The 72,089-nt window shown below is 41.2% G+C and overlaps 3 protein-coding genes and 1 pseudogene across 9 annotated transcripts in view; 1 reads left to right on the top strand and 3 right to left on the bottom strand.

The window, feature by feature from the left end:
• Positions 1 to 7,654, bottom strand: part of CD48 (CD48 molecule) — a 31,625-nt gene extending 23,971 nt beyond the window's left edge. For 2 of the 4 annotated variants that reach the window (XM_033093510.1, XM_033093511.1), the window contains exon 1: positions 7,442 to 7,654. In XM_033093510.1, the coding sequence (XP_032949401.1) occupies positions 7,442 to 7,523 (82 nt within the window). In that variant the 5' untranslated portion in view covers positions 7,524 to 7,654. The remainder of the gene's footprint in view (positions 1 to 7,441) is intronic. The other 2 variants (XM_033093513.1, XM_033093512.1) reach the window with 2 other exon arrangements.
• A 10,380-nt stretch (positions 7,655 to 18,034) lies between these two features.
• SLAMF7 (SLAM family member 7) lies at positions 18,035 to 33,627 on the top strand. 4 transcript variants are annotated; one of them, XM_033092018.1, is made up of 7 exons: positions 18,035 to 18,122; positions 26,231 to 26,563; positions 27,063 to 27,335; positions 27,547 to 27,663; positions 28,588 to 28,691; positions 31,936 to 31,998; positions 33,520 to 33,627. In XM_033092018.1, exons 1-7 carry the CDS (start codon positions 18,068 to 18,070, stop codon positions 33,589 to 33,591), a joined length of 1,017 nt encoding a protein of 338 aa, XP_032947909.1. In that variant the 5' UTR covers positions 18,035 to 18,067; the 3' UTR covers positions 33,592 to 33,627. The 4 variants fall into 4 exon arrangements, with proteins under 4 accessions (XP_032947909.1, XP_032947910.1, XP_032947911.1 ...); XM_033092019.1 differs by lacking the exon at positions 28,588 to 28,691; XM_033092020.1 differs by lacking the exon at positions 26,231 to 26,563 and having other exon boundaries at positions 18,038 to 18,122.
• Positions 28,995 to 29,532, bottom strand: LOC117014558 (transcription factor BTF3 homolog 4-like; annotated as a pseudogene).
• An 8,664-nt stretch (positions 33,628 to 42,291) lies between the features above and the next one.
• On the bottom strand, positions 42,292 to 49,311 carry LOC117014375 (endogenous retrovirus group K member 9 Env polyprotein). The gene is made up of 2 exons (XM_033092158.1): positions 49,099 to 49,311; positions 42,292 to 43,779 (listed from the first exon to the last, which is right to left on the bottom strand). Exon 2 carries the CDS (start codon positions 43,734 to 43,736, stop codon positions 42,309 to 42,311), a length of 1,428 nt encoding a protein of 475 aa, XP_032948049.1. The 5' UTR covers positions 43,737 to 43,779; positions 49,099 to 49,311; the 3' UTR covers positions 42,292 to 42,308.
• Positions 49,312 to 72,089: the final 22,778 nt, after the last annotated feature.

The raw sequence follows: 72,089 nt of genomic DNA, 5'->3' as shown, positions 1-72,089 counted from the left end.
ATTTTTTTCTAGTATACATAGAAAATTCTCAAGGATAGACCATATATTGGGACATAAAACTATCCTCAGCAAATTTAAGAAGACAGAAATCATACCAAGCATACTCTCTGATCACAAGGCTTCGAAATTGGATATCAACTGCAAAAAGAAAGCAGGAAAAACCGCAAATACATGGAGATTAAACAACATACTTTTCAAGAATGACCGGGTCAAAATGAAGAATTAGAGGAGATATCAAAAGATACATAGAAACAAATAACAATGATAACACATCCTACCAAAAATTTTGGGATGCAGCAAAAGCAGTTTTAAGAGGGAAATTTATATCATTACAGGCCTATCTCAAGAAACAAGAAAAATCCCAAATAAACAACCTCACGTCACACCTTAAAGAACTAGAAAAGAAAAACAAATGAAACCCAAGGTCAGCAGAAAAAAGGAAATAATAAAAATCAGAGCAGAACTAAATGAAATAGAGAACAAAAAGACAATAGAAAAAATTAATGTGACAAAGAGCTGGTTCTTTGAAAAGATTAACAAAATTGACAAACCCTTTGCTAGGCTCACTAAGATAAAAAGAGAGAAGACACTAAAAAACAAAATCAGAAATGAAAGAGGGTAAGTTATCACGGATGCCACAGAAATACAAAGGATCATCCAAGAATACTATGAAGGACTCTATGCCACCAAATTCAATAACCTAGAAGAAATGGACAAGTTCTTAGAAACATATAGCTTTCCTAAGCTGAACCATGAAGAACTGGAAAATCTAAACAGACCGATCACCAGTAACGAAATTGAATCAGTCATCCAAAACCTTCCCAAAAGCAAAAGTCCGGGATCAGATGGTTTAATAGTGAATTCTATCAAACCTTCATAGAGGATCTAATACCAATCCTGCTCAAAATCTTCCAAAAAATTGAAGAAGAGACAGTACTTCCTAACTCATTTTATGAGGCCAACATTTCCCTGATACCAAAACCTGGTAAGGACAACACAAAAAAAGAAAACTACAGACCAATATCTCTGATGAATACAGATCCAAAAATCCTAAACAAAATTCTAGCAAATCGAATACAACAATGCATTAAAAAGATCATTCATCACGACCAAGTGGGGTTCATCCCTGGGGCACAAGGATGGTTTAACATCCGCAAATCCATCAATGTATTACATCACATAAACAAAATAAAGGACAAGAATCATATGATTATATTAATTGATGCAGAAAAAGCATTTGACAAGATACAACATCCATTTATGATTAAAACACTTAATAAAATAGGTATAGAAGGAAAATACCTTAATATAATAAAGGCCATATATGACAAACCCTCAGCTAATCTCATAATTAACGGTGAAAAACTGAAGCCCTTTGCTCTACATTCAGGAACACGACAGGGCTGTCCCCTATCACCTCTGCTTTTCAACATAGTGTTGGAAGTCCTCACCAGAGCAATAAGGCAAGAGAAAGAAATAAAAGACATCCAAATTGGGAATGAAGAAGGTAAATTGTCACGCTTTGCAGATGACATGATGCTATATAGAGAAAACCCTAAAGACTCCACCGAAAAGCTATTAGAAACAATCCATGAATACAGTAAAGTTGCTGGCTACAAAATCCACGTACAAAAGTCCATTGCATTCCTATATAGTAACAATGAAATCTCAGAAAAAGAAATAAAAAAACAATTCCTTTTGCAATTGCAGCAAAAAGAATAAAATACCTAGGAATAAACTTAACCAAGGATGTGAAAGACCTATATGCTGAAAACTATAAAACATTTTTAAAAGAAATTGAAGGAGACACAAAGAAATGGAAAGACATTCCATGCTCATGGATTGGAAGAATCAACATAGTTAAAATGGCTATATTACCCAAAGCAATATACAGATTTAATGCAATCCCCATCAAAATCCCAATGGCATTTTTGAAAGAATAGAACAAAAAATCATCAGATTTGTTTGGAACCACAAAAGACCCCGAATAGCCAAAACAATCTTAAGAAAAAAGAACAATGCTGGCGGTATCACACTCCCTGACTTTAGCTTGTACTACAGGGCAACAATAATCAAAACAGCATGGTATTGGCAGAAAAACAGACATGTAGACCAATGGAATAGAATTGAGAACTCAGAAATGAAACCACATAAATATGGACAGATAATTTTTGACAAAGAGGCAAAAAACATACCACAGAGAAAAGACAGCCTCTTCAATAAATAGTGCTTGGAGAATTGGATAGCCACATGCAAAAGAATGAAACTAGACTTCTATCTGTTACCATATACCAAAATTAATTCAAAATGGATCAAAGACTCAGGCATAAGACCTGAAACAATAAACTGCATAGAAGAAAACAGAGGTACTAAATTTATGGACTTTGGGTTCAAAGAGCGTTTTATGAATTTCACTCCAAAGGCAATGGAAGTAAAAGCTAAAATAAATGAATGGGATTATACCAAACTTAAAAGCTTCTGCACAGCAAAAGAAACCATTGACAATATAAAGAGGCAACCAATAGAATGGAAGAAGATTTTTGCAAACAATGCCTCCGATAAGGCTCTAATATCCAAAATATACAAGAAACTCATGCAACTCAACAACAAATAAACAAACAACCCAACTGAAAAATGGTCAGAGGACTTGAAGAGACATTTCTCCAAAGAGGATATATAAATGGCAAATAGACATATGAAAAAATGCTCAACATCACTAATCATCAGAGAAATGCAAATGAAAACCACAGTGAGATATCACCTCACCCCAGTTAGAATGGCTATCATCAACAAGACAAACAGTAACAAGTGTTGGAGAAGCTGTGGAGAAAAAGGAACCCTCAAACACTGTTGGTGGGAATGAAGACTGGTGTAGCTGCTATGGAAGGCAGTGTGGAAGTTCCTCAAAAAATTACGAATAGAATTACCGTATGACCCAGCAATCCCTCTCCTGGGTATCTACCCAAAAAATATGAAAACATTTATCCATAAAGACACGTGTGCTCCAATGTTCACTGCAGCTTTATTTGTGGTGGGTGAGACATGGAAACAACCAAAATGTCCTTCAATAGATGAATGGATAAAAAAGTTGTGGTATATATACACAATGGAATACTATTCAGCGGTAAGAAAAGATGAAATAGGACCATTTGTGACAAGATGGATGGATCTTGAGAATATAATGCTAAGCGAAATAAGTCAGACAGAAAAAGCAGAGAACCATATGATTTCACTGATATGTGGCATATAAACCAAAAACAACAAAAGATCAAGACAAACAAATGAGAAACAAGAACTCATAGACACAGACAATAGTTTAGTGGTTACCAGAGGGTAAGGGGGGGGGATGGTAGACGAGGGTAAAGGGGATCAAATATATGGTGATGGAAGAAGAACTGACTCCGCGTGGTTAACACACAATGGGATTTATAGATAACATAATACAGAATTGTACACCCAAAATCTATGTAACTTTACTAACAATTGTCACCCCGATAAACTTTAGTTAAAAAAAAGAAAAAGAAAAAACGATGTCACTAATCATCAGAGAAATGCAAATTAAAACCACAATGAGATATCACCTCACAGCTGTCAGTGGCTATCATCAATAAATCAACAAATGACAAGTGTTGGTGAGGATGCCTAGAAAAGGGAAGCCTGTTACACTGTTGGTGGGATTGCAAATTGATGCAGTCACTATGGAAAATGATTTGGAGTTTTCTCCAAAAATTAAAAATAGAACCACCTTATGACCCAGCCGTTGCACTTCTGGTTATTTACCCGAAGAAATCCATAACACTAATTCAAAAAGATATACAATGCACCCCTATGTTCATTGCAGCGCTATTTACAACAGCCAAGATATGGAAACCACCAAAATGCCCATCAATAGATGATTAGATAAAGAAATTGTAGTACCAAATAAAATGGAATATTAGTTGGCCATAAAAAAGAACGAAATCTGAACATTTGTGACAACATGAATGGACCTAGAGTGTATAAGTGAAATAAGTCAGGTTGAGAAAGACAAATATCATATGATCTCACTTATATGGGTAATCTAAAGAACAAAATAAATGAACAAATAAGACAAACAGATTCATAAATACATAGAGCAAGCTGATAGTTACTAGATGGGAAGGGGGTTGAGGGTGGGTGAGAAAGGTTGAAGCAATTAAGAAGTACAAATTGGTGGTTACAAAAGGGTCACGAGGATATAAAATACAGTATGGTTAATATAGTCAATAATATTGTAAAAATTATGTATAGTGTTTACCAGGAGGATCACCGCATAAATTATATAATTGTCTAACCATTGTGCTGTAAACCTGAAACTAATATAAAATAATATTGAATGTCAACTATAATTTTAAAAAATAGTCATGGGGATATAAAGTACAGCATAGAGAATATAGTCAATAATATCATAATAACTATGTACAGTGTCAGATAGGTAATAGACTTATTGTAGTTATCACTTTGTGAGGTATAAAAATGTCTAATCACTATGCTGTTTTGTACACCTGAAACTAATTTTTAAAATCCAAAAACAAAAATGTAAACTATTCTTTTAAGACACGTTAGTGTGAATGGGAAGGAGAATGGTAGGGTATTATGTAAAGGGGCATGAAAGGTAAAGAGAGCTTTTTGGTGTTAGTTTTTAGTTTTATTTAAAGTGGAAACAGACAAGCTATGATAGGTCAAGGGAAGGAGCCATGGATGGGGACACATAGGAGAGAAAGAAGGTGCCTGATGGGTTGGGCTAGAGAGGGTTCAGAGCAGCGTTTTGGCTGGGAGAGAAGATACCTCTTTTCTGAGAGAAAAGATGAGGGAAAGACAGTGATATAGAGTAATTTGTAGTTTTGAGGGGATTTCTGCCTAATGATTTCTAGTCCCCATTTCTTCAGTGAAATAAGAGACAAGTTCTTTGCTGAGAGGGCAGAGAACTGAGGTAAGGGTACTTGAGGATAAGAGTGAAAGTTTGAAATAGCTACTGTGGGAAATGAGAAAATTTATCAGGCTACTCTAAGTTCCCAACTTGACTGAAACAGTGACTCCTAATTTCCTCCCTCCCTTCCTTTCTTCCCGCAATTCATCCATTTATACATACAAATTACATCAATTTATTCATTCACCTAATAAATGTTGAGTAATACTATGTATTAGGCTCTGTGCTAGGCACCATGTATACAATAAGATATAACTCCTCCCCTTAAGGAACTCTCATTCCAGTGATACAGACAATTAATCAGACAGTTTTACTATTGGTGATAAGTGTTAGGAAAAGAAAATTATGGAATGCTACGGAGGCACACAAAAGGCAGCACATATTAGAATTTGGGGGTCAGAAACAACTTCCATGGAAAGTGTAAGTAAGAATTAGTATAAGTAGAAATCAGCTAGGGAAAGATGGGAACTGGAAATAATGAGTGTTCCAACCAGAGGGAAAAAGAAAAAATAATATCAAGTCCCCAGAGACAAAAAAACCAGCAAGATTCAGTTGAGGAAGGGGAAGTAGCTCAGTTGGCTAGAGCAAGCCTAGGGGACGGTAATGTTAAAGAGAAAACCACAGGCCCCAAATGGTGTCACTTGCACTAAAGCCCATGATTGCAAACCTAGATTTAATACCCAACCTAATTGCTGTTTCAACCTCTTTCAGAAGCATAATCTCAATCAACCAGTCTAGAATTTTCTGGTCAACATCAATGAGATAATCTGAATGGGAACCTGGAAGGTTTTCTCCATAAAAGACGGCCTCTCCTTTGTCTTGGAGGATGACAGTTTGGGTTGCTACCTGAATCTGCATTTCTCAGATTGCAATCCTTTGCTTAAATAAATACTATTTATTCCTTATTACAGCCTAAAATTATTTTTGGTTGACAGAGTTTTATGTTCAGAGTTTCTGCTGTGGGAGGGCGAGGGAGAGGGGGGTGCAGGAAATCTGAGGCGGAAGGACGGGCATGTATTAGTCCCTGGCAAGAGAGAAAACACCTTTTTCAAGGCAAAAAAATTCAATTTAGATGGAATGTGGTTAATGATAGGGGTCACAAATTGGGCCTAAGATGGCCATTTGTAGGCATAATCTATGCACAAAGAAATTCAGACACCTTGAACTTGTATCTAGAGAAAATCCTGAAATATTCCAGTTCTCTTGGTAGCTCTATCTTTTCCAACAGTTGGGTTAATACTTCATTTCAGCCCCCTACTCACGAGTCCATATCAGTGGCCTATGAGTTGAATCAGCCCTGTGGAGCCCATAAAGCCACGACCTCATGTCTCTAGTCTTATGCAGTCATGAACCAGATCCAAAGTATTGTCACCCTGAGAGGCCTTGCCTGAGTAGTCAGTATGATTTCCTCTGAGCATTTCTACCTCATCTCCCTAAAAGTTACATACTGTCATAATTTTATGATATTGTACTTATTCCCATGTTTGTTCACTTTTACTCATTTTTCTTATAGTAGTGATCATTAAAGCCTTGTACACAAAAAAGACCTGAGCATTTTTTAAGGGGAATAGTGAAAAAGGCAATAGTTTAACACCCGCTTCTCAGCTGGCCTGGGAAGACAGGTACTGGAGGGCTGGGCAGCTGTAACAGGAAAAGCAAAGTTAGCTCAGTCCCTGGGCACACGTGGGGACCAGAACAAGTCCGTGCCTAGGGAATGAAACTTAAAGCTTAACAACCAGATATTTGTGGGTGCCTTTTATATTTGAGGCACGTCAGGTCTCTGCTCAGACCCTCATTCAGAGACCCTGGACAGAGCAGTCCTTTCCAAGCTTTCTTTCCTACAAGTTTAATCTGTTTGGGACAATGATAACATCATTTACCTTGGCTCAGGACGCTACTCCTTGCATAGCCAGAAGTCTCAAGAACGCCTCACGGAGCGGCAGAAGTGTGCCTGAGCAGCTACCAATGAGGAGCTTCCTATTATTCAAAATGCAAAAGATATTTCACAGACCTCAAACCATGGGACTAAAGAGGAGGGATCTACTTCCCCATCTCCCCAGGGTCCTGTCATGTCCCCTTGGGAAAAGAGATGGCGCCGGATTCTCCAAGGTTAAGGAAAGCTCCCTAACTTGCCACCTCCCTGCTACCAGGATGGAAGTACCTGCCATGTTTCCCTGAAAATAAGACCTAGTTGGACAATCAACTACGGTATTATATTTTATATTATGTTATATTATGTTATATGATATGATATGATATTATATTATATTATAAAACCCGATCTTATATTACAGTAAAATAAGACCAGGTCTTATATTAATTTTTGCTCCAACAGATGCATTAGAGCTGATTGTCCGGCGACGTCTTATTTGCGGGGAAACGCAGTGTGGCCTGGAGACTATACCTCCAGGGTTGAGCCACATCCCACATCCCCTTTCCCATCTGACTGTGCCTTTGGTGCACAGTCATAAACAGACAATTTATGGAAAATACCTTGAATGCTGGTCTTCAGGAACAAATGAGGCAGAAGGAGAAGTTCCAGAGCCAGACACCACTTCGACCCTCCAGAGTACATGCTACTCTCCAGAGGTTTCCAGGAAGGCTGGAGCCAGGCAAGAACCAGGCTAGAAAGGAACGGAGGGCTCCAATGCTCTTGAGTTCCTGGCCCTGGGTAAGAGGGAAATACTCACTGACCTTTTCTCTCCACAGCAGTTCCTGGGTGGGGCCTGGAGCCCAGAAACAGGAAGCCCAACAGATTTTTTTTTTTAAATCTGAGAGCACCACGAAAACAGAATGAATAGTTTTGTTTGAATGTGCATTTGTTCTGTTTCTGGGGAGTGGATCCATAGCTTCTATTGGATTCTCAAAGGTCAATACCCTGGCAGGAATCACCTTGATTAATCCAGAGGTTAAAATTAGCAGGTACCCACTCAAGCCTGCAGGGGATTTCTGGCCTGAGTCAACTCTAATTCTGTGTTGGGTAAGTCTCTTTCAGAGCAGAAAGTCCGGGAGATCAGAGCTACAACCTCAGTGCTGCATCTCCAACTCTTTAATCCCTACCCTCAGACTCCTTTTCTCTTATGATAAATTACTGCTAAAACATTTACATTGGCCTATCCACTGAACAGTACTAGAAAACCAAGATTACTTGGCCCAAAGAATGGATTCCCCACCCTTGTGGTCTAAGCAATTTCAGGCCCATTCCTCTTGAATCTAAATGAATTATTTGCCCAACCAGCGCACTGTGGGGATCCATAAGGCAAGCTTTGGTCCCTGATAAAGCATACTTGTAACTATTTCCGAATTGGGGACAATTCTGATCTTTGACATGGAGTTGACCAATAAAAACACTGCTCTCCTCAACCTATGACCGCTCCCCCATCCCCATGGAAGTAGTCCCTTTCCCAAGCATGGCGAAACTGGTTGGAAGCCTGGGCCCTCCATAGCCACACATGGAGCTCCTGGGCCAAGGCAGCTGGACTGCTCTGGGTGGGTGAGGAACTTGGGTTCTCAGGAGTCTGTCAGGAGCCTGGTGCCATGGGAGATACTTGGGGTACAGGAGCCAGCAAGCACCAGAGTGGACCAGGGGTCTCAGTTCAAGGGAGTCACCTAGGGCTATAGGAGTCAATCTGGTGCTAGGATAAGCCAGTGCTGGGGTCAGTGAAGTTGGGTGCTCACTTCACTCTCCTTTTCTGATAGGGAAGGTGTCTCTGTCCACACTGAGCTGCCCAGACTTGGGAGAGGAGTGAAGGGGATAATGTGAATCTGTCTTTCCTATCCTCTTCAATGCATCTTTTCTTATTTTTGTGCCTCTCCCAGGTGCTGTGGTCCCTCACCTGGAATCCTTAGGTCCTGTGAAGGTATTTTTATGTGTGGATAGCTGTCCAGATTGATGTTTCTGGAAGGGGACAGGTGCTAGATATTCCTATACCACCATCTTGCAGATGTTAATCCTTGTCTCTTCTAAGACCGAATTTTTCTATACACTCACTAATCCCCAATACCCGTGTGTCCTTTGTGTGAGTTTTCACTAAAAGTAAGTCTACATTCATTTGCCCACTTTAACTGTGGAGCCAATACCAACTACTTACATGAGACCAGAGCTAGTCACAGTTTGTCGGGGGCATGTGATGGGAGTTCCTCCAGCATACTTTCCACTCCTAGTATGGAAACTTGATATGAATTTCATATCAACTTGATATGAATTTCATCTTAATATGCTAACATAGCTGTCTTCTTTACATCAAAATAGAGTGTTTTATATAAAAATTACCCTTAATTTCCACAAAGTTGTTTTCCCCAAAATGCTTTGTAAATCTGTTTATACTAATTTGTATAGCTACTGACAACTGACAAGTGTTGAACTTCTACCAAGTTTCCCCTTTTTTTGAGAAAGACTGACATTATTTGAATATAATGTCAGAGTTTATAATTGGTGGCATGAGTCTCGGGAAAATAGAGTAGACTTCTGGGTGTCTATCACCGCACACTCACCAGCCATCCCCCCTCACGCAAGCCTGGCACGTGGCACACACACCTGTGTCAGCAGAGGGCAGTAAAGAATCAGGGAATCTGAGCCAAGGTATCAGTTATGGTACTGTGCAGCCTGCCTGAGGAGGCAGGAGTATTTTCTGCAGTGGTGGGGAGCTGGAACATCAACATTGAGGGCAGAGGGCAAGTGGAGAGATGATCCAGGCATGTGGCTCACCAACTTCTTCACGTGAAGACTACGACAGGGACTCCATCTATTTATGCTTGGCTCTTCATTAGTGATTAGAAGCCATTTTAAAGGAGTTAATTAAAATAATAGCTAATGTTTACTGAGGACTTACTGCTAGTAGTCTCTCTGCTATTTTATTATGAATTATCTTATTTAATACTTACAATTTTGTGGACTAAGGAGTACGGTTATCTCCATTTCCCAGATGAGGAAGCTGAGGCATCAAACATTAAAGTCACCAAGCCCAAGGCCAACCTTCTAATCCATTGGAATTGATGGAAGTTTTACCGCTATGGGCACAAGGCTTGGGATACCCAGGGCTCCTCTGCTGTCCTTTCCCCTGTCCTCCTTTTAGATTTCAGAAGTTGTGAAACTGGGCTAGGACCAGCTTTGAGCTCTAGACGTCTGGATAAATGCCTAAACCCAATGAAAATTGCAGGAGCCAGGCACAGGCCCATCCCCTCCACTGTCACCCCATATGCCTTGTAGTCATTCTAGTATAGCCCTTTAGAGATACAAACTGCTTTCACACTTGCCCACAACAATCCATGATGTAGTCAAGAGGAGGCAGTTTATTTCTAAATTTACAGGTGAAGAAACTATGAATCATAGATGTGAGATGACTTATAGTGGCAGACCCTACATTAGAACTACTCTGTGCTCTAATAGCCTCTTAGACTTTAACCATTGTTGTCTTTGCTCTCTGCATGGTAACTGTTGCCTTATGTGCATATTTCCCCAACAGAGCATGGTTCATTTGAAGGCAGACAAATGTCTTTTAACCGTATTTTCAACGCATAATATAGTGGGTGATACAAGTATTGTTAATGACAAATGAGGAGCACTAGGGTTTTGGTCCTGGGCCCTCCACCATAGTCCTTAAGGCAGATCATTGGGTGTGAGGTCAGTGTGTGGAGTCTGGTCACACCAGGCTCTATTCTCGGCACAGGAAAGGGGTAAACTTCCTTTTCAGAATCCCCTTACCCAAAGGACATGCTATGTGATTGGTGGGACCCAGAGAGAGAATGTGAGTGAAGGAGCATAGACACTGGAATTCACATTGGAGATGTGAGGTCTAATAATGATTCTGTCATCTGTGACCACTTAGAAGTGACTTGTAAAAACTGGGGGCAGTTTCAGGAAAGCCCAGCCATAGACTCATAACCAGCTAATGTAACAGGAAATAACGATCAGCAGAGTCCAACCTTGTGAATGAACAAGAGGGAAACCAGTTATGTGCAATCCTAGGGACATTTTAACACTAATATAAATATTTCAGAGTAAGCTGGAAGAAGTATTCTACTGAAGATGTCCAAAAATTTGGTCATATTGTGGTTAAAATACATCAGTAGAGAAAGTCATCAAAATGTTCCTGTTCTTTTGGGGGGGTTTTCTTTCTTTTTTTTTTTTTTAACTTGAAATTTAAAGTTCTTTCTTTCATACTTCAATGTCATGCTTGGTTATCTTACAAAGAAAAAATTAAATCATGATTGAGTGTAAAAATCACATAAGAAAAGTGACTGCTATGGTTGCTTTTGCATCACATATTCTTGCTATGCCTACTTTTGCATAACATATTCTAGTTTTAGGTGTTTTGAAAAAGAAATAACTATTGAAAAAGCTATTTTTAAAATTAGATGAGTTGTAATAATACTGTCATACTTTAAAGCAACAACAGTTTCTCACTTTAAAATTACAGATTTTCTCCTGGAAATGTACAAACATTCTATTCTTTATAAATTTTTCTCACCCCCATAGAGTTGCTGAATCTTCCTTCACATTTTGTTCTGCCATTGTACCAATCTCACAGAAGACTGAGTCCTGAGGTCCTGAGAAATCTCACCCCTTTTCTGCTCCCAATTTTCCTCTCCAAATAGAAAGAAGGAAATGCTGTGTATCATTCATAATTACTCAAGTTTTATTGCTCAGGACACTCATTCATTCATTCAACACATACTGAGGATTTGCTATGTACCAGGTACTATTCTAGTTGCTGAGAATAGAATAGTGAGCAAGACAAAGTCCCTCTTCTTATAGTTCTTAGATTTTAGTGTGGTAGGTCCTATGGGGAAAAAAATAATAAAGCAAGGTAGGGGTATAGAGTGTAAAAGATCAGGGAGTGATGTTTTATTGAGAGGACAAAGAAGTTATCTCTAATAGATAATATTGAGTAAATCTTTAAAAAGAGACAGCTATGTGGATATCTAGGGGAAGAGCTTTTCTTTAGTACAAAGGCCTTGAAGGGGGAGTGTGCTTAGGGTATTCAGGAACAATGAGTTGGTTAGTGTGATAGACAGACTAGGAGAAAAGAACTAGATGACATCAACAAGGAAGCCAAGAGTCATCATGTAGGGCCTTGGAAAGGACTTTGCATTTTATCCTTAGTAATAGGGGACACAACTGGCAAACAGAGGAATAATATGACTGGATTTATGTGTTAAAAGTATCACTCTAGTGGCCTGTGAAAAATAGATTATAGGGGACCAAGGTAGATTATAGGTGCAAGTAGACTAGTTAGGTAGCTGTTGTAACAGTGCAGGCTAGAGATGGTAGTGATGAAGGTTGATAAAGGTGATAAGAAGTAATCAGGTTTGGGGCATTTTCCAAGGAAGAGCCAAGAGAATTTGCTGATGAATGGGTATGGGATATGAGAAAGTAGAGTCAAAGATAATTGTAATTTTCTGGCATGAAAAACTTAGTGGCTACAGTTATATTTACTGAGATGAAGAAGACAGGTGGGGGCAGAGGTAAAAGGTAGGGAAGCATGAGTTTGATTTGCCACATGTAAAGTTTTAGATGCCTGTTAAATATTCAAACAGAGAGACTGAGTAGGCCATTGGATATACAAGACTGGAATTCAGGAAAGAGGTCAGAGTTGGAAATAAAATTGGGTATTTCTAATCAAGAGACTGAATCAGATCAACTAAGGAATTGGGATAAAGAAACAAGCAAGTCTAAGGACTGAACCCAAAGACTTTTCAATATTTACAGATGGGAGAAATTTCCAACATTGAGCAAAAGCGAATGAGAATCCTTGGGTAGGAGAGAACCAAGAGAGATTGGAGATCTGTGGACCAAAATGTCTCAAGAAAGAGGGAATAATTAATTAACAAATGCTGCTAATAAGCTTTATTTTTCAAAGGCAATTGCTTTCTGTTTCAGCATAGCTTTTTGTTTTCAGTTTCTTTCTCCGCATCAGATGTCTTCGTGGGGTGCCCTCAGGGATTTTTACTGATCTCATTCCACTCCATGTAGGCCCCTTACCATCTCATGATAGCTTCTCTGCATATCTTCCCAGAAACCTCAGCTTGGTCATTTCTAGGACAAAGTGAAATGCTTGAATTAGAGTGAAACATGCGTTCCAAAAACTGCACTGGGTTGGTTTTTAAAAAAACCACTTCCTCCCCAAACTCATTCTGTTTGCTAACAATATCAGGAATCACAACCACAACATTTCAAAAGTGCTGTTTCTACCATTGTCACATTCGTACAAATGGGCAATACCTCATAATGGAAAAGTCACTGGATTTGAAGTCATAATATTTGGGTTCCTATCCTGTCTCTGCTAATAAAATTCTGTGTAACCTTGAGGAAAATACCTCTTTGGCTCTTAATTAAACTAGGTCAAGATTAATAAACAAGTGCCAACCTAGAAAAATATCTTTGTGAAATTATGGTTGTTTTCTGGAATCCATGATCACTCTTTTATTAGTTCTGCAATTTGTCTGCAGATTCCTTCGAATTTCCTATGTCAACAAAGAGATGATTAATAATAATAATAATTTGTCTCTCCTTTTCTATCCACATACATTTTATTTATTTATTTATTGATGTATGTATGTATATATTTGTTTATTGTCTCATTGCTTTGGCCAAGAAAACAGTTAATTAATGAATAGTCTAGCAGTGACTAGTCTAGTCACTTTTCTAGTGACTTTTCTATTCTAGCAGTGACTAGAAAAGTCCTTTTCTTATTCCTGACTTTGATAGTATTCTTCTAAAGACTCAGCATTTAAATATGATGTTAGCTGTAGTTTCTTACAAATTTTTAAAATTATGAATGAGCATTGAATTTTATCAAAAAATTTACTATACCTTCCAACAAAAATTTTATTATATGACCCAACAGAGTCTGATCGTATGTCATTTTGCCTTTAATCAATGTGATGGATTACACTGATAAATTTTTATAATGTTGGACCATTCTCACAATCCTGAGATAAGTGATATTTGGTCATGATGTGTTTTTAATACATTGATGGATTTGATTTATTAATGTTTGATTTAGAATCTTTGTATCTATGTTCATAAGTGATACTGGTCTATAATTTTTCTCTTTCTGTTTTTGCATGATTTTGGTATCAAGGTTCCTTTCAAATGCATATGCACTCTCTTTTCTTCATGCATTGTGGGTTTCTACCCAATTTCTCATTCACAGAAATTATTATTTTAATTTTGAGCAAAACTATCTAATTTAATACATTTGAAAATATTTTGTTTATCATTACTGTGTTTTTCAAGTCAGATAAGGGAAATATCCATGTTGGAATCATTTTACCAATTAACAAGAAGTCCTTTTTAAAGATTTCACCATTATTTAAATGGAGTCAGACGAGAGAAAGGACATAAAAATATATGATTAGACTCTCATTTCAGAAAAGATGAAGTAGGTACATTTTTCCCTATTTTTCCTACTAACTACAGATAAAAATCCTGAACAATATGTATAAAACACAAAAAATAAGAAGATTCTAAAAGGTGAAGGCTATTTAGGGAACTCTAGATCTGAGGAATGGCATGGCAGTTAGTTCCTTGGATTTCCTTTTTGTTACTTATACATCCTGGGCTGCATGTTAGACAGGACTATAACCCAGAAATACTAACCCCTCCACCCCCCACCCCTGAAAAAAAAAAGCCTATTCTGTCTTGGCAAAAGACAAAGAGAGGCAGATGAGCAAGACAGAAGCCTTTAGACAATAATTACCTTATTCCAACCAAATCCCATTGGAAAAAATGTGGAGCCCCACCCCATCAGCAAATACCAGTGGAAAGCCTAGACTTTCACTCTCCCTTGGCAGTAAGGAGGAATTCCTCCCCCTCTCCACTGTGGTGACATCAGAAGAAGCTGAGTGGGAAGACTCATCCGACCCCTACCAGAAGTAATGAGGCACTACATCCCCTTCTTTCTTGGAGTAATATTAGGGAAAGTCAAGTGGAAAGTTTGGATTTTCACAACCACCCAGTGGTAATAGGGTCATCCACCCCATCATCACAATGTCAAAAAATCACTTGTCATATTAAGTACTAGAAATATACGAATTTGAATTTTTTTTTAAAAAAAGGCAATCAATAGGTACAAAACCACAATTACAGATGTTGGAAGGATTTTAAAGCACCATCATTAAAATGCTTCAATAAGTAATTGTGAACACACTGCAAACAAAACAAAACAAATAACAACACTAGAAGTAAAAGCATAGAAGATATAAAGAAGAACTAAAGGGAAATTTAGAACTAAATAATGCAATACTGAAAATTAAAACTCACTTGATGAGCTTAATAGCAAAAATGGAGATGATAAAGAAAAGAATCAATGTACTTTGAGGATAGACAATACAAAATGCCCACTCTGTAAATGGAGAGCAATCAACTTTAAAAAATTAACAGAGTCTAGAGCTCTATGGGGCAATGATAAAAGATCTAACATTCCAGAGTTCTGGAGGAGAGAAGAAAAAAATAAGAATGTGGAGCTATAAAAAGAAAAGTAGTCAAAGAAGTACTGAAATTTTCCCAAACTTGGGCAAAGGCATAAAACTACAGATTCAAGTAACTGAATGAACCCCAAATAGGAGAAACTCAAATAAATACATACTAAGATACATAATCAACCAGCTGAAAATAACAACATAGAAAAAAATCTTGAAAACAGCTAGAGAGAAACAACATGTAAACTACAGGGGAAAACAACTTGAATGACTGCTGATTTCTTATCAGAAACCACTGAAGGCAGGAGGAGTGCACAACATTTTTCAAGTGCTGAAAGAAAAGGACTGTCAACCTAGAATCTAATACCAAGGAAATGAAGGTGAAATCAAGACATTCTCAGGTGAATGAAAACTAACAGGATTTGTCACCAGCAGATCTATCCTAAAAGAATGGCTAAAGGAATATTCTGAAACAGAAAGAACCAATAAAAGAAGGAAACTTGGAAAATCAGGAATAAGGAAAAAACTATGGAAAGAGTAAAAATATGGATAGATATAATAGACTATTCTTCTCTTGAGTTTTCTAAATTATTTTTGATGATTGAAGGAAAAGTTATAACATTATTTGATTACCTATAACATTACCTTTAATGTATGTATAGGACATATTTAAGACAAGTTATTAAGGAGGAATGGTAAAGGAATCTAGCACAGGTATAGTTTCTACACTTTAGATGAACTAGTAAAATGTCAACACCAGTAGAACATAAGTTATGTATGTATAATGTAATGCCTAGAGCAGCCATTTAACAATCTATTCAAAGAGATACACTCAAGATACACTATAGATAAATCAAAATAGAATTATAAAAAATATTCAAATAACCAACAGAATGGCCAGGAAAGTAAAACAGAGGAACAACAACAACAACAAAAAAAACAGAACCCCCCTTAAGCCTTAATATATCAATAATTCCATTATATAAACCAATGAAACAGAATAGATAACATCTATACCCAAAAATTATGATCAACTGAGTTTTGACAAAGGTGCGAAAGCAATTCAATATAGGGAGGATAGTCTTTTTCAAATAATGGTGCTGTAAAATAGGGGTTATGGTAGTATCTCACTCACAGGGTTATTATGAAAATAAAAGAATGGCACTTAGCAAAGCTCATAGATTCAGATATGGTGCCTGCCTATGTCTGCATGCTGGGTTGGGGAAAGTCTCAACAAAGGAACAATGGCTTCTGTCAGCACTTCTGTCTGGGAGAAGGCTGCCCTTCCAGTCCTCGCCCCGAACCCAGACAATTCAGTTCCTTTCCATATGTCCCTGGCACCTTTAGCGCTGCTATCCCAAAGCTGGAGTTCAGAGCGAGTGAGTCCGTCAGCGAGTAAGTTCATGTGTGGGTCCTTTAAGAAGATTGCCTGGGACTCCAGCCTCCCTCCATCTTACTCAGCCACAATCTCCACTGGTTTTCACAGCCAACAGTTATGAGGATTTCTCTTCCTGGCACTGGAGCCCTGGGCTAGGGAGCGTGGTGTGGGGCTGGGACCCCTCACTCTTCAGGAGGGACCTCTACAGCTGAGATAGCCCTCCCAATTTTTAACTGCCACATGTGGGTGTGGGGCCAGCCCATTCCACATCTGCCCCTCCTACCAGTCTTGATGTGGCTTCTTCTGTATGTAATTAGTTATAGGGTTTCTGTTTGGCTAGAATTCAGATGATTCTCATAATGGTTGTTCTATCTTTAGTTGTAATTTTGATGTGATTGTGAGTGGAAGTAAGCACAGCATTTCCCTACTCCACCATTTTGACTGGAACCCCTGTTTTTTTCTTTTAAAGTCTATAGTTTTATGTCTTATTTGTTACATCCTCTAAAAATATGTTATATAGTGTTATAGTAATGATCATTCTAAATTCTTGTTTGCTGTAATATTTGAGTAGATATTCTTTATCAAACTAACAAAGTTTCCTTCGGGTACAAGTTCACTATGACATTTTAAATAATAAATAACTACATTTTCCTTTTACTGAATTCCCAATAATCCTTCAAGCATCACCACCTCCTTTGTTCAAATGTTTATGTACAAGTATATATTCTTCTCTTTTGGGTCTACATAGTACTATTTGCATGTATTATCACAGTGTATTGTAATTGTTTATTTTTCAATCTTCTTTATAAGCTTGTGAACTTTAATGAAGAAACTGTTTTTCTTGTCTTTGTGCCCTTGTTACTCAAAAAAAATATCTGTAATAGAATTGTATTTTAAATACATGTGCAAAAATGCGTTAGATTTCAAAAAACCTCAATAAATATTGTTATTATCCCCAGTGCCATCCTTTTGTCCCCTCTTATCATTTCTTTCCATTTCTTGAGTTCTGAATCTCCATAGGTCATATGGTATAGCAGAAAAGGCTGGCCATATGGTGTTAATCAATTTCTAGCCTCTTGGAGCCTGTGATTTCTTATCTGTAAAGTGGAGGACCCATCACCTTTGGGATCAATTCATTTTTGCCTTCCTTATTGAACACTACTATGTACTAACCAATGATAAGGATGGAATAAAATTAGATATGACTCATTATCACTTGTTACTCTCATGACCCCTCCTACTTCTTAAAACCCTAGTCGGGTGAGAAATGTGAGCACTGTGAGAGGGAAGTAGGTTCATTTTAACGGCTGAACAATATGCCTGGTTCCCCAGCTTGTTTTATCCTCATTTTTCTACTCTGCCAGCTCACAGGTGAGTCCACCCAGATCCTCTTGCTCTTTTGACTGCCTTCCCCATCATGAAGTGTATTTCCAGGCTCTGGGTCCACTCTGGAGGCTCTTCTCCCTTGTCTAAAATTGCTTTCTATATCCGTGGTCTCTGAATCCCAGAGGGCAGAAAGAGACTAGAAGGAGACTAGAATGAATGACTCTGGGGACCGATGGCCCTTCTGACTGTCTTAGGGAAAGAAGGGCTGAAAGAAGTGGTTTTGGGTATCAGAAAGACCTGTGTTCTAATCCAGATTCTGCCACAAATTAAATGAAAAATGTCATCTTCCCTGGACTTTAGCCTTCCTTCCTTTTGAGGGTAACTTTAAAAGCAAAATGAGATTATACAAGTGTGTTTATTATTTTCATAAATATTAAAAATATTTTATTTAAATGTATTTACAACATACTTATACATTTTATATTTACAAATATATTTTTAAATATATTTAGAAATATATTTTTAAATGATTATGCATAACTATATTGATGAAAGGAAATATTTGAATTTTATCTCTTAACCCTAGCAATCCAATTAGTCCTTGTAGAGAACCAACTCATATTGTCAGCATTTTATGTTTAATGCCAGGAATGACTGAGGGCTTTTTCTACCTGTCACAGGTATTCTAGTTTTTTAACATTTTACTGTACTCAGGGCTCTCAGGAAGGGCCAGGAGCTCCATAAGTTAGGAGTATATATCCAGTCATCAAACTTGTGGGGTACCGCCATGAGGTCTCCCTCTGAGGATCTGTCATAGCTAATTCGTTTATGTGTGCCCCAGACCTGCTTGAAGTGACCTGCCCAAGACTACACGCCAGTCAGCACTTCTAGTCTTTTCTTACCCCAACCTGTTTTCACCAAGTGTTCAGCATCAGCAGACTCTCACCCTCCTTGAATTCATTAGAAATTGGCAGTTTTAGGAAGCACCTGGTTTTAGGAAGCAGGTGGTCCTAAAATAGGCTTTCGCTTTGAAAACCATAAATGGTGATTAAAAGTGGAACTTGAGCAAGATGAGGTGGGGGAGGACATGACAGGTGCTCACCCAAAACCTGAGCTGTGGGCAGCAGGGTACAAGTGTATGCCATGCTCCAGGAAGCTGTGGGCACCTGGACTATCATAAGTCCATGGCTGCACAAAGAGTCCAATATTGTCCTAGTCCCTCCAATGGGCAGGACAGTGGAAGCAATTCTGGCCCTGGACAAGTACTCCTGGGTTTGACTTAGTAGCTAAATTCTGTGAATAAGTTACTCATCTGTGAAGCTTTGTCTTCACAAGTTCATAACAGAAAATAAAACCTAGCTTGCAGAATTATTGTAGTGCTTTAAATGAGATATCAAATGCAAAACATTAGAATAATAATCACCATTTATTTAATAATAATAATCACCATTTATTTAATGCCTACTTCCAAGGCATTTTTCATACAATCACCTCACATGTCTGTAAGATAGATGTTATTATCCTCAATTTACAGATGAGGAAACTTAGGTTCAGAGAGAACAAATATCTTGGGCAACATTGTACAACTAATAAGAGAGAGAGAGCGGAGACTGAGATCCCAAAGATGGTGCTCTTTTCATCACACCAACATGCATAACACTGTTGAGCTGGTACCAGAGAAGTGCTCAATAAATGTGCATTCGAGATGACTCTTCCCAGGAGAGCTAGTTGTGATTCCTGCCCTCTCCAGGTACATGAGGCCAAGATAGGGACTGGAAATGCCCAAGAAGAGCAGGTAACTCTGTTTCCAGAATGTGAGTGCATCAACAGGGAACCACCCCAGGCAAATTCAGAGGGGCCAAGGAGCAGCTCTGCTGTCTCAGGATTCTCATCTGGAAAACAGGCACTGTAATTTGTCCCCAACTCAGATTTTGTGATGAGTAAATGATACAGGAGTGTTGAGGAGACAAGAAAAAAAGGAAAACAGAAAAAGTGTGTGTGGGGGGAGGGGAGTTGTTGGGAGGTGTTGCAAAGGACCAGAATATACAAGAAGGAGGGGCCAGGAGATGAGTGAGGGGCAGAGCAGTAGGGAGCTTGAATGTGAATGTTTCGGGTTAGGGTTGGAGAGGTAGCAAAGGTGTAGGGTGAACTGGGAGGTTTGCAAGCCTCTGCTTCATATGTAGATGGTTCTCGACTTACAATGACTCAATTTGCTGTTTTCTGACTTTATGATGTTGTGCATCAGTAGAAACTGTATTTTGAATTTTGATCCTTTCTCTGGCTAGCAATATGCAACTCTCTGGTGATGATAGGTGGCAGCAGCAAGCTGCAGCTCCCAGTCAGCCACACGGTCACAGGGTCAACCAGTACTCTACAGTGTACTGTGTTGACAGTGTTTTTTGGATGTTGTGTTTTGTGTTTTTGTATCCCATCATGTCTACAAAACTATGTTTATTGCTTCTGGTGAAAAGAAGAGAAAGGCAATTATTCCTGAGATGAAATACCTTGAGGTGAAACTCAATATTATTGTCCAACTGTAGACTAATGTAAGTGTTCTGAGCTTTTTTAAGGTAGGCTAGGCTAGGCTAAGCTTTGATGTTCAGTAGGGTAGATACATTAAATGTATTTTCAACTTTATGATACTTTCAACATATAAGTCAAGGGGCATCTGTACATGGCAATGATTTAAAATGCTCTTTCTAAGGAACACTCATACACTGTTGGTGGGAATGCAGACTGGTGTAGCTGCTGTGGAAGGCAGTGTGGAGGTTCCTTAAAAAATTACGAATAGAATTACCATATGACCCAGCCATCCCTCTCCTGGGTATCTACCCAAAAACTCTGAAAACATTTATACATAAAGACACGTGTGCTCCAATGTTCATTGCAGCTTTGTTTATGGTGGCCAAGACATGGAAACAACCAAAGTGTCCTTCGATAGATGAATGGATAAGAAGTTGTGGTATATATACACAATGGAATACTATTCAGCAGTAAGAAAAGATGATATAGGAACATTTGTGACAACATGGATGGATCTTGAGAGTATGATGCTAAGCGAAATAAGTCAGACAGAAAAAGCAGAGAACCATATGATTTCACTGGTATGTGGTATATAAAACCAAAAACAAAAGAGAACAAGAATAAAATGCTCTTTCTAGGGTGCATTCATTAGGGAGAAGTTAGGTAAAGAGTAGTCGTTTCTAAAATCGTTTCTTTTTCTTTTTAAGCAATTTCCTTTAATGGAATTTAATCTTACCCAGAAACAAACAAATAAATGACTCTAATGCATACAGCTGAAACATTCCTGATCGAGGGGGGTTGTGTAAACTCCACCTACAACTGTCTGCTCTATCCCCCACTGCCTGCTCCATCACCCACCCCCTAGACCTTCCTCTAAGTTCCTCAGAAATATACTGCAGCACTGCCACAGACCTCAAGAGTGACAGGGGGCACAGCGTGGGAAACCTTGCCTGCCTTAGGAGCCCTGATTCTTAATACTGGCCTTCCACTGACTTGTGATATGTCATCCTTGGAGCATGAGTCTCCTCATTTGTAAAATGGGACTGGACTAAGTATTCCCTAAGATTCCTCTCAGCTCTGAGATGCTCTGGTCCTTGGTTTCCATGAGGATGTGCCATGACATACTGGTGCATTCTGATGGAGGCACTGACTACTGGGAAAGGTGCTCGGGGACTGGGCTGATAAGCAGAAAGTGGGCTTTACACCATCTCCTAGCCTGAAGTCTTTGTCCTGGGTCACCATCCTTGATTCTGGCTGTACTGATGATTCCCCTTTCTCCTAATTTGGCCCCCTCCCTCCACTCAACTCTTCAGCCTTGGGGGAACACTTTAAGGAGTGGAGGTAAAGGGAAGTGGCAAACGGGGGGAGCTGTTGTCCCTTCCTGTTATGGAGGGCATCTTAAGGCTGACTCTCCTGATACCAAAAATATCTATGCCTTGGCCATGGCAGAAAGCAAAGGGTCTTCTGCCCCAGCTCCCTTAATCTCCAAAGGCAAGTTGTTGGGGAATATTCGTTGCAGGAGATATCCCCCTGTGTGCTGATCGGACTCACTGTTTTGCTCTGAAGTAGCCAGTGACTGGTCTGTAGGCATTAGGTTCCAGACTACCTTCAGAGAAGCTCACCTTGCCAAGTAGCCATTCAAAAAAGTTTTGGAAAATCTCTGTTTCTCAATTTTAGCCATTCTTCTGAAAATGAAACCAAAAAATGGGAAGCTTTCTTAAGGTCTGTTCCTTACAACACTACTGCCTGACCTGCCTCCCACCATGTTATAGACTACTCTGTACTTCTAAAAGTGCTTTCATATCCATATTCACCCTTCATTCTCCCCAGAATCCTGGCAAACAAAGGTTATATTTTGCCTATGAGAGTTAAGAACACCAAAACTCAGAATGGTAAGCAGTGAGTCAGCAGTGGAGAGAAAGCAGGCTTCTGACACAGAGGAACTAGCTAGTTTCTCATCCCACTTCTGCCACTTCCCTGTTTGGGCCTTGGGAAAGTCATTCAGCATCTTGAAGCCCCAGTGTCCTTATCTATAAAGTGGAACTTATCCTTTACCACATGGAGTTGCTTTAATGATAAAGAAAAATAATGCCATTAAATTAGTTTTATCACAGAGTGATACCAAGTGTTTGTTGCTGGAGTTATTATTATGGAGGAACCAGAATGAAACCCAGTTCTTCTGACTCCCAGTTAAGCCAGAGCTCTAAATTTTTCATACACTCCATATTGCCTGCGAGGAGAGACCATCTCCATCCCTTCTTGGGTGGGACCTCAGACCCCATCACCAGGTCATCTGGAACATAATGCCTATAGATATTGGCTAATTCACAGCAAAATGGTATCATGCAGGGTGTCGTGCAGGGTCTCTGGTCCTGCTCCCCACATAAAAACACAGGATATGGTGAGGTCAAAGAGGAACACCAACGGAGCCATAGATAGGGGAGTCATACCACTATATTCTCGCTGGCGGCTAGGCTGGAGACACACAAAGTAGGATCCACATGATCTGCAATTCGCTGTCTACTTCTCTGCCTGCCATCCAACCAACCTCATTTGCTAACTGCAATCTCTGCCTCTCTGCAATCCCTGCTTGCTAGCTCAGCCACCATCCACTGTTAGCGTAGCCACGGCAGTTATATTAGGGGCCAATGGCTCACTAGTTACAGCTGACAACCAACTAGCCACAGCTGATGGCCATCCAATCACAGTTGATGGCCATTTACTACCTGAGCCAGCACCTTTCCACCTGAGGGCGAGAGCCTGGAAACTTCACTCCTGGCCCTGTCCCCACAAATGGTATGCCCAATCACCACCCAGGGGAATATTTCCTTCTGAAGAATTTTAAGTGGAAAATAAATTACTGGTAGATATTCAGAGGGTGCATGTGAGAAAGAGTTGGAGACTTTCTCAGGGAAGGACCTTGAACTAGGCTTTATGGGTCTTGAATAAGATTTAGATGAGCAGAGACAAGCACAAACAAGTTTGTGAGGTAGAAAGTAAAATGGGATCAGGCTGCTTGTCTGGTGGTAGTAAGTGTAGGGCATCCTGGGCTTCATATCTTCCCACTGCATCATATGGTCATCCTAACCTTGGAGCAGAAGTCCTGGGCTTCTCTCAGATACAATCAACCCAGGTCATGTGTTATCCCGGAATTAATTACTATGCCAGAGAAAGGCTACCACCTGAGCTGGATGCCTGTCCTTACCCAAACCACCTGGCTACTACAAAGTGAGGAAGGGGTAAAATGGATGAAGGGGAGTGAAGTTACACCATTCACTGCACTGATCTAGATGGGAGGGTAGGTAGACGAGTCTCACAGGGCCAAATCTTCTCAGGTCTTGTAAATAGGCATTGTTGGTAGTCCATCATTCTCTACAGTCATCTGACCCCACAAATCATGTTAAGTCCCCCCATTGTGCATTCCCCAAATACCTGTTACTCCCCCTTTTATAATACATGTAGTTACTTATTTCATGACAATCTCCCAACACCATGAGTGCAAAGATCATGACTGTCTTGCTCCCCACTTACATTCTCAACTCCTAAACAGTACATGGCACAAATGTGAAACTAAATAAAAGTGGTGTTTTTTTTTTTCCCCTTCTTCTGCCTCCGCCCCCGGACTCCACTTCAAGCCGTTGTTTCTCAGTCTAGTTGTGCAGGACACAGCTCCCTGGCCTATGCTGGTATTATGAGCTTTGCACTCCCCCCCGCTGAGGCAGTTGGTCACCTGTCGTTGGTGGGCCACTCATGGCCGAGAGCTGCTGGTCACTCATGATGGCTGCTGGCCACCGTCTGCTCATGACAGCACACCGCAGCCCAGCTCCAGGGAGAGCTGTTGTTCACAGTCTTAGCTGTAGAGGGTGCAGCTTACTGGCCCATATGGGAATCCAATTGGAGACCTCGGCTTTAGGAGCTCGGCGCTCCAACCACCTGAGCCACTGAGCTGGCCCTAAAAGTTTTTAAAGGAAGGAATGACTGAATGAGAAAAGCATGACCTACCTAAACATGGTAAAACTCTATAGGGTCACACTTGCATGCGAAGAAGCTGTCACAGAAAGGGGAGATTCAGTTCCTCCTTGGACAGCTGAGAATTGAGAAGTTTCTTGTTTCACAGTCAACTGGGAAGAGGAAACAAAACTGGTTGGGACTCATAAATCCTGCTTCCTATCCTCTGAACTCACATTTAGGGATTGGCATGAACCTACTTTCTTCCTTTATGACTGCTTTTGCCACCCTGAAGATACAAATAAAGTAGAACAAACTCCATCTAGACTCATGTTAGCAATTTACAGTTATCTGCCAACTTCATTCTAACAAGGAACTATAAATTTGGAAACATTTTCTTATATCGCCACACAACTCACATCTTTTGACATTTATCATGAGAATATAGCTCCTCATGTGAAGTGAGAAAAATAATTTGTCATGGTTTAAATACATGTACACATGCTAAAGCACTAAAGCCACATCCTGGCAGTTTTCTCACCTCCCTAATTTAAATCTCTCTCTGAAACCTCATGTGAAACTGAAATTACTCTAAGGTGCCCTACATTTAAGCATTATACCAACTTGAAGGCAAGTGATATCCAATCTTCATGTGACTGCAAAATTTTAACTCCTTCCATTTCTGTTGTTAAAGTGAATGAATAAATGCATTAACTAATCCATCAAAAATTCAAAATAAAATTGATTTTGTCTATAACATTTACTGGGATTATTTTGACACCCCTTGAGATATTCAAAGAGAGTAACTGAAAAACCATCCTGCCTCAGTATTAGGGGAGCAGGGAGAACAGTTTTTTGTAAAATCAGGTTACTTAATAGGATAATTTGATAAAGTCCTGAAGGATATATAAACTCACTGATAAATTAAAGGGAGAAAAATGTTTTAAAACAGGAATCAGCTCCTAAAAGGCATTTACCCAGGGAAAGAAACCAGTACTTTTGGAGATAAATTTAGCAAAAAAGTTGGTCAAGATCCCAGACCTGTAATCGAGGGACTAAGTCAATATCTGGTAGCATCAGATTCTCTTACTCTGGAGCACTGGGAGAGTAGCTTATACTGGAGGGAAGGTCACCAAAGGTCATAAAGAGAAAATTAGGATTCTTGAATCCACTATATCATAAAATAGAAAGATAAATTATCCTTAAACTTCTAAGCTATCACTATCATTAGGAACTTATAGCTTACTTCCCAATGTCCTGATCTGTGCTTGTGAACAACTGACCCCATGTCAGTTAGGCTGCTTCTTCCTCTGCATCAAAATCAACTCTCCTAGGAGCAATGGGGTGGGGGTATCCTAAGCAGGGCTTAGGAAGTAACCTCCCCACTAGTTCCCCTGCAGGAACTTGTCAAGGATGGAACTGGGTCTTGTGGTCTACCTCAGAGCTTGGTCTTTTAAGTCAGAGGTCTCCAGGAATGGGGTGGGTTCACCTGCAGTAACCCCTTTCAGGAAAAAGTTCTGACCTCAATGGCTTCATGTGAGTGAAGTTTCAAAGGGTTTCCCAGGGGCTGGTTGGGTTGAAATTAGAGACTTTTTTGGGACCTTCCCAGAACCCAACGGGGGTAAGTAATTGTTCTAAAGTGCAGGGACTAACGCTTATTTTATGGTTCTCTGTGTCTGCAGAGCCAGCAGCCTCTGGAACCCTGAAGAAACTGGTTGGTGCCCTTGGGGGGTCTGTGACTTTTCCTCTGACACACTCAGTAAATCAGATTGACAGCATTGTCTGGATCTTAAACACAACTATTCTTGTTACCATACAACCAAAAATGGCAGACAGACAAGACAATATCATAGTGATTCAAAATCATAACAAGAAAAGGGTGAACTTCCCACATGGAAACTACTCCCTAAAGCTCAGCAAACTGAATAAGAGTGACTCAGGTACCTATCGTGTGGAGATATACAGCTCATCCCTCCAGGGTCCCTTCATCCAGGAATATGAGCTGCATGTCTATGGTGAGTAGAAACAGTTCCAAAGGTGGATGACTGCTTTGGTAAAGTGGTAAACTCCTTGATATTGGAGATATTCAAGCAAGGCAGGATAAACACTTGGTAAGAATGGAAGAGAGAAGTCCTGCATGCATGAAGTAGACGTAGCTGATCCCTGAAGTTCTTTCCTACTTAGAGATTCTATAAGAGGCAGTGTGGTGCAGCAGATAGGCAAAACAGGAAGTGGCAATCACACAGGCCAAATGCTGGCTTATCTACTTACTAGTTTCATGGGTTGGGTTGTTATTATTTCTATTACTATTGTTGTTGTTGTATAGCTGTGGGCAAGCTGACCAAGATAGTTCTCTTTCCCAGAAAAGAATGAGAATTCTACTCTGAATTTCTGCTTCCTCTCCACTCTGTTGTACTTTGAAGAGATTCAGGTCCAAGGTTCACAAGAATAATTCAGAAAAAGGAGGGCAATCGGCACAGTTTCCACCCTTGCTTCTCCATTTCTCTTTTACAGAGCACCTACCAAAGCCCAAAGTCACCATGAGTCTGCAGAACAATAAGAATGGCACCTGTGTGACTAATCTGACATGCTTCATGGAACAGGGAGGAGAGGATGTGACTTACAGCTGGAAGTCCTTGGGGCAGGCAACCAATGAATCCCATTATGGCTCCATCCTCCCCGTATCCTGGAGGCTGGGGGAAAAGGATATATCCTTCATCTGCATGGCCAGGAACCCCATTAGTAGCAACTCTTCAAACCCCATCTCTGCCTGGAAGCTCTGTGAAGGTGACTGTCTTACTCTTCCTCCAGGAGCCACTGGTCTGAGGATCTATACCTTCTTCAGCTCCTGGTTCCCATGGGAACAAACCCATGTGAAAATTGGAGGCCTCTCAGAAGTCACCAGACTGGGAGGAAGGTGGTAGTTGCTCCAAAAGTTGGATCATTTTCCCTAACTGATTCTTTCTTCCCTGTGCCTCCACCAATTCTTTCTTTAAAGGTGCTGCTGATAACCTAGATTCCACCATTATCCTGAACCTCCTGTGGGTATTCCTCCTGCTCAGTGTCCTTGCACTGGTGCCAGTTATTTTGATTATGTGGCGAGAAAGAAGAAAAGGTAGAGCATGTACCATTTTTGTCTCCACCCTTATTCATGCATTTTCTCCCTTATTTACTCAACAAGCATATGTTAACTGTGTTCCAGGCTTGGTGTTAGGCACTAAGGATACAGAAATGAAAGACCATAGTCTCTGTCCTCAAGGAGAGCACCATCTGCCTGTGCTCCTTAGTTATGGGGTAGAGTGCTTGACTCCTTAACTTCTCTCCTGAGGCCAAAGTCCTTTCAGTTCCCTCTCCAGTACCTACCCCTTTCCTTCCCCCAGAGGTACTTACTGATGTGGCCCCCTTGTTGACACAGGTCCCACCACTGCTGACTCTGCTCCCCTGGCCTGGGAGGTGATGGCTTCCAACTCAGAGATCCCATAGAGCAGCACCCTCCAGTCAGCCCTTCCAATCTCCATCCCTGTCAATGCCCCCCAAAGCAATCTCAGTCCTCTCTATTGGATCAACTTAAGAGACCTCTCCTTACTCCCAACCTCAGTCTAGACACATTCTTCCTGGAGAAGCCTGATTTTGTCTCTGTCTCTCTTCATGCTGCCCCCCATGCTATGTCCCTAAACCCTGCTGATTTGCCTTCTCAGGATCCCACTGATACTGTCCATAAGGGCTATTGGGGAGGAACCTAAGCATTGATTTGGCATGAACTGTAGACTTCCCCCCTCTTGAAAGCATTTCTGACCTACTCTCTTTCCGTTTGGGTGCTTGGTCCAGAAGCTGGGAAGTAAAGTGATGAGGCTAACCAGTTCATCCTGGAATTTTCCTGGGTTTAGCACTAAAAGTCCCATGTCCTGGAAAACCTTCTAGTTACAGGGAAACCAGAATGGTTGTTCACCCTAAGTAGGTTGTCATTTGGGGTGGTAGGCCAATGGAGTGGTGAGTGGAAAGAAAGGCCACTTCTGATTCTCTCCCAACTTGGTTGCAGGGTCCATTAAAAAGAAGAAGAGAATGGACATTCATCAGGAAGTTCTTAATTACTATCCCCCTTCTGGAGAGACCTCAGAGTATGACACAATCTCTAACATTAATGTGAGTCCATTCCCATTTTTCCTGGGGACTGATCCTCCTCTCTGAGGCCCTTCTTGTTTTACTTGAGATTTTTTTCATGGATTTGGACAACATGGAAAATGAGGATGTATAGCTCTTTTTTTTTCCCTTCAGATTGCACAAATACTTCACGTTTTGACCAAAATAATAGACCCTGGGAGGAAGTGCAAAATACAAAATCAAATGACTAAAAAATGCTGAACAAACAGCATTATTAATATACAGAATATTTATATTACTGAACTAGTAACAGTTGATGTTATCCATGTCTGTAAAACTTTGGAATCACATAGCTGCTCCGTTAAATGTAGTCCATGTCAGCTTCCAAAAACCAGAAGAGATTTTAGTTAGCTTCATTCTTGATGCCTCATCAAAATTTTCTATAAAATCTGGAGCATCATCATCCTTTTAGTCAATATATTCTGGTTTTGGTGCTTTGCTATCCGACACTTGCCGAGGGAACAGTTCAGCTAACTTCCTAAGACTTGTTAAGCTGTCAGCACCAAGTTGACTTAATACTCCAGGAAGCATTTCTGTGATTTCTTTGGTTTCTGTATGACTGGTAATTGCACAGGTATTAGCAGAAAGGGAAGCTTGGACTTTGGGATTGTTGAAATGAATAACTGTCCCATCATCTTTAGTCGTATTTACCTCTTCAATACCAGCTATATTATTCACAGCCCGTTTTTTCTTTTAGAGAACTCTGAAGTTTTTTGTTATCAGCTCTAGCTATTGCATGTACCACCTTCTTCTTTTTGTGAGCTGTACCCTTGCCCCCTTTCTGAACCTGAGCCTGAAGTTTGGCTACGTTTTCCTGATCCATGCTGTTGGTAAATCTGAAGCAGGGTGGGTCCTCCAATTAAGGATGTATAGCTCTTGAAATCCAATGCACATGTGTCTCTGTCAAGTCTTTATGGGTTCTTTCTTATGCAGGAGTTGGTGGCCTCCAACTGGTTCTGATCCAAACAGTAAGGCTCATACTGTGATCTGTAGAATCACCCCTTTCCTCCACATTTCACGATAACCACTCAACAGGCCTGATTCCTTTTGCATAGGACACTGGGTAGAGAAGTGTGCCTTTGACATCATATTTGAGTTATGGTGTCAGTAGACTGGCTTTGGAGATGCCTTTTCCTCTGAGGAAACTTTAGAAGCCATCAGGAGAGGACTTAGAAGGCTCCACAGTGGCTCTGGGCCCACACTAGGGGCTACCCAAGTGTGGGTCACTAAGCTGAAGTGAATGAACACAAGGTTAATCCAATGGAAACTCTTTGAAGAATATAAGAATAAAGTTTAAAGAAACGCAAATAACAAGAGTTAATGGAGACATAAACTGTGTAGACAGTTTCAAATATCCCCCCAGGAACAATCACTGTAGCCCAGGATGGATTAGCTCCTTATAGGTCATAGACTGCTTTTCCCCACTGGCCCATTTAATGAAGAAATAAGAACACTGTGGGGCCTCAAAATCCATTTTACTCCAGCCTTTAGTGTCTTCCAATCAGGTTGCATCTTCCTACTCTTACCTACAACTTTTGCAAGAGGAAACATTACATTTCCTCTTTGAAAATGTTAGTGTCCTGAGAGTTCCTTCCTTCCTACAGGGAGACTGTTCTGTGTTCGACTCAGTCTGGGTTCTGTCAAAATTGATCATGTTCTGCTCCCTTATGTCCTGCTCAAGACATATTCCCAGGAGACAATAGGACTGTCCTGGATGTTCAGGAATAAACTTCATCAACCCAGGGTATTTTTCGCCAGCCTGGAAGGAGCTTTTGTTATTGATATTATTGTTGTTTTTTGTTGTTTTTTTTTTAAAAAAAGATTTTATTGGGGAAGGGGAACAGGACTTTATTGGGGAACAGTGTACTTCCAGGCCTTTTTTCCAAGTTAAGTTGTTGTCCTTTCAATCTTAGTTGTGGAGGGTGCCATTCAGCTTCAAGTTGTTGTCCTTTCAGTCTTAGTTGTGGAGGGTGCAGCTCAGCTCCAGGTCCAGTTGCCGTTTTCTAGTTGCAGGGGGCACAGCCCACCATCCCTTGCGGGAGTCGAGGAATTGAACTGGCAACCTTATGATTGAGAGGATGCGCTCCAACCAACTGAGCCATCTGGGAGCTCAGCTCAAGGTGCCCTGTTCAATTTTAGTTGCAGGGGGCACTGCCCATCATCCCTTGTGGGACTCGAGGAGTTGAACCGGCAACCTTGTGGTTGAGAGCCCACTGGCCCATGTGGGAATCGAACCCGCAGCCTTCAGAGTTAGGAGCATGGAGCTCTAACCGCCTGAGCCACTGGGCCAGCCCCTATTATTGTTGTGTTGTGTTCTGTTGTGTTGTGTTGTTTTATTCTGCCCCATTGTCATTCTTACTGATCTCCTTTTCCAAGGACCCTGATTTCCAAGGCCCCTTTTAACTGATGGAAAGGTTTATTTGCAACATTAGCAAAATTACTTCAAATTATCCTATAATTAAGAGGCTCATAGCTCATGGGGACTTATATGTCTTATATTTTTTAAATTAATTTCAACACAACACAGTTTTATTTTATGTTATTTTATTTTCCCCCCCTTTCTTCTGACTCCCCTCACCCTCTGGTTCAAGCCGTTATTTCTCAGTCTAGTTGTGTAGGACACAACTCCCTGGCCCATGCTGGTATTATGAGCCTTGCGCTCCCCCCAGCTGAGGCAGTCGGTGTCAGTCGCCGGGTCGGCCTCTCACAGCAGCTCATGGCAGCTCTCGCTGGCTGCCCCACTCATGCTGGCTGATGGCCGCTCATGGCGGCCCCACAGCAGCACACAGTAGTCCTCAGTAGCATACAGCAGCGGGCAGCAGCTCACACCAAACCTACGGCAGCCCAGCTCCAGGGAGAGCTGTTGTTCACAATCTTAGCTGTAGAGGGCGCAGCTCACTGGCCCATGTGGGAATCGAACCGGCGGCCTTTGGTGTTGGGCATTAGGAGCACGGTACTCCAACCACCTGAGCCACCAGGCCAGCCCACAACACAGTTTTAAAATAGTGCAATTGTTTCTTTTTAAAAAGTTACTAATAATTATAATAACAGTCACTAGCAAGAACATTTCCCACTACCCATTCCTGTTTCAGAACTCTCTACCTCCATCACCATCTCCTCCTGTCTCTGCTTTCCTTTCTCTGGATTCTGGACATCTCTTTTGCCTTGTCTATGTGATTCAGGGGTGGATGATAATTTGTTTCGTTTTGTTTTGTTTTGTTAATAGAAAACTATTCCAGAGGAAAATTCAATAAATATGCTTTATTCCACGGTACAAATACCCAAAAAGGTAAGAAGTATTAGAACTGTGCTTCATCTTAGTTGTCCCATTGCTTTTCCTAGTTCCTTCAAATTTCTTAGACCGCAAGGATCTCATGTTGCCTGTGTTGGTATTATAAAGACATCTCCATTCCCTTTGCTTACAGTTACAGAAGAATATAGAGAATAGAAGAAAATTGTGTTGTAGGAGCCAAATGGGGCTAATGTGGAACAAACAGTAGCAGAGAGGTTCTACCCTGTTTCCCCGAAAATAAGACCTAACCGGACAATCAGCTCTAATGTGTCTTTTGAGGCAAAAATTAATATAAGATCCGGTCTTATATTATATAAGGCCTGATCTTATAGTATAGTAAAATATAATACAATATAATATCATATAATATAACATAATATAATAATATAATACCGGGTTGTCGTGCAGGGGATCCTGCCGACTACGCCAAGTGTCATGTGGGGGATCCGGCGGGGTCTCAGCTCCCGCTCCCCACATAAGAACGCAGGACATGGTGAGGCCAAAAAGGAACACCCACGGAGCGATACGTAGGGGAGTCATATCTTTATACTCTCGCTGGCGGCTGGGTTGGAGACACAGGAAACAGGAGCCACACAATTCTCAACCCTCACTGATGATGGCTCAGCCACCATCTTCTTGCTAGCCCCCCCCTTGTTTTTTTCTGCTAGCCTAGCCACGGCAGTTATATTAGTGGCCAATGGCTCACTGGTTACAGCTGACGGCCAACTAGCCACAGCTGATGGCCATTTGATCACAGTCGATGGCCATTTACTACCTGAGCCAGCACCTTTCTATGTGAGGCCGAGAGCCTGGAAACTGCTTTTTGGGGCTCTGTCCCCACACGGCTCTTATATTAATTTTTGCTCCAAAAGACACATTGGAGCTGATTGTCCGGCTAGGTCTTATTTTTGGGGAAACAAGTTAGGTATGAATGATAGGGAAAATCAGCCCGATCCTGACTGAGTGTATAAATGGGGGAAAGGCCATGGTTAGGCTGTGCTTGGGAGGAGAGGAACAGCTGTTAAGGAGACTCTAGCTTGCTTCTGAGCTACCAGTAAACTGGAGGCAGGAGAGATTTCCTTTTCTTTTCTGTGGTCTAGCTGTTATATCTAGTTTGTACACTCCCCCAAGTCTAACTACTAAGGTAGTAAGTTTTAAAGTTTATTCATTCACAGACCACACTTGGCAGAAACAGTGATGCCTCTTTTCTCCCCTCCCAACCAGATCCAAAAAGATGACGATGAGTAAAACAGTTTGCTTAGTAATAGGAAAGATTGGTTCTGATAGATTATTGGAAGAGAAATTCAGTTCATTAAGCATTCAACAAGATAAATGTGTGTTAACCTTAAGGAATAGTTTCTCTAAAGTCAGAATGATTAAACAGTGAGAGCAAGAACAGCGGGAGGCTCGGGTTGAGTAACCTTGGCAATTAAGAGTGTGTGGGATGAAGGGCTCACCTAATGGGGATTCAGAGTCCTGCCCACCTTAACACTATGCCTTCTTATGTCTGCTTAACAGATGGAAAAACCCCACCCACTGCCCACATCACCAGATACACCAAGGCTATTTGCATATGAGAATGTCATCTAAACAGCTGTGTGCTCTTTCCTGTCTCCCCCACCCCCCCAAAAAAAAAAGTCAAAAGAATTCACTGATGTGACCAAAAATATCGAGGAAGAATGAACATTGACTTCCTTCCAGGATAACTCTATCTTTTATGCGACTTCAAATTTATGAATTACTAATTCTGTCCACTGCTAAGAAATCTCCTCAAACCCAGAATAACTATGTCTTCCTGGAAATGTTACTGTGACTTTATCAGCCAAGCCCAAGCAAGGGGCTTAGAAGTGTCTTTATTGATATGCAAGTGCAGTGTCACACAAATGAATGTTGGCTCCAATCCAGGCCTTGGAAGTCAGGAATACACCAAAGGTCTGTTTGTCAAGAGGGCAAAAAGACAGGAACAGCAGATGTTTCCAGCAGAGGCAGATATAGCTGCCAGAAATGGATTTATTAACCAATATATTAATTATGTGCCTGGTACAGTGATGAGCTTACACTGATTTTGGTCAGTCATGCTGTCTGCTCTCATGAACTACTTCTGTGGGCAGTCACACCAGGCCTGACCACAGATTCCTAACACCCAAGGAGTCAGTTGTGGACCCATAGGAGTTGGGGATCAAAGTGCACAAGGACAAAAAAGCCAGGTCGAAGACTCGGTTTGGCTGGATGGAAACGCAGAAGTGTGCCTGACCCAAGGACAATGACAACTGCCCCAGTTTTATTTATACTCTTGTGCTATAATGAGAAGTCCAGGCCTTAGGCCTGTACAGAGCCCATCTCAATGGAGAAACTGAGCATGAAGACACACTTCAAATTGTTACAGGAGACTTGCAGTCAAGGTGTGGTCACTTGCAAACCTTAAAATTCACTTAAATCACTCAACCAATATTTATTGAGAAACTCTGCTAGGTCAGTCTGGCAAATAAGACAGACGTCATCTCTGTCCCCGGGGAGTTTACCTTCTTCTTAATGAAATGAAAAACCTGAGGATGGGAAGCGTTGCTTTTGATGGACTCATATCTTGAATAGAAATATTGGGAACAGATATGATGTCCCAAGTCTAGGGGTGTGAAGTGTCAAATGACAAAACAAAAACAATTTAGTTTGATGTCCTTTATCCATGGATTGGGGGAGTACAGTGCCTCACCAGCAGTGGAACCCTCTTCCCAAGGGAATTTGGGCAAGTGTGAGTTCTATGGAGCATTGTTACAAGAGGGAACGAGGAAACAGACATGATTGGCTAGAAGGTCAGGGCCAGCAGGTCCAGTTTCTAAGTTAAAGTGAGCTAGCTGGAGCCCAGTTAGAGGATTGTGATTAGTGTACATGAGGTTTCCTTGACAGGTGTGTCCTATAAGTGCAGACTGATTTAGGTTTAGATTTGTGACATGGGTCGGGCCACTGGGGCAGCCTCCATTTTGTGGTTGCTGATATACCAATTAACTTTATCAGAAGTTAGCACACATGCAGAAATGTGTGTTAAAATTTGTGAAAAGGGAAAACATCAGGAGGGGGAAAAAAAAACCTTCACATGTAAGATGGTCAAGGTAACAGATAATAAACCTTCAAGAAAAAAACTAAGGAAGAGGGGACCAAAAGAACAGCCTGAAGCTGATTCAAGAGGAAATGAAGGTAGGAAGTAGGAAACAGTTTGTTAACTCTGAGGAACATGGAGGAGAGCTGTGCTGGTCTCCCTGTGGAACTGCACAGGTGTAAAAGAGAAAAGAATAATTTTCCCTCTACCCTTCTAGGTTCTTGGCTGAGACACCCCTGTAACAAAAAGACAGATTAACAGAAGTAAAACAAACAAGTTTAATAGCATGTATGCATGGGAGATACCCAGGAAAACTAACTCCCTGAAATGGCACAAGCTACCACCTTATATATCATCTCTAGCTAAAGACAAAAGAAGATGTTGGGTTTGGGGGCAGTTATGGGAGGTTATTAGCAAAGAACAGAACTAGGGTAAGGTTGTTATGCAGATTTAAGTTGTTGTCTTGTCCATTGATAGGAAGTTTCTAGAGATTTACTCATCCTGCTCTTTCTGCTCCAGAGAGGGAGACCCTTATAAATGGAGATCTCCTTCATAAATGTAAATGTCTCCTACAAAAGAGTAATATCTGCTCATTTTTAGAGTTTTTCCTTGTCTGCTATTTCTTAAAAATAATGAGCTCAAAATAATCCTTATGCCAAAGAGGCAAATTTTGGGGTGACACATTCTGCTTCCTTTCATATGTGTGCCCTGCCTGAAGCACTGCACCTGAGGGAATGCCATTCACATGATAAATGTTATAAATGCCTGTATTTATTACTACAATTTTTTGGGGGTGTATGTGGGAATAAAGTATCTTTTTAAAAATAAAATCGGTCTTTAGAAGAGGTGTTTTTTCCTAATTCTCACAAAGGTGACAGTGGTTGGGGGCATGCCTATAGTAACACTTGGAGAACAATTTGCAATGGAAGTAGAGTAGAAGAGTAGAAGTCAGGGTTTTATACTTGTCCAATGCCAACTAAGTATTTGTGTGACCCACACTGCTACCACTTCAGCTGTGACACCTTCGGGCCCAGGGTGAAACAAGTGAGAAGGCACTCACCACAACACAAAATTTAAGGGAGCACCAAAAATTCAGCCATCTACGTAAATAATATTTTTATGCAATATTTTTTTAAAATCAAAACATGCAAAAAATCCATGATGGACAAAATATCAAAATTTTAAATAAAAAGTGCTATGCCAAGCCAAGCCAAATTGGAGACTGAGTAAAAGGAGAAAATAGTAATATCGATACTGCCTTTAATCAAAATTTTAATATTTTGTTCTGAGGACGGAAAAGGGGCCACAGATTAAACCAGACAAGCTCAGGAAACTGAAAATAACCACATAAGATGGCATTAGCATAAAAAAATTCATAACTAAGGTGGGCATGGTGGGAAGTCACATCTTTAGCCTGAAGCTTCCTTAGTAAAGTCAATCTTCACCTTAAGTGAGCCTGTCTGTCTTATTGCACCTAAGATGACATTCTTGGAATGTCAGTAATCCCTTTTTCTGGACCAGAGCAGGAAACTGCAGAATCCCTCATTATTATTCTTGACCCCTGAGTACCACCTCTATGTGCTGTAAAAAGCGAACTATTAACTATCCTGCACCCCCCTATGATTTCATGTAATCTTCCTCCTTTGATTCCATGTATGAGATAAGTTGCAAACTGCCAGTTTGCAGAGCATTTTTTCAATCTGTTGAGATTTTGTTTCCCGGCAATTTTCGTCAGTTTAGCTCAAATAAACTCCTATAAGCTTTCTCTTAGGCTGGATGTTTTATTTCGTCGACAGTTCTCTGAGCTGCACAGTTCTCTCTCTTTCAGCCCAAAGTCAGGTGAGTCTTTAGAAATGAGTGTGAGTCCCTCATTATTTCTAACTGGGAAACAAACAAACAAACAAACAAAAAACCCCACTAATTTATGGTATTCCTTAAACTGAGATCATAGCCTCTCTGGTTGAGGCCTCAGGTGTTTGCTTGACTCTACTGGAGAAAATGCATCATTGAGACTCCCCTAGCATTTTGTACCTGCCTGAACCTCCCAATAATAGGTGAGTCTTCTAAGATGTTCTTAATTTCCCTCACAACCCTTCCCCATAAACCCCTGCTAAGGGCCAGTTGCTTTCATGTGAAGCAAACTTTTGTTCTATAGGTCCTCATGTAACTTCTATGAGGCAAACTGGTATGGAGTACTTATATCCACTTTATGGATGTTGAAAATGAAGCCAAGAGAAACTAAGAGACCTGCCTGAAGTCACACTTCAATAAGCAAACAAGGCTAGAACAAAAGCAGTGCTCACTCTACCACTCACCATCCACTGCAGAGGATGAGGAAGATGGGGTTCAAGGATTGAAAGAAGTGGCTCCCTCTCTTCCCAAGTGTAGCATGGGGGAAAGGACATAACTTTGGAGACAGACAAGCCTGGAGTCAAATGCTGTTACTGGCAGAGTGAGTCTCAAAAAAGACTTGGGTTCTGTGAGCCTCTATTTTCTTACCTCTAAAACCCTTATAAAGCTTGCAATCTGGGGATTATATGAAACAGGTGGAAGTGTTTGGCACACAGTAGGAGATCCATATATGGTACATGATGCTTAGGAAAGGGAATAGTGCATAAAAAATGGTTAACTTCTGAAGGGGAGCAGATTTTGCCATCCCGAAATATGTCTCTTTGGGATATTGATTATTTTAAGCTGGTTATTTTTAAGAACAAGAAGACTTAGGAAGAAACTTTGACCTTTCCTCTAATTGCCTAAAAAAATTTTAAGATAGAAGGTCTGTTCTAGGAATGAACCATCACCATAGATAACCATAGATAATGTAAACTAGGTGTGACAAACAAGAGAGGAACCTGGCAAGGTTTGATCAAAGTTCTCTCTGTAATTCATTTTCTTAGATGGCCCGGAAATATTTGCTTACTAAACATTAACTCTTTTCTCCCTGTGAATTGCCTTACTACCCTCTGAACTCCCAGAACCCCTGCCTCTTTTTCCTTAGACCAGAAAGACATATATACCTCATTTTGCCTTACTGTCTTTGTAATGCTTCATGCTTGTGGAAATTTCCGTGTGTTCATATTAAAATTTGATTTTCTCCTGTTAATCTGACTTATGTTATTTTAATTATTTGACCAGTGAAACCAAAGGTCCTCATTATTCTGAGTTGATGTAAACTGTAGTTTTGAAACAATCACTTTTTTCCTCCTTTTCTCTCTCAGCACACTTCACTGACCTAAACTTAGTTTCTCACCTTGGTGATTGTTGACCTCTGAGATAGCCGAAGAAGACAATAACCTGGATGTGACTAATGGTCAAAGTTCAAGCCCCTGGACGGCTAAGGAAAACATCTTTTTTTTTTAAATTTATTGGGGTGACAATTGTTAGTAAAATTACATAGATTTCAGGTGTGCAATTCTGTATCACATCATCTATAAATTACATTGTGTGTTCACCACCCAGAGTCAGTTCTCCTTCCATCACCATATATTTGATCCCCTTACCCTCATCTCCCACCCCCCGAGGGAAGTAAGAGAAAAAATAAACATGTGGGATTATATCAAACTAAAAAGTTTTTTCACAGCAAAGGAAACCATCAATAAAACAAAAAGGATCCTACTGAATGGGAAAAAATATTTGCCAATGATATATCTGATAAGGGATTAATATCACAAATCTATGAAAAACTCACTCAACTCAACTCCAAAAAAACAAACGACCCAATTAAAAAATGGGCAGAGGACTTGAAGAGACATTTTTCTAAAAAGGACATACAGATGGCAAACAGACATATGAAGAAATGCTCAACCTCACTAACCATCAGAGAAATGCAAATAAAAACCACAATGAGGTACCACCTCACCCCAGTCAAAATGGCTATCATCAATAAATCAACAAACAACAAGTGCTGGCGCGGATGTGGAGACAAGGGAACGCTTGTGCACTGTTGGTGGGATTGCAGATTGGTGCAGCCACTATGGAAAACAGTATGGAGGTATCTCAAAAATCTGAAAATGGAACTACCCTATGATCCAGTAATTCCACTCCTAGGTATCTATCCGGAGAAATCCAAAACTCCAATTCAAAAATCTTTATGCACTCCTATGTTTATTGCAGCACTATACACAATAGCTAAGACATGGAAACAACCAAAATGCCCATCGGTAGACGACTGAATTAAGAAACTGTGATACATTTATACAATGGAGTTTTACGCAGCCATAAAGAAGAAAGAAATCTTACCATTTGCAACAACATGGATGGACCTAGAGAACATTATGTTAAGTGAAATAAGTCAGACAGAGAAAGATAAGTACCATATGATCTCACTTATATGCGGAATCTAAAGAAAAGAATAAGTGAATGAACTAATCAGAAACAGTTTTGTAGACAAAGAGGAAAAACTGAGGGTTGCTAGATGGGCGGGGGTGGGGTGGGGGTAAGGGGGAAGGTGAGGGGATTAGAAAACAATCAGTAACCACAAGATGCCCACGGGGTTTGAAAATTAATCTGGGGAACTTAATTTAGTGGTTACCAGAGGGCAAGGGGGTTCATTTATGATAAAAACCCTTAAGAAAGTGGGAATAGAGGGATCATATCTCAACATAATAAAGGCCATATATGACAAACCCACAGCTAACATCATACTCAATGGGGAAAAGCTAAAACCATTCCCCCTAAGATCAGGAACAAGGCAAGGTTGCCCACTATCTCCGCTTCTACTCAACATAGTGCTGGAAGTTCTTGCCACAGCAATCAGACAAGAAAAAGAAATAAAAGGCATCCAAATTGGTAAGGAGGAAGTAAAATTATCATTGTATGCAGATGATATGATACTATATATAGAGAACCCTAAAGGCTCCACCAAGAAGCTATTAGAGCTGATAGATGAATTTAGTAAAGTAGCAGGATACAAAATTAATATTCAGAAATCAGTTGCATTTGTATATACCAATAATAAAACATCAGAAGGAGAAATTAAAAAAAACAATCCCATTTACAATTGCTCCAAAGACTATAAAATACCTGGTAATAAATTTAACCAAAGAAGTAAAAGATCTGTACTCAGAAAATTATAAGACACTGAAGAAAGGATTGAAGGAAGATATAAATAGATGGAAACACATATCATGTTCATGGATAGGAAGAATTAATATAGTTAAAATGTCCATACTGCCTAAGGCAATATACATATTCAACGCAATTCCTATCAAACTACCAACGACATTAATATAAGTTATGTTACAGCTCCTGAGCCCTATGGCTGGACGACCCCCTTAGTTACCTCTCCTTGAAACCATTCTGGACACTGGGACTGACCTCAAAACCTGAAGAAATGATTTATTACACTTATCTCACCTCTGACCAATTAGCTCCTAACATGACTCCAAACCCCTAACCCACAGTGTCTTATGATTTTGCCCTATATGATCTGTAACCTATACACAATCAGTGAGTCGGGTCTTTGAGAGCACAAGCTCGCCTGTGTCCAGATTGGCCAATTTTAATACACTAATTGCTTTCTTTATTGCAAACCCAAGCTTGTGCATTTTTTGGCCAAATCACACAGGCAGACAAACTTAATTATTGGGCTTTAGGAACACCAGCCATAAGAACCAACAGGAGGGAATTTTCCCTTTCCGATACTTCCCAAAAGTCAACTTAGGATAAGATACAAAAGTATTAAAATGGAGAATCAGCCCTTCAAAGAGAGTCATCTGGTGTTAAAAAAATGATTAAAGAAAACAATTTAGATGATACAAACAAACCATATTTAATACTTCAAAAAGCAGAGAGTCTCCATTTAGAAGACATAAAGCTTTTATAGTACAAAGAATAAAGAACAAAAAAAAAAGGAACAGAAAAACTGAAAGTATCTCATTGGCTGGGTTCAACCTTGTTTGGGGTGAGAAGACCCAGATTTGGTTTGATATTTGGGGATAGGTTGACCGGATATACTGTGTTTCTGATCACACAGAGCATTTATAGGGACACAAAAGTTATGTAAGTTTCAGTTTGCTGATGTGGCACCCTGGGCAGAAGTGGCTTCATCTTAGCGCTGGAAATTTCTTTCAACACTGGCATACAGCAAAGAGGGTATAAAATAATATAAATGGATCCATTTCAAAATGGAGTTGGAGTTGCCATCCCAGCGAGACTTCCTTGCATGTCTTACTCCTCAAACCTTTGGAATGTTGAAATAAGCTTTGGATTGGGCATAAAGCAACATTGTATGCCAAACAAGAACTTTCAAAGATAACAGAAAAGCAGAAATTCTCACTACTGGACTGAAAATTGAAGAAATTCTTTAGAATTAGCACCACCGTGCATAGCTAAAGAATAACTTAGCTTATCTGCACCTATAGAAATTCCTTCCTTGACTTATTAACATCAATAGAAATTTCTTCTTTCCGTTCATGTAATTATTCCTCTTCCCTTTCACATAAAGCCCCCTTGACTTCATCCCCTAATAGGAAAATTATTTGGGTTTCTGTCTGATCAGTGTTTCCCAAATAGCTATTTATGACGGGCCAGCTGTCACAGAATCGAACGCGGTCCCTGAACGGGGGGTGAGGATGAATGAGAAACACAAATGTGTGAGGGAGAACTGGTGCTCCAAATCGTCACCAGCCCCGAGTTTATTGTGCTCATGCCTTATATACCAGCAATGTCAAGGTTGCGCGCAAAGCAAATTCCATGAAAATCACTTTTTGCAACAAATTAGACATACCTATCAGCACATCCTGTTCTGCCGACACACATAAGAACATCTTGAACTCCCCTGTCCTTGACCCATTGTTCCTCCAGAGAGGGAGCATGATATGCTTGCAAGCTTCCTTGCAATCGGCCTCCCACATCTCCCCCTTTTTGTTTTTATAAAAGCAGTGTCCTCCTCCCTGAGGACGCCTGGTGACAGCGCCTGTCTGAGGTGTCCCCCTGTTGTTGCAGACGTACCTGTCATCGGGATTCCCATTTGTGTCATGGGGTCCCTGTCTTAGGTGGACTGCACGCGAGGTGGTGACAACCCGTCATTGGCTGACCTGCCCCTTCAAACCTGCTGAATCGGTGCTGTAGATTTCAGTCCCATCATGTGGAGATCAGTGGCGACCATTAGAATAGCACGCCTCCCAAGTCGAAAAACAATGGGCAAGAGACAGGACAATGCAGGCGCCTATTATGGCAGCTCCTAATGAGATAAGTAAGTGAGGCAAATTATTCAATCCCCACGGAGAGAAGGCTTGTTGGAGGTTGTCAGGATGTCCTGTGCTACCTGTGCAGGGTTAAAATCTAAGGGCGTAGTGGAGGTAAATGCCATTATCTCTTTGTGTAGTTGCAATAACTCCATAGTATCATTATTTTGTAACCAAAGTCCTCGTAGATGCTTCTTAACCTTTTCCCAGGATATCTGACTCTCATTATATGTTGTGTTAATTAGGCAGATATCCTGGTAGGTGGCATGACAACGAAGGGTATTTCTTAATTTTAAACCTTGGACCTCTTCGCCCAAATACATCACCATGTCATACAATGCATTGACCTTTTGTTCTAATTTCTTATCTATGGATTCCTGTGTCATAAAGGTTTCAGACACATTGTGGGAAAGTGAATTGACATAGGAGGCGGTTTGTACCTCTTGTGTTAGGGCCACAGCGGCCACAGAGGTAGCCGCGATAAGGGTAATCAAGGTGGTAATGCCCGCTATAATAAGGCCAACGGCTCTCTTAGATTTCTGGAGCGCCTTGTTGATTTCCTCTAGCACTTGTAGTCCCTTATCATCAAACCAAGGGCCACTATGTTTTACTGGTATCATGACAAAAGGGGGCTGATGCAGCAGCACCACAGAATGTTTTTCTGTGACATTAGAAACACAAGCACTCAGTAAGCAATCAAGGCAGGAGACATTATAAGTCCTATTATCACTATTAAAGGCAACAGACACGTTCCCTATAAGCAGCGCAAATGGAAAAGCGACGCAGGCGGATACATAAGTGTCTGTACCAGTCTGATTAAGCAACTTGACTTCCCCCATGGCCGCCCCGATCTTCCACCACTTTGTCTGGGGGAATCCCGAAGATGAGTACCAGAGTCCCATAGCCAGTCCTTTAGATGAGTCCGGGGGGTTTCCATACAAACTGTTTATGCCATGCGACCAATCCACAATGTACCTAGATGAACCTGTGATACTGTACTGCTGCGTGGTGTTTTCCTTACATGTCTTCCAGTAGATGGTCTTATCACTCTTACGATATTCCGTTTGGCACGTGGGGAAGTCTGAAGGGCTGGTACCACTGGGGCGTCCAGCAATCTGGATGGCGGCTGCGGGTCTCCATATTGTTACACACTGGTCCTTGCCACACAGAGTTCCTGTCGTTAGCCGAACACACCCATAGGTCGCATTATTGCGGCTAAGGCACATAGGAGTCCCAGAGCCGAGACCAGTGTAATCGAAAACTGTCCCATTGTCTTTGGCACCCGGTAGAGCCGGCAAGCCAAGAGCATCGGTGTCGTTCACATACACCTGTATTTCAGGAGATTCCCAGCTTACAGGATGCAGTAGGGGAGGATCAGGAACATAGGCCCAATATGTCTTATTAGCACTTCCACTAAGGACTAGGGTCCCCAGGAGCAGCAACAGGGTCAGCATGTCTCACCAGTCTCTCAGGAAGCCACCGCGGTCCAGAGGCGTCCTGTGGAAAAATACACACATGTCCTCGTCCCCATATGAGGACTGGATCGGGACCATGCCAGGTCCCTGTTAACGGGTCTCTCCATCGTACAAGAGCATAGGTATTTTGAGTGGTGGGATGCCAGAATCTGTCTGCAGCACTCTTGCCATACTTATCTAAAGTTAAAAAATTGAGAATAAAACGAGCATGATGAAGATAATTTTGGGGGGTCAAGGGGTAAAGCTCCCCCTTTTTTATTTTTAGTAAGCAAGTTTTAAGGGTTCTATGTGTGCGTTCCACTACCCCTTGTCCTTGAGGGTTATAAGGAATGCCAGTGATATGGGTAATATGAAACTGAGCGCAGAAGGTTGTGAACTCCTTGCTAGTATAGCCAGAGCCATTGTCAGTTTTTATTTGTCGTGGAACGCCTGTTTGGGAGAACATAGTCAAACAATGATGGATGACATGAGCCATGCGTTCCCCTTGCTGAGCTGTAGCCACAATGTAGCCGGAAAAAGTATCCACACTGACATGAACATATTTAAATTTACCAAATTCAGGGATATGAGTAACATCTATTTGCCACAGATCGCCGGGGCGTAAACCATTAGGATTTTCACCGAGGTGAGGAACAGGAAGATGCTGTGGACATGTGGAGCATTGTTTAACAATCTGTCGGGCAGCTTCCCGTGGAATATGGAATTGCAATCGTAAACTAGTAGCATTTTGACGATGTAAGCGAAGAGATTGGGCAGCCAATTCAATTTGGGAGAGGCCGATGAATTTTGTGGCTTCATCCGCTTGGGCGTTCCCTAGAGATAGGGGCCCAGGGAGGCCAGAATGAGCTCTAATATGGCCTACATAGCACTTGTATTTACGAGCCTGAATCTCTTTTTGAAGTTGTTTGAATAAGGATAAAATTGTTGGGTTTGAGGTCCTGATGAAAGGCACAGTCTCCAGATAAGCTAAAGCATGTACAATGTATTGACTGTCAGAGATGAGGTTGAACGCAGTGTCAGCAAAATCCTGGAACGCCATTAAGGTGGCTCGTAATTCGATAATTTGAGCCGATGCAGGGAAGACATGTAAAGTTCGAGACTTGCCTTTGGATATATAGACTGCCGTGCCATTGCTTGATCCATCAGTAAATACTGTGGGGGCTAGTGGGATGGGTTGTGGTACTATTATTGATGGAAAGATAAACTCATTATGGAGCGCGAATCGGAGGAGTTTATGTGGCGGGTAATGGTTATCTATTGTACCAGAAAAATTAGCAAGGGCAATAGCAAAACTGTCTGAGAGGGTAAATAAACCCTGAATTTGTTCCTTAGTAAAAGGGACAATAATATTGTGAGGATCCAGACCAAAATATTTTTGTGCTTCTAAGCGGCACTCTTGAATAAGACTGGCAACGAATTCATGATATGGAGTAAGATTTCTTTGGGCTGACACAGGCAGGTGTATCCACCTTAGGGGCCCATTCTGCCATAAAACTGCAGTTGGGGTGTGTTTAGTAGCCATAATATATGCAGTTAAAGGTTTATTGTAATCGCAGAACATGAGCTGCTGTGTTTGAATGGCTTGCTCCACTTTGTCAAGGGCGGCACGCGCCTCAAATGTTAGACTTCGAGGAGAGGATGGATCTGGGTCACCTGTTAGTAAGTCAAACAAACATTTTAGGTCCCCAGTAGTAATATTAAGAGAGGGACGAAGCCAATTGACGTCTCCTAATAATTTCTGGAAATCATTGAGTGTTTTAAGGCAATCTTTTCTTAATTCAATTTTTTTGTGGCTGGCTGTTAACATCCAGGAGTCTATATCCTAGGAAGGAATAGGGCGCACTTCTTTGGACTTTTTCAGGCGCGATGATTAACCCTGCCTGTTTCAATGCTAATTGTAAATGAGCATAACAAGCCAGGAGGGTCCCCTCCGAGGTGTGTGCAAGTAAAATGTCATCCATGTAATGAATAATATACACTCCAGTGTGGGATGCCCTAGTCCCAGCAATAGCTTTACTTACAAATTGTTGACATAGTGTGGGACTAGTAGCCATTCCGTGAGGTAAGACAAGCCACTGATATCTTTTCATAGGTTCCTGAAAGTTCGTACTAGGAACACTAAAAGCAAAGCATTTACAGTCTGCAGGATTTAAAGGTATAGTATAAAAACAATCTTTGAGGTCTAACACTATTTTGTAAGTATCTTTTGGAATTGCTGCAGGTTGAGGGAGACCCAGCTGTAAGGGTCCCATGAGTTCCATGGTCTCATTCACTTTCCTGAGATCTTGGAGTAGCCTCCACTTTCCTGATTTTTTCTTTATGACAAAAATTGGGGAGTTCCACGGGGAACTCCTTTATATGTCCCCTTTCTAGTTGCTCCTGTACTAGCAACTGTGCTACCTCGATTTTTTCTTTTGTGAGGGGCCATTGGTCTATCCACACTGGGGTGTCACTCTTCCAAGTGATGGCTTCTGCTGTTTTCTTGTGGAGTACAGGTAAACTCATGGCCCCGTGGGAAAATACCCCAAACCGGCACGATTCATCTGGCCTGTGGGGTTAAGTGGGTAGAGTCTGCCTTGGCTCATAGAGCCCAGCCCTTGTTGAGGCAGTAGTCCCTGATCGAACATTTGTTGAGCAATTTGCGGGTTGGGGCTGTATAAATACACACCCATATTCTGCATAACATCTCTTCCCCATAGATTTACAGGCAATCCTGGCACAATGTAGGGCTGAAATATACCTGAATGGCCTTCCTCATCCTGCCATGTTAATAAATCACTGCTCTGATTCGGAGATTGTGATTGTCCAATTCCCCGCAATTCTGTGGCAGTCGCCTGCATAGGCCAACTATGCGGCCAATGATCTGCAGCTATGCAGGATACATTGGCCCCTGTATCCAGAATGCCTGGGAATGTTCTATTTTTGACTCTTAACTTTAAAGTTGGTCGTTCTTTGGTTATCTCCTGTATCCAATAAACATCTGAGGATCCAAATCCCTTATTCCCTCGAGGTCCGGACAGAGCAGTCCCACCCACCTCAATATGGGGCAGCAAAATTAACTGGGCTATCCTGGTGCCTAAAGGAATGGTGGAGATGCTCGAGGGGGATTGAGTCATGACTTTAAGTCCCCCAGTGTAATCTTCGTCTATCACCCCAGGGGATACATGGATACCTTTCATAATTGTGCTACTTCTTCCTAAAATAAGGCCCATCGTCCCTATTGGCAGTGGTCCATATACTCCTGTGGGCAACGCTTGCATCCCCATTTCTGGTGTTAATACTGCGTAGGCGGAGGAACTGAGGTCCAGTCCTGCGCTGCCTGAGGTTGCCCGGAACAGTTGCGGAACGGATTTGTGACTAGCAGGGCCTTTTCTGGCTGAATCTGATCCTGCTCCGGTACCTGCAGGGCCCCATAGCATTGTTGTTTCGGGGCCTGGGGCTGGCCCCGCACCCAGTTTCCTGGCAAGGGGTTCCCATCTTTATCTCTTTTGGATTTGCACTCGTTTGCCCAATGTTTACCTTTTTTACACTTGGGACACAGGGAAGGTCCATTATTTCCCCCTTGTGACTGTTGTCCCTGAGGACATTGACGGGCCTTGTGTCCCAGTTTGCCACAAGCGAAGCAGGCCCCGTTTCCCTGACTACGATATCCAGCATTCATTTTTGTCTGTTGGTACATAATCTCCTTAATAGGTCTTTCTTGCATAACCGCTGCTTGGACTATGTCCTGGGTGTAAGACGGACGATGTCTGAACAGAGGCGGATATAATCTGAAAGAGAACCTTTCTTTCTAAAAGGCCTGATTGCCGTCTGACATGCAGAGTTAGCATTTTCGTAGGCTAGCTGGGTGACCAACGCCTGGGTAGCTGCTGAGTCCCCAAAAGTTCTTCCAGCTGCCTCCAGCAGACGGGATACAAATTCTTGGAAAGGTTCATCAGGTCCCTGCCTAACTTTGGACAGATGTTCTGTCTTCCGGGAGGTCTCCGGAAGGCTCCTCCACGCCTCTTTTGCAGCGTTTGTGATCTGCGCATAGGCCCCTACCTGGTATGCAAGCTGAGCAGGCAGGTCTGTATGTTGACCTTCGCCTGCTAACATATCAAAAATTAATTGGTATCTGCTGTTGGAAATTAATCTGTGCTGTTTTTTTACAATTCTCATAAAACTCTGATTTCCAAAGTAGGTAGTCTCCTCCAGTTAAGCAAGCATGAGCGAGACTCTTCCAATCCTCGGGCGGAAGGGCTTCCGTGGACATAGTGTCCAAGATAGTAATTGTGAAAGGAGCTGTAGGACCATACTTATTACATGCCTCTTTCAATTCCTTTAATTGCTTAAATTAGAATGGCTGCCACTCCCTAATCACTCCTCCATTACCATCCGGCCTTTCAAACACTGGGAAGGTAAAAAAATTACTTGTATCTTGCCCTGCATTCCTAGCCGCCTGTACAACCGACTGCAGTGGAGAAACACGCATCGTTAAAGAACTGGGAGCCGTGGGAGTTAAATTTACTAGAGGCGGCTCCCACACCGGAGGAGGTGGTTTTTGAAAGGCATTCCAAGGCGGGGGGTCCATCCCAGCCATCTGAACCGGGGTACAGGAACGTTCTTTCCAAGGAGGGTCCTTCTGAGGGGCTCTCCAAGGGTCTGGCCGGGCTGGAGTTTCTACTGTTGCCGTGAGGCGGGCCAAAGCACCCTGTACCTGCTTGAGTTGATCTGCAAAAGATTGTAATGTGGGCCCTGTTTTCTTTTCTATTTTAGGTTCTTTCATTAAGGCTATTAAGGGAGGATATTTGTCCCTTTCATATTCTATCGCCACTTCATCTAGGGCGGCCTGGGAGGTGGGATCAAGCCATTCATCGGATGGCTCACCATCCTCCTCCCCATGGGGCTTATGACACAGCGGCTCTGGAGGGGACTCTTTCAGACCTTCAATTCCCCATTCAGAGGCGGATCTAATTACTTCCTCCTTCTGTGTCTCCGGTTTAGCGAGGGACGTATCTTCCTCCTCGCAATTTTTTAAGGTTTCGATTTTGAACTGTTCGTGCCGCAAATCAAGACAATCTCGGATCAAGGTCCAAAGACCAAAAGTTTCTACCGGGACCTTCAGCGGCCCGTGGACTGTATAATAATCCTGCAACCTCTCTCCTACCTTAACCCACGTCTGTATATTAACAGTCCCTCCCTCAGGAAACCATGGACAAACCGTCTCTACGAATGCCAGGAAGCGTTCCAACTGATCCTTTCCTACTTTTGCTCCCCGGGAGGCAAGCATGCGCTTTAACCCCTTCACATATAGAGTGCGACTCCCCGCTTGACCCACTTTTTAACTCCCTGCCGTACTTACCGCTCCTCGCAGATAGCCTTCTTTCAGGCCGGGCCCTTTCACCGAGCGGTGTCCTTCACCGAGTCCCCTGTTTCCGGTCCCTGTTCGGGCGCCACCTATGATGGGCCAGCCGTCACAGAATCGAACGCGGTCCCTGAACGGGGGGTGAGGATGAATGAGAAACACAAATGTGTGCGGGAGGACTGGTGCTCCAAAGCGTCACCAGCCCCGAGTTTATTGTGCTCATGCCTTATATACCAGCAATGTCAAGGTTGCGCGCAAAACAAATTCCATGAAAATCACTTTTTGCAACAAATTAGACATACCTATCAGCACATCCTGTTCTGCCGACACACATAAGAACATCTTGAACTCCCCTGTCTTTGACCCACTGTTCCTCCAGAGAGGGAGCATGATATGCTTGCAAGCTTCCTTGCAATCGGCCTCCCACAGCCATTCTTTGGATCTCAAATAAAAGCGTGTTGCCTCTCACTTTGACAGTTTATTTTTAGGTTAACAAGGGACAGGAAGGGGGGGGGGAATGGTAATTCATTTTCCCCCCAAGTATTGAAAAAATTTAGAAACAATGCTTCCTGGTCGAGAATGGAATTGAAAATCATCTTGTCTCACTGTGAGATTTTCATACAAAAACATGCATCATTTTGCTATTGTAGTAGTGAAATTCTGGAAACTACCTAAGAGTCTGACCATAGGGAAAACCTAGCAGAAGTTACCCTTTTGTAAGGGACATTTACATTTATAAAGAAAATCCCTATTTATAGGGTGTCTCTCTCAGTACTAGGATGAGAAGGATGACCCTAAATCACCAGAGAATCTTATCAATAGAGGAGAAACTGACTTAAATCTGCATAACAAACATACCCTTTACTGTGATTTTCCTGATAACCTCCCCAATTGGCCTCTTCCTCAACATCCTTCTTTTGTCTTTAGCTGAAGATGGTAGCTTGGGGCATTTAGGAAAGTTTTATTGTTTTCCTGGTGTGAAAGAAAAAGGGGCTACATAATAGACCAGACAAGCTCAGGGGGTCACATGGCAGGCCTCACAAGCTTAGTGACCAAAAGTAACCACACAGGATGGTCTGATCAGAAATTTCTAACTGGGCAAGTCATGTCTTAGATCTAAGCTTCCTTAGCAAAGGTCAATTTTTATCTTAAGAGACCCCTCTCCATTGTTCTTGTACATCTAGGATAACATACCTTTGAAATGTCAGAGTAATTTTCTTTTCCAGATTACTTGAATGCACAATTGCTGGCACCAGAGCACAAGACCACAAAACTCGTCGCTGTTACCTTCCTGTCTGCATATAATCTCTATTTATTATAAATGTTCAATGTTAACTACCCTCGACCCACCAATGTAAAATAAGTATGTGTTTCTCCATTTGTCTTTTTATCTAATCCTAGAGGTTTCCTTGCTTTGCTTTCTCCTTAATCTACCACAAATGGATTTCATGTAACCTTCCTTATGTTTTCTCCTTTGATTGTAAATGTATAAAATAAACTGCAAAACTGCCATTCTTCAGAATATTTCTCTCAATCCCTTTAGAAAGATCTCAAGGGATTGTGGGCATAACCTTAAAAATTTGGCTCAAATAAATTCTTATAAAATTTATCTATAGATCTGGACATTCTTTCATCAACACTGGGTATGTCCCATGTATACAGGAGGTTGTGAATGAAAAAAGGGTTCTAATTACATAATGATAAAGGATAAGTCCAACGAGAGGGCATAACCCTTGTAAACATTTCTGCACCCAACATAGGAGCACCTAAATATATATAAAGCAAATATTGACCAACATAAAGGGAGAGTTTTACAGTAATATAATCATAGTAGGGGTCTTCAACACCCCATTGACATCGATGGACAGATCTAACAGACAGAAAACTCAACACGGAAACAGTGGTCTCAAATGACGTACTAAACCAGATGGATTTAGTTGATATTTTTAGAGCATTTCACCCCAAAGCAGCAGAATACACATTCTTTTCAAGTGCACATGGAACATTTTCCAAGACAGATGATATATTAGGCCACAAAACAAGTCTCAATAAATTTTGTGTGTGTGTGTGTGTGTGTGTGTGTTTAATTTATTGGGGTGACAATTGTTAGTAAAATTACATAGATTTCAGGTGTACAATTCTGTATCACATCATCTATAAATTACATTGTGTGTTCACCACCCAAAGTCAGTTCTCCTTCCATCACCATATATTTGATCCCCCTTACCCTCATCTCCCACCCCCCATCAATAAATTTAAGAAGACTGAAATCATATCAAGTGTCTAATCTGACCACAATGGTATTAAACTAGAAATCAATTACAAGAAAAAAACTGAAAACACACAAACACAAAGAAGCTAAATAACATGCTACTAAATAATGAATGGGTCAACAACAAGACCAAAAGAGAAATGAAAAGATACCTAGAGACAAATGAAAATGAAAACACAATGACCGAAAATCTATGGAACATAGTCAAATCATTCTTAAGGGGGGAATTCATAGCAATACAGGCCTACCTCAAGAAACAGAAAATCTCAAATAAACAACCTAACCTTACACTTAAGGCAACTAGAAAAAGAACAGTGAACAGAGGGTACAACCCTTGTAAACATTTATGCACCCAACATAGGAGCACCTAATTATATAAAGCAAATAATGACCAACATAAAGGGAGAGTTTGACAGTAATATAATCGTAGTCGGGGACTTCAACATCCCAAAATGAGTAGAAACAAGGAAATAATAAAGATCAAAGCAGAAATAAATGAAACTGAGTCTAAAAAAAATACAAAGATTAATGAAATGAAGAGCAGGTTTTTGAAAAGATAAATAAAATTGATAAACATTTAACCAGACTTATCTAGAAAAAAAGAGAGAGGACCCAAATAAATAAAATCAGAAATGAAAAAGGAGAAGCAACAAGTGACACCACAGCAATACAAAGGATTATGAGAAAAGATGAAAAATTATATGCCAACAAATTGGACAATCTGGAATAGATGAATTCCTAGAAACATACAACCTTCCAAGACTGAATCAAGAAGAAACAGAAAATCTGAACCAACCAGTTACTTCTAATGAAATTGAATCAATAATCAAAAAACTCTTAACAAACAAAAGTCCTGGACCAGATGGCTTCACAAGTCAATTTTACCTAACATTCAAAGAAGAAATAACACCAATCCTTCTTAAACAATTCCAAAAAATTCAAGAGCAAAGAAAGTTTTCAAACTCATTTTATGAGGACACCATTACCTTGATTCCTAAACCAGCACAAAGACATTACAAAAAAAGAAAATTAAAGACTGATACACCTAATGAACATAGATGTAAAACTCCTCAACAAAATATTAGCATATCAAATTCAGCAATACATTAAAAAGATCATGTGCTATAGTCAAATGGGATTTATTACTGGGATGAAAATTTGGTTTAATATCCACAAATCTATTAACGTGATATACCACATAAACAAAATGAAAGATAAAAATTATATGATCATATCAATAGATGCAAAAAAATCATCCGACAAAATCCAGCATTTATTTATGATAAAACTCTCAGTGAAGTGAAACTAGAGAGAACATATCTCAATATAATAAAGGCCATATATGACAAAACCACATCATACTCAACAGGAAAAAGCTAGGTGTTCTCCTTAAGACCAGAATGCCCACTTTCACCAGTTTTATTCAACATAATATTGGAAGTCCTAGCCACAGCAATCACACAAGAAAAAGAAATAAAAGGCATCCAAATTGGAAAAGAAGAAGCAAAACTTTCATTATTTGCAGAAGACATGACACTATATATAAAAAACTCGAAAGATTCCACCAAAATCTATTAAACTGATAAATGAATTTAGTAAAGTAGCAGGATACAAAATCAATACTTAGAATTGGTGACCTTTTTATACACTGATAATGCACTGTCAGAAAAGAAGAGAAATTAAGAAAACAAACCCATTTACAACTGCATCAAAAAAGAAAAAAGTAATAAATTTAACCAAGAAGGTAAATGAACTATACTTAGAAAACTTGTAATACATTGAAGAAAGAAATAGAAGACGATACAATTAAATGGAAGCATATGCTGTGCTCATGGTTAAGAATTAACATCGTTAAAATGTCCATATTACCCAAAGCAATCTATAGATTCAGTGCGGTCCCTATCAAAATGCCGATGGCATTTTTCACAGAACAGAAACAAATCTTAAAATTCATATGGAACCACAAAAGACCCTGAATAACCAAAGCAATCTTGAGAAAAAAGAACAAAATTTGAGGTATCACACTACCTGATATCAAACTATACTACAAGACTATAGTAATCAAAACAGCATGGCACTAGCATAAAAACAGACACAAAGATCAATGGAACAGAATAGAGAGCCCAGAAATAAACCCACAACTATATGGTCATTTAATCTATGACAAAAGAGGCAAGAACATACAGTGAGGTAAAGACAGTCTGTTCAATAAATGATGTTGGGAAAACTGAACAGATACATGTGAAAAAACTTACACCATATACAAGAATAAACTCAAAATGGCTTAAAGACTTAAATGTAAGACCCAAAACTATAAAACTCCTAGAAGAAAACATAGGCAGTAAATTCTCTGACATTGCTCTTAGTGATATTTTTTCTGATCTATCTTGTCAGGCAAGGGAAACAAAAGAAAAAATAAACAAATGGGACTATATCAAACTAAAACATTTTTACACAGCAATGGAAACCATCAACAAAATGATAAGACAGCCTACTGAATGGGAGAAGGTATTCACCAACGATATATCTAATAAAGGATAAATACCCAAAGTTTACAAAGAACTCATACGTCTCAACACCAAAAAAAAGGAAAACTCATTAAAAAATGCGCAGAGGGCCTGAATAGACATTTCTCCCCAAAGGACATATAGCTGGCCAATAGACTTATGAAAAGAGGCTCAATGTCAGTAATCATCAGAGAAATGCAAACTAAAACCACAATGAGATATCACCTCACACCTATCAGGATGGCTGTTATCAATAAATCAACAAATGACAAGTGCTGTTGAGGATGCAGAGAAAAGTTACATTGTTGGTGGGATTGCAAATTAGTGCAGCCATTATGGAGAACAGTTTGGAGGTTCCTCAAAAAATTAAAAATACAACTGCCTTATGAACCAACAACTGCACTTCTGGCTATTTACCTGAAGAAATCCAAAACACTAATGCAAAAAGATATATGATGCACCCCTATGTTTATTGCAGTACAGAGAACATAGTCAATTATGTTGCAACAACTATGTATAGGGCCAGGTGGGTACTGGACTAATTGGGGGGAATCACTGTATAAATTACATAAATGTCTAATCGCTACACAGTATACCTGAAACTAATATAAAATAATATTGAATGTCAACTGTAACTGAAAAAAAAAGAAATAAATAATTTTAAGAAAACAAAGAAAATAAAACATGTTCCACATAAAATAAAAAGCAGCATTAGTAGAAAAAAAGAAAAAAGGGGTTCTATGGAAAGTAACCTCATAGGGTGATCTCATCATAAATTCCTAACTGGGCAGCTCATGGTGCGTAGTCTCACCCAGACGTATAACTTCTTCTTTTTTTTTTTTAATTTATTGGGGTGACAATTGTTACTAAAGTTACATAGATTTCAGGTGTACAATTCTGTATTACATCATCTATAAATCCCATTGTGTGTTCACCACCCACAGTCGGTTCTCCTTCCATCACCATATATTTGATCCCCTTTATCCTCTTCTAACATATCCCTCTCCCTTACCCTCTGGTAACCACTAAACTATTATCTTTGTCTATGAGTTTTTGTTTCTCATTTGTTTGTCTTGTTCTTTTGTTGTTTTTGGTTTATATACCACATATCAGTGAAATCATATGGTTCTCTGCTTTTTCTGTCTGACTTGTTTCGCTTAGCATTATAATCTCAAGACCCATCCATGTTGTCACAAATGTTCCTATATCATCTTTTCTTACCACTGAATAGTATTCCCTTGTGTATATATACCACAACTTTTTTATCCATTCATCTATTGAAGGACATTTTGGTTGTTTCCATGTCTCACCCACCACAAATAAAGCTGCAGTGAACATTGGAGCACACGTGTCTTTATGGATAAATATTTTCAGATTTGTTGGGTAGATACCCAGGAGAGGGATTGCTGGGTCATACGGTAATTCTATTCGTAATTTTTTGAGGAACTTCCACACTGCCTTCCATAGCAGCTACACCAGTCTTCATTCCCACCAACAGTGTTTGAGGGTTCCTTTTTCTCCACAGCTTCTCCAACACTTGTTACTGTTTGTCTTGTTGATGATAGCCATTCTAACTGGGGTGAGGTGATATCTCATTGTGGTTTTTATTTGCATTTCTCTGATGATTAGTGATGTCGAGCATTTTTCATATGTCTATTTGCCATTTGTATGTCCTCTTTGGAGAAATGTCTCTTCAGGTCCTCTGCCTATTTTTCAACTTGGGTTGTTTTGTTGTTGTTGTTGAGTTGCATGAGTTCCTTGCATATTTTGGATATTAGAGCCTTATCGGAGGCACTGTTTGCAAAAAACTTCTCCCATTCAGTTGGTTGCCTCTTTATTTTGTCAATGGTTTCTTTTGCTGTGAAGAAGCTTTTGAGTTTCATATAGTCCCATTCATTTATTTTAGCTTTTACTTCCCTTGCCTTTGGAGTCAAATTCATAAAATGCTCTTTGAACCCAAGGTCCATAAGTTTAGTACCTATGTTTTCTTCTATGCAGTTTATTGTTTCAGGTCTTATGCTTAAGCCTTTGCTCCATTTTGAATTAATTTTGGTACATGGTGACAGATAGCAGTCCAGTTTCATTCTTTTGCACGTGGCTATCCAATTCTCCCCGCACCATTTATTGAAGAGACAGTCTTTTCTCTGTGGTATGTTTTTTGCTTCTTTGTCAAAAATTATCTGTCCATATTTATGTGGTTTTATTTCTGAGTTCTCAATTCTATTCCATTGGTCTACGTGTCTGTTTTTTGCCAATACCATGCTGTTTTGATTATTGTTGCCCTGTAGTACAAGCTAAAGTCAGGGAGTGTGATACCGCCAGCATTGTTCTTTTTTCTTAAGATTGCTTTAGCTATTCGGGGTCTTTTGTGGTTCCAAACAAATCTGATGATTTTTTTGTTCTATTTCTTTAAAAAATGCCATTGGGATTTTGATGAGGATTGCATTAAATCTGTATATTGCTTTGGGTAATATGGCCATTTTAACTATGCTGATTCTTCCAATCCATGAGCATGGAATGTCTTTCCATGTCTTCGTATCTTCTTCAATTTCTTTTAAAAATGTTTTATAGATTTCAGCATGTAGGTCTTTCACATCCTTGGTTAAGTTTATTCCTAGGTATTTTATTCTTTTTGCTGCAATTGCAAAAGGAATTGGTGTTTTTTTTTTCATTTCTTTTTCTGAGATTTCATTGTTACTATATAGTAATGCCTTGGACTTTTGTACGTTGATTTTGTAGCCAGCAACTTTACTGTATTCGTTGATTGTTTCTAATAGCTTTTTGGTGGAGTCTTTAGGGTTTTCTATATATAACATCATGTCATCTGCAAAGAGTGACAATTTAACTTCTTCATTCCCAATTTGGATGCCTTTTATTTCTTTCTCTTGCCTGATGGCTCTGGCAAGGACTTCCAACACTGTTGAAAAGCAGAGGTGATAGGGGATAGCCCTGTCGTGTTCCTGAACGTAGAGCAAAGGGCTTTAGTTTTTCACTGTTAATTATGATGTTAGCTGAGGGTTTGTCATATATGGCCTTTATTATGTTAAGGTATTTTCCTTCTACACCTATTTTATTAAGTGTTTTAATCATAAATGGATGTTGTATTTTGTCAAATGCTTTTTCTGCATCAATTGATATAATCACATGATTTTTGTCATTTATTTTGTTTATGTGATGTATCACATTGATGGATTTGAATATGTTGCACCATCCTTGTGCCCTGGGATGAACCCCACTTGGTCGTGATGAATAATCTTTTTAATGCATTGTTGCATTCGATTTGCTAGAATTTTGTTTAGGATTTTTGCATCTGTATTCATCAGATATATTGGTCTGTAGTTCTCTTTTTTAGTGTTGTTCTTACCAGGTTTTGGTATCAGAGTAATGTTGGCCTCATAAAATGAGTTAGGGAATACTGTCTCTTCTTCAATTTTTTGGAAGAGTTTGAGCAGGATTGGTATCAAATCCTCTATGAAGGTTTGGTAGAATTCACTAGTGAAACCATCTGGTTCCGGACTTTTGCTTTTGGGAAGGTTTTGGATGACTGATTCAATTTCGTTACTAGTGATTAGTCTCTTCAGATTTTCCAGTTCTTCATGGTTCAGCCAAGGAAGGCTATATGTTTCTAAGAACTTGTCCATTTCTTCTAGGTTATTGAATTTGGTGGCATAGAGTCCTTCATAGTATTCTTGGATGATCCTTTGTATTTCTGTGGCATCCGTGATAACTTCCCCTCTTTCATTTCTGATTTTGTTTTTTAGTGTCTTCTCTCTTTTTATCTTAGTGAGCCTAGCAAAAGGCTTGTCAATTTTGTTCATCTTTTCAAAGAACCAGCCTTTTGTCACATTAAGTTTTTCTATTCTCTTTTTGTTCTCTATTTCATTTAGTTCTGCTCTGATTTTTACTATTTCGTTTCTTCTGCTGACCTTGGGTTTCATTTGTTCTTCTTTTTCTAGTTCTTTAAGGTGTAACGTGAGGTTATTTATTTGGGATTTTTCCTGTTTCTTGATTTAGGCCTGTAATGATATAAATTTCCCTCTTAAAACTGCTTTTGCTGCATCCCCAAAATTTTGGTAGGATGTATTTTCATTGTCATTTGTTTCTATGTATCTTTTGATCTCTCCTCTAATTTCTTATTTGACCCAGTCATTCTTTAAAATTATGTTGTTTAATCTCCATGTATTTGTGGTTTCTCCTGCTTTGTTTTGCAGTTGATATCCAATTTCAAAGCCTTGTGAGCAGAGCATACACTCGGTATGATTTCAATCTTCTTAAATTTGCTGAGGTTAGTTTTATGTCCCAATATATGGTCTATCTTTGAGAATGTTCCATGTACACTAGAAAAAGAAATGTATAGTCTGATATTTTAGGGTGAAGTACTCTATAAATGTCAATTATGTCCAATTCATCTAATGTGTCATTTGGGGCTGCTATTTCATTATTTATTTTCTGTTTGGATGATCTATCCATAGCTGTCAATGATGTATTTAGGTCCCCTAGTATAATTGTGTTTTGGTCAATTTCTCCCTTTAGTTCTGTAAGTAGTTGATTGGTATTTTTCAGTGCTCCCTGATTGGGGGTATAAATATGATGACTGTTATGTCTTCTTGCTCTACAGTCCCCTTTACCATTACGAAATGTCCATCTTTGTCTCTTGTTATCTTTTTCATCCTGAAGTCTGTTTCATCTGATATCAGTATGATGGCTACACCTGATTTTTTCCAGATACCATTTGCTTGGAGTGTCAATTTCCACTCTTTCACTTTGAGTCTATGCTTGTCCTTGTAGCTGAGATGTGTCTCTTGGAGACAGAATATGGTTGGGTTTAGTTTTTTGATCCAATCTGCTACTCTGTGCCTTTTTATTGGTGAGTACAGTCCATTTATATTTAGGGTGATTATTGATATGTGAGGATATCCCAGCATTCTATCTTTAGTTTCTGGTAAGACTGTGTCTCCATTGTTTCTTTGTCCTTTTGTTGTTGTCTATTATTTCTGTGTGGTGGTATTCTGTGATGTTTCCTTCTATTTCTTCTTTTATTACAGTATGTATTTCAGTTCTGGATTTTTTTTGAGTGGTTACCCTTAAGTTTATGTAAAAGAAAGTTTGATATTTAGAGTATTCCATTTTCTCCAGCATACTTACTTTCTCCATTCCCATATTCCGGTTCAGGCCTTCACTCTCCCCCTTTTTATGTTTTGGTTGCCACAAATTGTCCCTGTTGATGGCGGTCAAATAGCCTCCTTTAGTATTTCTTGTACTGCAGGTCGTGTATTAGAAAATTCCCTCAGCTTCTGTATGTCTGGAAAGGTCTTTATTCCTCCTTCATATCTAAAAGATATCTTTGCTGGGTATATTATTCTTGGCTCATAATTTCTCTTTTTCAATAGTTTGAATATTTGGTTCCCCTCCCTCCTGGCTTGTAGACTTTCTGCTGAGAAATCTGATGATAATGTAATGGGCTTTCCTTTGTAGGTTACCGTCTTCTTTTCCCTGGCTGCCTTGAGGATTCTTTCTTTGTCGTTGATTTTAGACAGCTTCAATACAATGTGCCTTGGAGAAGGCCTGTTGGGGTTAAGGTAATTAGGTGTTCTATTTGCTTCTTGCTTCGAGGATCCAGTTCTGTCCACAAGTTTTGGAAGTTCTCATAAACTATTTGTTTGAATATACTCTCTGTTCCCTTTTCCCTTTCTTCTCCATCTGGTATGCCCATTATTGTTATATTGCTCTTTCTGATGGAGTCAGAAAGTTCTTGTAGAATTCTTTCATTTCTTTTAAGTTTCAAGTCTCTTTCTTCTTCCATCCGTGTCATTTCCATGTTTCTATCTTTGATGTCACTGATTCTTTCCTCCATCTGGTCAACTCTACTACCTAAGCTGGTTATTTCATTCTTCATTTCTCCTATTGAGTACTCAATCTCCAGAAATTCTATTTGGTTCTTTTTTAAAATTTCAATCTCTTTGGTAAAATGTTCATGTTGTTCTTTTATTGTGTTTCTGAGTTCATTAAACTGCCTTTCTGTGTTCTCTTGCATCTCATTGAGTTTTTTCACAACTGCAATCTTGAATTCTCTGCCATTTAAGTCACATATTTTCATATCTTTAAGTTCCTTTTCTGGAGACTTTTCACTTTCTTTCTGAGCTGTCTTGTTGCCTTGGTTATTCATGGCAACTAATGATTTATTATTTCTCTTCCTAGACATCTACAGGAGTGGGTTCTGCAACAGGTTGATAGGAAGAGGTCTTTCTTTTGTTTTCCAGTACTTGTTGGTAGAATGTTTTATTTTCTCTCCGACGGCAGCCTTTTTTTTCTCTCTCACACTATAGTGTTATGTTTTCTCTGCACTATTCCAGCTTCTCACACAGTGGGGGACTCCCTGGAAGGCGGGCTTCTCTTCTGTTAACAGTTTGCCTGAGTCACAGGGCGCTTCGTCCATGTAGGTATGTGGAGAGCTTTTGAAGTTTCAAAGCTCTTCCTGCACCAGCTTTAGAGCCCATGTGTTTCAGCAGTTCCTTTTCTCCTGCAGAGATCTGCCCAGATAGGTGTTGACAGGGTCAGGGTTGTTGTGAGATGTGGCCCAGAGCAATGGTGGCGAGCACCACCACAGCCAGTCCTGCTTCCACAGCTCCCTCCCCTTTGCTGGAACTAGTTGGATTATGAATCTTTGTGTGCGGACCACAGTTCTCAGAACTGCAAATATTCTGTTGTTTTGATCTGACACTGCTACTGTTCTGCTTCTAGCATTGGACTGGTGGGGGCAGAGCGAGCTCTGGGAGGGTAAGGAGAGGGTGGTTAGTCTCAGTGCTAAGGCTTCCATTCTCTATGGCAGTGAGGGCTTTAAACCACTGTTTTCAGCCTTCTTCCCTCAGTCTTTGATCCGAGGTCTCTTCTGTGAGTGTTGGGTTCAGCCGTGTTATATGCTGTCTGTCATGCAGGGTGTCATGGAGGGTCTCCAGTCCCACTGTCATGCAGGGCGGCCTGTGGGGTCTCAGCTCCTGCTCCCCACATAAGAATGCAGGTAATGGCTAGGCCAAAAAGGAACACCCACAGAGCCATAGATAGGGGAGTCATACCACTATCGTCTCACTGGCTGCACTATAGTCTCACTTGAGGCTGGATCCAGACGATCTGCAACCTGTTGTCCACTTCTCTGCCTGACAACCAACCGACTAACCAACCAACATAGCCGCAGCAGTTATATCAGTAGCTAATTGGCTAACTGGTTACAGCTGATGGCCAACTAGCCACAGCTGACAGCCATCTACTACCCGAGCCAGCACCTTTCCACGTGAGGCCGAGAGCCTGGAAACTGCTCTCTGGGACCCTATTCCCACACTCCACCCCTACAGGGTCTTGCCTCACAATCTACACGACAAGTGTTTTCACTGAGGGTCCCTGTGTCAGCCTACAGGCACCTACGGACGGAAAGAAACAGTAGTTTTAAGAACCAACAATGGCAAATCCCTTCCATTTGGGAGGACACACGCTAACTTTTTGTACTGGGAAAGGAGGGTCGCTGCCACTGGCACATTTCCTGGTCTGTGGTACCAGGCCTTTATGGCAGTGTTTGGGGTCCCTTGCGCAGTTTCAACATGTAACAAAACAGGGGACCCCATAATAGGCCATAGTGAGAGCACATAGGTTCCCCGCAAAATCATCCCAGTATCGGGACCTCCTTATTCTACAGTCACTTGAGGTGGCCACTCAGCCACGACCCCTGGCATCACTTACAAATCGTAAGTCAAACCGGTCCCCCATGGGGCTATCAGGCCCAACCACTGACAGTGGGGGCTTTTGATCTGCCAGGGCCAAGTCCATTGCTGCTCTTCCCCTGCTTTCAAGCATGTGGGTGCTGGCAGCAAAATGTTTCCATTTCTGCCGTAGCCTGGCTTTAACAGAGCCTCACTTGTGGTAACTTGTAATTGGATGGGAGCAGCCGTTCGATGTAGCAGAGCTACTACTGGTGTGGGCCCTCCCTTCTGTGGTCTCTCATTCAGGATTCACAAGACATCCGATAGACGCGAGGCACAGTCACGCATCGTGGGAGGGTGTTTTGACACCTGGAGGCCTTGCTTCAAAAGGCCATTATAGCGTTCAATCATGCCAGCTGCTTGTGGGTTATACGGAGCATGAAACAACCATTGCACGTCCATCCTGGCAGCCCAGTGCTGCACTTCTTGCCCTGTAAAATGGGTACTCCTGTCACTTTCAATAACTGGGGGGCACCCATAGATGGTGCACAGCTGTATAAGAGTGACTACTATATGTCGCTGACCCGCAGCCAGACACAGCCAAGCAAACATCAACCCATAGCAGTGTCCACGCTGTGAACATATACATAGCATTGCGGGCCTTAGGTAGGGGTCCAATGTAATCCACTTGCCAGTGAGTGAGAGGCACCCTCCCTCGCGTAATCTGCTGTGTATCCCAGGGGAGCCTCCACCATTGGGGGCTGTCCTGGGAACAGATGGCACAATCACAGGCATCTGCTATCTCCTGCCATTTCAAAGGCAGACCCCAGCTTCTGCTCACTTGCCACATGGTTTGGCTTCCAGCGTGCTGCAATTTCCTATGCAGCCAATGGTCCACATCAGTGGCAGGAGCCCGTTCTAACCATTGGACCTGTACTAGGGCATCTGCTTCATCATTACCTGGAGACACTAAGGAGGAGTGACTTGTGACATGCATTAGGGTCACTTCCTTTCGCTGCCCTAGGTCCCAGAGGTCCTGCCACATGGCTTGACCCCAATTTACAACAAATCGAACAACTATAACTCCACAAAGGAGACAGGCAAGACGAAGAGGTTCACTACTGAATTCACCTAAAGGTGGGCAAATTGCGTGAGCAGGGAAGGAGGGAAGGGAGAAGTGCGGAGACGTAGCCATGCGGGCACAGGACGCAGACCTAGCTCAGTGCTCCAAGCTCGCTGTATCCCGGAACTACTGCCGGAGAGGGAAGAACTTGGACTGATGGGCTCCATTTATGGCCCACAGGGCTGAGGGGACAGTCTGGGGACAGAGCCAGGAGTGCAGTTTCCAGACTCTCAGCCTCACGTGGAAAGGTGCTGGCTCAGGTAGTAAACGGCCATCAACTGTGATTGGATGGCCATCAGCTGTGGCTAGTTGGCCATTAGCTGTAACCAGTGAGCTATGGGCCACTAATATAACTGCCGTGGCTATGCTAGAAGCAAATGGGGGCTAGAAAGAAGATGATACTGGCAAGCGCGGATTGCAGTTAGCAAGGCGGATTGCAGCTAGCAAGTGAGGATAGTTGGCAGAGAGCAGTGTGGCGGAGTGTGGATTGCAGATTCTGTGGCTCCTGCTTCCTGTCTCCAACCCAGCTGCCAGCGAGAGTATAATGGTATGACTCCCCTATCTATGGCTCCGGGGTGGTCCTTTTTGGCCTCACCATGTCTTGTGTTCTTATGTGGAGAGGGGGACTGGAGACCCTGCATGACAAATGGTGCAGTGAGCAGGGTCTCCCTGCGTGACAAATGGCGCAGTGAGTAGGGTATGGTACCGGCCAAAACTTACCGAAGGATGGTGGAGCAGATTGTGCGTGTAAAAGCTCAGCTTCGGGAGGCCCATGAGGAGCGACACCGGGAACGGGAGGTGCGGTCTGCCTGGGAGACTCAAACCTCCGGATGGCACGCCGCCCTGTTGGCAAGAGCAAGTGTCATCTTCCTTTTAGTGGTCTGCTGCTGCCGTGGGCTCCTAGAGTTGTGGACATCTTACACGGAGGCCTCCACCCACTCAGACACCTGGCACAGCGAGCAGGATTCCGACCAGGTAGGAATGGTGTCTGACTCTGGGCAGGAGGACATGTGGCCCCCACACAGTGTGTGGTGCCCGGTGGCCACTGTTCTCAGGAGTTGGACCCCAAGGAGGGATGGGAGGACATGGATGGCTCTCCAGCCAGTGTGGAGAGGGCCCTGCAGGTTTTAGCTGAGCAGTTGCTGGAGAAGGTGAAGGCTACAGCCAGCTCCAATGGGCTGGATGTTCCTCACCACCTTGAGTTGTACCACGGAAAATGTGCTTAATGAAATAGGCTTAATGAAGGTGCCGGATGAGGTGTCTCGGCTGGAGGCACTGGAAGCTTGGGTCCGCCTATTAGAAGAGGGGCCCCACAGTGGAGACTCTGAGGCAGAGGTGGAGGAAGTGAGTGGAGACAATGTAGCTCCCAACCCCCAAGCCCAGCCAATCTTGAAGCAAAGGGGAAAACATGAGCAACCTTTGGGCCCTGGGGGCGTTGCTGCAGGCAACCCAGCTGTGACTGAGTTCACAACCTACACCCCTTACACTCCCACTGAGTTGCAGGAGCTGGGGAGGCGGTACAAACAGAGCATTGGAGAGCCAGTCTTGGCTTGGCTATTACGTTTATGGGATGAGGGAGCAGACAACATTCTCTGCTCCCTAGGTGATATGGAAAAGCTAGCCTTCGTGACAGTGCATCTGTCCCTGCGACAAAGGTTACAGAACTGCCATAGGTTGGCCCAAGACCAGGGCAACCACACTCTAATGGAGTAGCTCACTGCTGCAGTATGCACAGTATGGGGACAGGCTGGCGAGCTGCCAGACACTGTGAGTCAATGGCAGTCATATACGGAACTTACCCAAATCATCCGTGAAATGGGTATGAGACGTGCTATTTTTAACCCTAACATGCGGGGGTCAGATGACGAACTTTTTACAGCCAGCATGAGAGATCTGGTTTTGGATACTGCACCTGCAAGTGCTTTTGGATCCTTGGTTGCCATTCTTACGCTCTATGTGGGGTGGCGGATCCATGAAGTGACAATTACCATGGCCACCCTAGGGGATGTTGAAAGCCGGAGGCAAAGGAAATTAAGACAGGAGGTCCGAGCAGTCGAGACCTGGAAGCCCAAATCAAAAGTAAAGGGGCGAGGTTGTGGGCCTCAGAGAGTAACACGCAGACAGATGTGGCGTGATCTCGTGGCGGCAGGGGTTGATCGGGAAAAAATAGACCGACAACCCAATGCACTCTTGTTGGAACTCTGGAAACAATTGCGTCTGGAATAGCAATTCCGGAGAAGCCTAAAGGAGAAGTCTGGGAAAGCGCAACCCGTGTCCCTCCAGGACTTCATACAGCCACTTGAGGCTTACTCCTTTCAGCTTGATGGGGCGGGCAAGGTACCCGGTCAGAGGGGACGAGCAGGGACTGGAGGCCCCACATGGAACTGTCCATATATTGGTCCCCTTCTAATATGCAGAGGGTTTTGGATCTAGTTGACACTGGCGCAGACTGCAGTCTTGTTTATGGGAACCCAGAACTGTTCCCCAGACCAGCAATCTGCATTGATGGCTACGGGGGAAAGACTGTGACTATAAAAACTGTTTCCTTACCACTGGGTATAGGAAGGCTTCCCCCTCGCACCTACAAGGTTATGTCTCCCCCGTTCTGGAATATATTCTAGAGGTGGATGTGCTACATAGCCTTAGCTTACCGACGTCAGTAGGAGAGTTCCGTCTCCGGATCCAGGTGGTGAAAGTGGTGACACGCGGGCATGCTCATCACCCTCCTCAAGTGTTGCCACAGCCCCGGCGCGTGGTTACAGTGCGACAGTACCGCCTGCCAGGAGGGCAGGAGGAGATTGGTCGTATGATATTGGAATTGGAGAAGGCACATATTGAGGCCAACGCATAGTCCCTTTAACTCCCCAGTATGGCGTGTCAAGAAGCCAGATGGGACCTGGCGAATGACTGTGGACTATAGGGAGTTAAATAAGGTGACACCACCCTTGCACGCTGCAGTACCTTCAATACACGACTTGATGGATCATTGACTGTCCGCCTGGGAACGTATCACTATGTAGTGGACTTAGCCAATGCTTTTTTCTCCATTGACATTGTACCCGAGTGTCAAGAGCAGTTTGCTTTTCCTTTGGGATGGGTGGCAGTGGACTTTTCAAGTCCTTCTGTAATGATACTTGCACAGCCCCACTATCTGCCACGGGCACGTGGCCCAGGATTTGGCACAGTGGGATCGGCCGTCCTCTGTGGACTTGTTTCATTATGTCAATGATATTTTATTAACATCTGAGTCTCTTTCAGATTTAAAGCAAGCAGCTCCCTCTTTTCTCCGCCACCTGAAGTCTCGTGGCTGGGCGATGAATGAGGAAAAGTTCCAAGGCCCTGGCTTACCTATCAAGTTTTTTTTTTTTTTAATTTAATTTTATTTTTTAATTTATTGGGGTGACAATTGTTAGTAAAATTACATAGATTTCAGGTGTGCAATTCTGTATCACATCATCCATAAATCACACTGTGTGTTCACCACCCAGAGTCAGCTCCCCTTCCATCACCATACATTTGATCCCCCTCACCCTCATCCCCCACCCCCCAACCCCCTTACCCTCTGGTAACCACCAAATTACGTTCCCCAGATTAATTTTCAAACCCGTGGCCATCCTGTGGTCACCGACTGCCCTCCAATCCCCTCACCCTCTCCCCCACCCCCCACCCCTCCCGCCCATCTAGCAACCCTCAGTTTTTCCTCTTTGTCTCCAAAACTGTTTCTGATTAGTTCATTCACTTATTCTTTTCTTTAGAATCCGCAAGTAAGTGAGATCATATGGTACTTATCTTTCTCTGTCTGACTTATTTCACTTAACATAATGTTTGTTCTCTAGGTCCATCCATGTTGTTGCAAATGGTAAGATTTCTTTCTTCTTTATGGCTGCGTAATACTCCATTGTATAAATGTACCACAGTTTCTTAATCCAGTCATCTACCGATGGGTATTTTGGTCGTTTCCATGTCTTAGCTATTGTGTATAGTGCTGCAATAAACATAGGAGTGCATAAAGATTTTTGAATTAAAGTTTTGGGTTTCTCCGGATAGATACCTAGGAGTGGAATTACTGGATCATAGGGTAGTTCCATTTTCAGATTTTTGATATACCTCCATACTGTTTTCCATATTGGCTGCACCAATCTGCAATCCCACCAACAGTGCACAAGCGTTCCCTTTTCTCCACATCCGCGCCAGCACTTGTTGTTTGTTGATTTATTGATGATAGCCATTTTGACTGGGGTGAGGTGGTATCTCATTGTGGTTTTTATTTGCATTTCTCTGATGGTTAGTGAGGTTGAGCATTTCTTCATATGTCTGTTTGCCATCTGTATGTCCTTTTTAGAAAAATGTCTCTTCAAGTCCTCTGCCCATTTTTTAATTGGATCGTTTATTTTTTTGGAGTTGAGTTGAGTGAGTTTTTCATAGATTTGTGATATTAATCCCTTATCAGATATATCATTGGCAAATATCTTTTCCCATTCAGTAGGATCCCTTCTTGTTTTATTGATGGTTTCCTTTGCTGTGAAAAAACTTTTTAGTTTGATATAATCCCACATGTTTATTTTTTCTCTTACTTCCCTCGAGCGAGGGTATATATCAGTAAAAATCTTACTCCGGGTAATGTCTGAGAAGTTTCTTCCTATGTTTTCTTCTAGGTATTTTATGGTTTCAGATCTTACATTTAAGGCTTTAAGCCATTTTGAATTTATTTTTGTATATGGTGTAAGGAGGTGGTCCAGCTTCATTTTTTTGCATGTGTCTGTCCAGGTTTCCCAGCACCATTTATTGAATAGACTGTCATTACTCCATCGTACATTCTTGCTTCCATTGTCGTAGATTAAATGGCCATATAGGCGTGGATTTATTTCTGGACTCTCTATTCTGTTCCATTGATCTATGTGTCTGTTTTTATGCCAGTACCATGCTGTTTTGATTACTGTAGCCTTGTAGTATAATTTGAAGTTAGGTATTGTTATACCTCCCACTTTGTTCTTATTTCTCAAGATTGCCTTTGCTATTTGGGGTCTTTTATGGTCCCATATAAATTTTAGGATTATATGTTCTATTTCTGTGAAAAACGACGTTTGCAGTTTGATAGGAATTGCATTGAATATGTATATTGCCTTAGGCAGTATGGACATTTTAACTATATTAATTCTTCCTATCCATGAACATGATATGTGTTTCCATCTATTTATATCTTCCTTCATTCCTTTCATCAGTGTCTTATAATTTTCTGAGTACAGATCTTTTACTTCTTTGGTTAAATTTATTCCCAGGTATTTTAGTCTTTGGAGCGATTGTAAATGGGATTGTTTTTTTAATTTCTCCTTCTGATGTTTTATTATTGGTATATACAAATGCAACTGATTTCTGAATATTAATTTTGTATCCTGCTACTTTACTAAATTCATCTATCAGCTCCAACAGCTTCTTGGTGGAGCCTTTAGGGTTCTCTATATATAGAATCATATCATCTGCATATAATGATAACTTTACTTCCTCCTTACCAATCTGGATGCCTTTTATTTCTTTTTCTTGTCTGATTGCTGTGGCAAGAACTTCCAGCACTATGTTGAATAGAAGCGGAGATAGTGGGCAACCTTGCCTTGTTCCTGATCTTAGGGGGAATGGTTTTAGCTTTTCCCCATTGAGAATGATGTTAGCTGTGGGTTTGTCATATATGGCCTTTATTATGTTGAGATATGATCCCTCTATTCCCACTTTCTTAAGGGTTTTTATGATAAATGGCTGTTGGATTTTATCAAATGCTTTTTCTGCATCTATTGATATGATCATGTGATTTTTATTTTTCATTTTGTTTATGTGGTGTATCACATTAATTGATTTGCGGATGTTGAACCACCCTTGCATACCAGGGATGAATCCCACTTGATCATGGTGAATGATGTTTTTAATGTATTGCTGAATTCTGTTCGCTAATATTTTGTTGAGGATTTTTGCATCCATGTTCATTAGAGATATCGGCCTGTAGTTTTCTTTTTTTGTGGTGTCTTTGTCTGATTTTGGGATCAGGGTGATAGTGGCTTCGTAAAAAGTGTTTGGGAGTCTTCCTTCCTTCTGGATTTTTTGGAAGATCTTGAGGAGAATAGGTGATAGTTCTTTTTTGAACGTTTTGTAAAATTCACCTGTAAAGCCATCTGGACCAGGGCTTTTGTTTGTTGGGAGACTGTTAATTACTGATTCAATTTCCGTGGTGGTAATCAGTCTATTCAGGTTTTCTGTTTCTTCTTGAGTTAGCCTTGGAAGGTTGTGCGCCTCTAGAAAATTGTCCATTTCTTCCAGATTGTCAAATTTGTTGGCATATAGTTGCTCATAGTAACTTCTTAAAACTTTTTGTATTTCTGCAGTGTCCGTTGTCACTTCTCCTCTTTCCTTTCTGATTTTGTTAATTTGGGTCCCCTCTCTCTTTTTTTTAATGAGTCTGGCTAAAGGTTTGTCGATTTTGTTTATCGTCTCTAAGAACCAACTCTTGGATTCATTGATCTTTTGTATTGTTTTTCTGGTTTCTATTTCATTAATTTCTGCTCTGATCATTATTATCTCCTTCCTTGTGCTCCCTTTGGGCTTATTTTGCTGTTCTTTTTCCAAATCCCTTAAATGTGAAGATAAACTGTTGATTAGTGCTGTTTCTTGTTTCTTTAGGTAGGCCTGCAAAGCTATGAATTTCCCTCTTAGGACTGCTTTGGTGGCATCCCATAGATTTTGGGTCGTCGTGTTTTCATTTTCGTTTGTCTCGAGATATCTTTTGATTTCTTCCTTGAGCTCCTGCTTGACCCATTCATTATTTAGTAATAAGTTATTCAGCCTCCATGAATTGGTGTGTCTTCCAGTTTTTTTCCTGTAGTTCATTTCTAATTTCATAGCATTGTGATCAGAGAAGACAACTGGTATGATTTCAATTTTCTTAAGTTTATCAAGACTTGTTTTGTGGCCTAACATATGGTCTATCTTGGAAAATGTTCCATGTGCGCTTGAGAAGAAGGTGTATTTTGCAGCATTGGGGTGAAATGTTCTGAAAATATCGATTAAATCCAAGTGGTCCAATGTATCATTTAAGGCTGTTGTTTCCATATTGATTTTCTGTCTGGAAGACCTGTCCCTGTTGTCAGGGGTGTGTTGAAGTCCCCTACTATGATAGTGTTACTGTTGATCTCTGTCCTTATTTCAGTCAGTACCTGTTTTATATATTTAGGTGCTCCTATGTTGGGTGCATAGATGTTTACTAGGGTTATGTCCTCTTGTCGGATCGATCCCTTTATTATTATATAGTGCCCATCTTTATCTTTTAGTATGTTCTTCATTTTAAAGTCTATTTTGTCAGATATAAGTAGTGCAACTCCAGCTTTTTTCTCGTTTCCATTTGCATGAAATATCTTACTCCAACCCTTCACTTTCAGCCTGTGTGTGTCTTTTGTTCTGAGGTGAGTCTCTTGTATACAGCATATACAAGGGTCTTGCTTTCTTATTCAGTCAGCCACCCTATGTCTCTTGATTGGAGCATGTAATCCATTTACATTTAAAGTGATTATTGATAGGTACATAGTTATTGCCATTTTTAAATTTGTAGTTAGGTTGTTTTGATCTTTCTTCTGTTTACAGAATTCCTTTTAGTATTTCTTGCAATGCTGGCTTGGTGGTAATAAATTCCTTTAGCTTATTTTCTTCTGGAAAGCTCTTTATCTCTCCATCAACTTTAAATGATAGCCTTGCTGGATAAAGCAATCTAGGTTGTAGGCCTTTGTTTTCCATCACTTTGAGTATCTCCTGCCACTCCCTCCTGGCCTTCAATGTTTCTGTAGAAAAATCATTTGATAGTCTTATGGGAGTTCCCTTGTATGTAACCCTCTGTCTTTCTCTTGCTGCTTTTAGGATTCTCTCTTTGTCTTTAAGCTTTGCCATTTTAACTATAATGTGTCTTGGTGTGGACCTGTTTGGGTTTATCCTGGTTGGAACTCTCTGCACTTCCTGGGCTTGTATGTTGGTTTCCTTCATCAGGTTGGGGAATTTTTCAGACATTATTACTTCAAATATGTTCTCAATCCCTTGCTTCCTCTCTTCACCTTCTGGTATTCCTATGATGCGCATGTTGTTGCGCTTGATGTTATCCCAGAGATCTTGGGCCATCCTCATTGTTTTTTATTCTTTTTCTTTCTGTTGTTCCGTTTGGATGATCTCTGCTACCTTGTCTTCTAAGTCGCTGATTCGATCCTCTGCTTCATCTAGCCTGCTGGTAATTCCTTCAAGTGAGTTCTTAATTTCGGTAATTGTGTTCTTTATTTCTAACTGGTTGTTCGTTATGATTTCTACATCCTTCTTTATGTTTTCTCTAAGCTTGTTCGTTATGATTTCTACATCCTTCTTTATGTCTTCTCTAAGCTCCTTAAACATTCTTATCACCAGTGTTCTGAACTCTGTCTCTGAGAGGTTGCTTACGTCTGCTTCATTTGGTTCCAGTTGTGAAGGCTTCTTCTGTTCTTTTATTTGGGACGTGTATCTTTGTTTCCCCATTCTGGCTGACTGTGTTTATTTTGATATATTAGGTAGATCCCCTAGAGTTCTTAGTTCTTGCTAGGTTATCTTATGTAGTATGTGTCCTTTATATTTGACTCGCACAGCGTCGTCCTCCTCTGCGTGTGCTCCAAAGGTGACTCTTGTGTTGTGTACACTGCCCTGTTCAAGAAGATCTTTAATTGCTTTTTGCTTGTAAGTAGGTGGGGTTAACTCCTGGGCTGACCCTTTATGAGACTTGGCTCTGCCCCCCGCAGGGCGCTCTGCTGCGTGAGGATTGACCACCCTAATGTGGTTTGGCCTCTATGGGCTCCAGTGCCTGCAGAGAGCCCCCTCTGGGTGTGAGACCTGCAGGTGAAACCCGGCAGCACTCCGGTTTGGTCTGGAGTTGACCCCTGGATATGCTGAGTCCCGTGCCTCTCAAGCTGGGCCCCAGCAGTGCAGCCTCAGAACAAAGCAAATCACCAAGCACAACAGCAAGGACAACAGCAAAAAAAAGAAAAAAATCAAGTACATTCACATGCAAAAAACAGCCGATAACCCCCACTCAACACAGGCAAAGATATCAGAGATATAAAGCCAAAGCAAAACAAAACAAAGCAAAGCAAAACAAAAAGCAGTGACCGTCTCGGCCTGAGCCCACCAAGCAATGTCCAAGTTGTCCTCTGCTGTACCAAAGAGCCCCCTGCTTATTGCGCAGGCAGAGCTGGTCACCTGGTGCCCAGAGTGACTTTGGGACTGCAGACTTAAATGCGTGGGCCTGAGGGGTCTGGATGATAGTTTTTACAAAGTCAGTGCAGTTACTGCCCTTGTCTGCACTTATGCACACTGAGAGTAGCACCACCAGCCCCTTGTCCAGAACT

This window comes from Rhinolophus ferrumequinum, chromosome 22 (assembly GCF_004115265.2).
Source record: "Rhinolophus ferrumequinum isolate MPI-CBG mRhiFer1 chromosome 22, mRhiFer1_v1.p, whole genome shotgun sequence".
Lineage (NCBI taxonomy): Eukaryota > Metazoa > Chordata > Mammalia > Chiroptera > Rhinolophidae > Rhinolophus > Rhinolophus ferrumequinum.
This window is presented reverse-complemented; position numbering and strand designations above follow the sequence as displayed.

Excerpts from the sequence above, each read along its gene's own strand:
- SLAMF7 (XM_033092018.1), top strand. The coding sequence starts at position 18,068 with ATGCCTGGTTCCCCAGCTTGTTTTATCCTCATTTTTCTACTCTGCCAG. Across the intron at positions 27,336-27,546 it reads TGCCTGGAAGCTCTGTGAAG|GTGCTGCTGATAACCTAGAT; the intron begins GTGACTGTCTTA and ends CTTTCTTTAAAG. Across the intron at positions 27,664-28,587 it reads GTGGCGAGAAAGAAGAAAAG|GGTCCATTAAAAAGAAGAAG; the intron begins GTAGAGCATGTA and ends ACTTGGTTGCAG.
- LOC117014375 (XM_033092158.1), bottom strand. The coding sequence starts at position 43,736 with ATGCTGACCCTGTTGCTGCTCCTGGGGACCCTAGTCCTTAGTGGAAGT.